The following is a 72,089-nucleotide window of genomic DNA, read 5'->3' on the forward strand; positions in this document are numbered from 1 at the left end:
GGTTGGTGACGTCCCCTATGTTGGCGTTGTCGGATGGAAAATGAGATTTTGTGAAGTGTAGTGACGCTTCGCATGAGGAATTAGGGTGCTTTTTATACAACACAACAAGGTAATCGCGTACACGTCAAGACAATTAACAGAATATAAAATTCGATATCCCCACCCATGAGCTTGGGCTCGTGGCAATAGTTTTGCCCTAAAGATTTGAGGCACTACTTGTATGGAGAGAAGTGCGAGATTCACAAACCATAGGAGCTCTAGTACATTTTTACGTAGAAAGAGCTCAACATACGCCAGAGGAGGCGGTTAGAGCTAATCAAGAATTATGATTGGGAGATTCGTTATCATTCGGGGAAAGCCAATGTGGTGGCTGATGCCCTTAGTAAAAAGGAGAGACTCAAGATGATAATGTCTTTGGGAGAGTTTATAAGAGATTTTAAGAAAATGGAAATAAAAGTTAAGGTAACCGGAGCCGGTACCGAAAAGCTGTTTGAGATTGCAATACCGTCCGAATTATTGGAAAAGAACATATTGTGCCAGAAAAAGTGATGAATGAAGGCAGAGAGCCAACAAATAGATAAGAGATTTATACCGAGAAAGATGATAAGAGAATAATGAGGTATTCCTATAGAATTTGGGTTCCAAATGTTCAAGAACTTAAAGATGGGATCTTAGATGAAAGCTAGTTTAAGGAATAAGATTTAGAGCAAACCCTGAACGTGATAGTCAGGGAGGTCGACATCAAGATAGAAGGAACCCATAACATAATGAAGTGGAAAACAAGGATTTTTAACGTATAAGATAACCCCGATTATGGGAGAAGGTTGGAATATTTCATACTGAGAAAATAGAAGTTGAACAAGATAGGGAGAATCAGGATGGTACTCCTATTGGGCAATTCATGGACCTGCCTAAATAGAACTTAGACTATTATCCCCAACCACCACTCTGAGGAAACAATGCGGCGAGAAATTCTTTCGGGACCTTTAAGTCGCTAAGCTCTTAGAGTTTCAAGGAACAAGCTGACCCAGTCGAGGTAAGAGCCTGGCTAAAGGAAATATAGGAATCATTTGAGATTCTAAATGATGGACGAATCACAAAAGACTATTTTTGTCACTTACCCTCCTAAGAGAGGGGCCACCCGCTGGTGAAAGACCAAGAAAGGCACGGAGCCAGAGGTTAGAATAAACTGATTAAAGTTCAGTCAATTGTTTTCGGGAAAGTAATTCCCAAGGTTATGGAGATAGTGTAAAAGCTTTAGAACCAGAACAAAGGCGGACGAGTATGATGAAATATGAAGCTAAGTTGTAAAAGTTGTCAAGATTCGTTCTGATGACAAGAATCCCAGAACGATGTTACGTTTGAAGTCAATGATTAGTGGGTTCATGAAATGATTGTAAGAGAAAGGAAAATAAAAAGAAACTGAAGTGGAAAGGAAAATAAAGACAATAGAGTTTGAGGAATGATAAGGGAGTTGGGTATGAGGAAACCCTAAAGACTCGTAGAAATAGAAATAGAAAAGTATGTATTCGTCAGGATAAGGGTGATTCACCATAAGTTAAAGTTGATGGTTGAAGGTATAAGAGATACATATATTTTATCCCCTGTAAGTTGGGAGGATTCGAGGAAACCTTGAGATAGTTCGAAGGATAAATAATGAGACACGGATAGACTGAGGAGACAAGAAAGTAAGAAATTAGGAAAATTGGATGAAGGAAGTGACTTTCAAGAATGTGAAGTGTAAGACTGGTGGCATGATACCCAGAAAGGGAGACGCCCGGTATGAAAGATATCCCAATATTGAGATGACTGTTGAGATAAACAACAAAAGTAAATGAGGAATTATTAAGAAGAAGTTCACGTTGAACACGGCCAATATCTTCCAGAACATCCCTGTTGTCATTACCAAATTAGGAAAGAAAAGCGGGTAAATATTGTTATCTTTTGAAGGCCATATGGGTTGACCTCAGTTTGAATAAGGATGCTATTGTGAAATTGGTATAGACTATCGAGGTGGGAATGATTGAATAAGATAATCTATCAAGGATATATGACTTGATTTATCCATGGAAGGATGCAAGTACCTTTTTAAAGGTGGAATTAAGGATATAACTTCGATAACTTGAGATGAACCCTAGGGGAATGCATAAAGGTTGGCATTTCGCCCTTATTAGGGACAGTATGAGTTTTGACAGTATGAATTGGAAAGGATTAAGGTAACAACAACCTTTAAGGATCAGTGGAGAAATTTTTCAGAAGTATATAGACAATGGTTCTAGTATTAGTAAATGGTATTTTGATATGCCATGTATCTAGGGAATACATGAGGAACGATTGAAGGATAACCTTAGAGGTCTTATAAGGAGAAAGGTAATATTCAAAGTTCTCAAGAATAGAAATTTTGATAAAGGAAATATGACATAATTATAATAATGCCAGGTGGGCACGTGTTGAACCATAAGAAAGTATAGATCGACCCAATGAAGGTCGAGATTGGTGAAAACATGTAGGACCCAAGATAAGAGACGTCCTAAGTATGATCGAGAGTCAGTTGTGACAATGTTAACCTCTAAAAGACCGAGGCAATAACTTATGGAAAAATGGTGATATTTTTTTTTCACCAAAGCATAAGGAAGAGCATTTTCACGCAAGCAGTGATTGGAAATGAGGTAGAAAATTTAGTTGAAGATCATTTAAAAGACATTGATTGTAAGGAAATTTTACTATCAGGAAAGGCCAAAGAGGTGGCCGACACTTTAAGTGTAAGAGGACAATCATAGGCGCTCGTGCTAGAGGAATATAGTGATAATAGTTGAAGTCGTGAAGGTTGTATTATGGTTTGGAAGATTAACATTCCTTCTGATGACTGTGCAATACCCAACCGTAATAGTAGTTTGGTAAAGGTTTAATTTGTGTAATCGCCATGAGCGGGCTATCTATCTTAGAAGGTTCTATCTTGAGATAAGCCAGGACCATGTTACGAAAGGACTAAATGAACCTTTGAGCTTCTTGTCTCCTAATAAAGATATATGGTTAATAATGGTATTAACCTGCTATCGTTGCTTTTATTGAAACTCTTCTGCAATTTTATCTGCTTCATGTCATATGTATGCCAAGTTCAGGAGTGTTCTTCATGAATCATGAACGGTGATCATGTTGCCTCCTTAGAAGAATTGGATACGATAGCTATGGACCTTGTATGGTTAGATATTAAGACTTCATGGAAAACAAATGACTACAGTAGGTCAACGGTGGACCATAGTAATGCAGGAATGATTCTACGAGTAATGAGCCGATTACTTACAACTGTGAGAGTTGTATTTGAATGGATGTTGAGATTGAGTACCACTAATCGGGTCGTGGTGGTGTATAAGTTATCATTGATAGACTAATTAAGTAGATTATCTACCTATTGAATACTTATTCCTTCTTATCAATAGAGAGTCGTATTACTATATGAGGAAGGTTGCGGTGCAAGCATAGAATTCTAGTAACGATGATGTCTAGAATGAGATCCCAGATTCGATTTTCGATGTCGAGGGAGTTTCAAAGGTGATTGTGTATAAGCTCGAGGAAGAGCATGGGTCCATAGAATGATGGACGGAATAGCAAAAATATTTAAGCATGTGAAATGCGATGCGATAATACTGGATATTGATATAGATACATATGTTTTGTTCTCCTATGACAAACCTCTATAGTTTAGAGGTAGATTCCAAGCCAGATATTTGTGGCAGTATTTTTTTTTTCATATACAATTCTCTTCAATTCGTTCTTTTCTCTTCTTTTCATTTCTTATAAGCTGAGAAGAACAACCCTTCCAGAAGGGGAGGTATTGCCGAATGACTATCTATCTGTGTGATAGAAGCCTAGTAGGATGCCACATGTTGTTTAATTGCTTGTCAAGTACTAAAGGTTGGCCACCTTCTGTACTAACTATGCAATAGAACAAGTGTTCATGATCATAGTGATCTCTCAACAAATTCCTTTACTTGATGGATCAAGCTTTCGAAGATAGAAGCAGCTAGAAAGGAGTAGTATGAGTATGGTGGTATTCGGAATGGAAACACATTCGTGATACTAAGGTTGACGCGTGTAGTAAAAGGTTATAGAACGCTAACGAGTAAAAGTATAACCAGTATAATATTAGGAACGGAAGATAGTAGCGATTACGAACTGGAAAAGAATGGGTATTGAGAAGCAAAAGCTATAATGCTAGAAGCTATGATGAGATTTTGTGCAATAGACTTGAAAGAATTTGGAATGATCACTTAATGCAGATTGAATTTTCTTACAATAATAGATCGTATGTCAGTATCGAGATATCGCCTTATGAGATCTTTGAAGGAAGACAATGTCGATCTCCCTTATATTATGATGAAGTTGTAGAGCGCAAGATGCTCGGACCCGCAGTACTCCAAAGGACCAAGAATATAATAGATGTAATCAGAGGACGGCTGGTAGTAGCCCAAGATGGACATAAGAAGTATGCTGATTTGACAACGAAAGGATAAAGAGTATGAAGTAGGGGACCTTTTGTTGTTAAAGGTATTCCCTTGGAAAGCCATGGAAAGGATGGATGAGGTTCGGAAAGAAAGGAGAGCTAAGCCCATGAATTGTTGGACCCTTGGATATATTAAGACGTATTGGGAAGTTAGCATATGAGCTAGCCCTACCCCTGAACATGTAGCAAGTTCATAACGTGTTCCACGTATCAATGTTAAGGAAGTGTAATTCGGATGCCAGACAAATAGGGGCATATGAGCGCATAGACATGCAACCAGACGTAACCTATATGGAGCAACCAGGAAGGGTTATAGATTGAAAAGGAACAAATGCTTAGGAGAAGGGTTATGAAACTAGTCAGAGTTTGATGGTAGAACCAAAATGTGAGAAAATTTACTTGAGAGTTAGAAAGTGCAATGCTAATAGAGTATCCCTATTCATTTTCTATCTGATTCCGGGACGGAATCCTTTTAAGGAGGGGAGACTGTAATAACCCCAAAAATTTTGGAATTTTTGTAACCCTTATGAATAGTGATTATGTTGATTAAGGAAATTTTTCATGCCACACTATGTAGGAATTTTTTTATTGATATTCTGATATCTTATTAGTACTCCATAACGTATATGAGTGTATGTAAAGATCGTCAGAATCCAAATTCGAACACTTTGACTTTTCCCGAAAATCCACCAGATACCGAAATAATTGAGTACAAGGTAACATGATTAAAAGCATTTAAATTCAAGGATTATAAGCAAGGATCATTAAAGGACTATAAAATATTAAGAGAGGGTTAGGGAAGCCCAAGTAATAAGATCCCGGATATGATCCCTCAAACGATCAACGAGAACGAGAGTTAAGCGAACCGTAAAGCAAATAAACGTTCAAGGGGAAAGCACATGCAAGTAACATGAGAAGTAAGCTTCTAAGATAAGCTAAAACATGTGGTTAAAAGCAAGGTGACATCATCACACCACAAGAATGAGACATGTGGCAAAGTAGTGATGCAATCAATGACATAAGCAAGTGAAAACAAGATATTTAGCCAATAATTAACCACAACCATGCATTCTTTGCACAAATATCAAGGCAAGACAAGCAAGAAAAAGCTCTCCCCCATTTCTTTCTTCTTCCATTCGGCCTTTTCAAGAAATGAAGAAATAGATTTTCAAAACTCAAGTTCTAGGCCATGGAAAATTACAAGGTTTGTTTCCTTGGATCCTATATTTCATAACTTAGTTATACCATGAGTTTAAGATCAAGATTCCATGGTTTGCATAGCTAATCCACTCATCAAAGATGATGATGAATAGTAGTGAATAGTAACTTACTTTGATTTTCTTGATTTTCATGAAAGCTTAAGGTTGATTAAGCATAGATCAAGGTTCCTAGAGGCTTGTTAGTGACTACCCACTCTCCAAGGAAGGTATAAATTCTTGAACCCTTAGTTTTAAGTTTGGTTTATTTGGATGATAATGGTGCTTAGATGAATGGGATTAGTTTGATGTTGATGGATGTTGGAGTTTTGTTGAATTGGTGATGATTTGGTATAGTTTAAACTTTGGAAATCGTTAGGTTATAGCTGTCGTAATGCCCGATTTTCTATAAACTGTTTTGTGATTAACCGTTGGATCCGAACACCCACTTCTATAAACTAACCACTTCCATTCTTAGATAGTTTATGTTTCAAGCTTCGTTTTGATATGTGGTTCGTTTGAATCCGATGTACGGTTTAGGAGAAACGACCGTTTTAAGTAACGGCGTTTCGCGACCGAACCATTACCCCTCGCCTTACTTTGAAACCTTGGTTAAGGCCCTTAAATGACTAATTGGAGTATGAAACAATTATGTAATGTGTACTAGGCAGTTGATAGGGTATTCGCGAAAGCGTCGCCTTAAAATTCGTAACGGTTAATTTATTAAAAATGGTGGAGCCGAGTATACTCGAACGACTTTTGTGATTTGTTAAGCGTAGAAATGACCATAAGCAAACGTTAGGGTTCAATTGGTTAAAGTCTAGTTTCTTAAGCGACCGTGGTTTAATTCCGGCTCATGTTGTTGTTCATAGATTACCGGACCCATTCTAAGCTTAAGTCTACCCCGGAGCACTCAGGCAAGTTTTCTACCCGTTATACTATTGTGGTAATGTAAATATATGTATATGCATTATCTTGTGATAAGTGCATGATTGTTATTAGCAATTCTTGCGATATATTGGAGCATGTGATATGGTATATATGCATGTCTGTTTCGTAATCTTGATATCTAATCGTTGATTCAATTGCTTATAAGTTGCATAATACCTATGCTAGAGATAAGCAGTAGTTGCGTATACCCTTAGTATAGGGGACCCAAAGGTGAACATTTTTCTAAACCGGGAGTCGATGTTCCCGAGTATAATATATATATATTGATATAGTTTTCAAAACTATTAATCGAATAAGGTTTATTCGATAACTTTATTTTATTTAATGAATATTATTTTGAATATTCATTCGAGGACTTATGACTCCGCTTACTTTATTTAATGAATATTATTTTGAATATTCATTCGAGGATTATGACTCACTTTATTTTATTTAATGAATAATATTTTGAATATTCATTCGAGGACTTATGACTCCGCTTATTTACTAAATAATATTCTTTATTTTATTAAAGAATAATGTTTCGATAATCAAACTTATTTTCGATTATTCAAATAAAGATCATACTTTCGTATAAGTATATCTTTGGTTATTTAATATCCATTTCAAGTATGAGTTTTAAAACTTTTACTTCAATTATTTTTATAAGGGTTATCCTTATCGGAATATTATTTAAATAATAATATTCAGATATTTTCTAATATATTGGGACTGATTTATTTTATTAAATCAGCATTACTCCAAACATTCTTAAAAATGTTTTCGAGTCTTCAAAATGATTTTTAAAAGTTAGAGTGGATCCCAAAAAAACTCGTTTTCAGATTTAAGATCTTCCTTTCGAAGGAGACTTGAATATTCGCTCAAAAATCTTACGGATCCGGCTCTGTGGTGTATTTTATATGGTTGCTGTTTTGAGAAAACAATTTGATTACTTGCCCAATGTTCGGGAAATAAGTCCATCTAATTGAGTCGGCATAAGCGACAGGCCGGGGTACGGTCTATGAAGGTGTAAGAGGCTGGGTGACAGTCCATCCACGCGTGAGTGGCCGGGTAATGGTCTAGCGCGAGGTCCTAATGCGGCCAAGGTGATGACCGGCGAGGAATTCATCCATCCACAGTAGAAAAGGTTACTTATTGGTATCTTTGCCTGATCAGCAAGATATCGGGTTTATGCCAAAATTCTTTTCTTTCCAAATTCATTGGATATTGCAACTCTGTTCATACTTTACATGACAGAGGTTTTCAGGAAATGTGTGAGAGATATATATGGATATATATATATATATATATCGGGACTTAATGAAGTATCTCGTAACTTCATTTCATTCGATAATATTTCAAAGATTGAATCTATTCAAGTCTTATCTTGTAGTCTCATCTATGTGATGAACTTTTGAAACTAATTATAACTTGAACGGTGGTAGTTCAAGTAGTATTCGGAAAAGATATAAGTATATGGGAGTATCTTGTAACTTCATCTTTTCAACTTATATCTAGTAAATGATTATCTTATGCATGACAAAGATTTTCACAAAAACGTTGAGACAGGGTTAGATATATGAGATCACCTTGCAACGATATTTTTATACAGTTATAAACTGGAACTCTGTGTAGATTATGCATGGAAGAGGATTTCCAAGATTTTGAAAAGTATATATATACATACATACTGAATATTTTGTGACTTGGTCGCGTTAAGATATCAAACTTGGTTCATTTCTTTTTGACAAAGACTTTCATGAGTACTATGAGAATGCTCACATATTGTAAATCATTATACATATTATTTTGGTGGGCTTGTTGCTCACCCTTGCTTTCTTCTTTCATCACACAACAACAGATAGACAAGATGAACAGGATCAAGCTCCCAATTCGTGAGCGGTTAGAAAACGTTCCGCAGTTTTCTGTAGGCGTTGATGCCACTATAGCTGAGGTAGGAACTACCAATAGGCTAGGTTTTCAACTTTTGATGTACCAGACTTATGTATATTTATGAATTGTAATAATGGCAAGGAATATGTAAATTATTCAGAAACCTTTTTTAAGGTGAAATGGTTTATAATTGTGGAATAAAATGACTTGTGTTATTTTTGGTATTCATCTCTGAGACTATAACTTGTGGTGTATGTGAGTATATTGTGGGGTCACAGTACGCAGTAGTTGGTTGACTGTTAAGATTAAGTATTGAAAAGGGAAATGGAACTCATGACAACCCGAATCCCCGACCCCGGATTTGGGGGTGTTACAAGTCTTCTCCTCTCGAAGCATCTTCACAATACTCTGGAGCTCGTCCGCCACCATCTGGATGATATACTGGCTCATACGGTCTCGGTGCGATGGGATCTCCTCAAGCTTAGTATTGACGTACTGAACCAAAGTCTCAAGTCTCACAGTCATCTGCTCCTTAGGCTTCCCTTCATAGTTTCGGCTGTCCGGATACACATTCTTCAATCGGTCTAACAGTCGGTCGTACATGCCCTGAAGCATGTCAAACTCGTGCCTCAACTCAGCATATACGGAGAAAGCAATAGTGTCATCCGACCTAAAGGATGATGAGGAGTGCGCCCTTTGCTTTCAAACCATACAGAGATATATATAAGAGGAGTATTAACAATAAATTACTTAACCTACTCTCTCGCATAATATCTATAACTTATACATATATCCTATAACCTATTTGGGATGTCCAGGGACTCTAAACCGTAGCTCTGATACCAAAACCTGTCACGCCCCCAACTTGACAATACATATTATACAAATTATTACAATAGTTAACAAAAGATAGTAAACACAACCGAATCCAAGATCTTACAGTTTAGGGTTTGGAACAGCCCAACACTATTAACTATTACAACCTGATTTTTTAATATCGAGTCCTCACATAAAACTATCTCTTATTCTACCTGAGCTCGAACATACGCATCGGCATCACAAGTCTTACGTGTTGTCTGCTTGAATCTAACCATAGCTGCTAGCTGTAATATCAGGGTGAAAACAAGTAGTGAGCCAAATGCTTAACAAGTGCTATACAATAAAATGAGATAAAAGAATAACAATGTGAAGATAGAGCTAATAATTACAAGAGATGGACTGTTGGGTGATGACATCATTTGTTTGTATCAAAACATTTCCAAAATCATTTCTTAATCAAAAACCATTTTGTGACGCTACAGATTACAGCCGGTGATCAGCCGCGAAGTAATCCCGAACCTCGCTGGGTTCTAAAACATTAATGGGATCCCTAGGAAACTTTTAAGCCTACAATTTAAGTGCGGAAAGGACTTGCATCTCAGTCCAGATCCACTATTTAAAGAAAACATGTGTCCCCCTTTGGGACTGAAAATCCAAATTTTTAATCATTTCAAAAACTGAAAATCCATCGTTCTTTGTAACTCTCCCACGTGAAGACAGAGAAATTCATGAAATGGTATAAATTACTAATGTTATGCTAATGCGTATTATCATTTTATCTTATTGCATGCCTGAAAATTTAAATCGTATTGTATTATTTAAAATTACTAATACGTAAACCAATTTGTCAATTTCCAGAAACTACCTGATAACTTCGTTAATAGTCTTCGAGAATCTATTCCAAGTAAATTAATACTTGTACTTGCCAATGGACATGAAATATATGTGAATTTCAAGAAGTCGGAACAGTCTCTCCGTCATATGAAATAATTTAACATTGATTGCACGGTTTGTTCGATTCAGCTATGATTTACTCTTATAAGGGCAACGAAAAATTATTTGTGAATTGTTTGAAGGATGACCTCTGCGAGGTTATATACTTCAAAAATAGGACAATTCCACGTGACACATTCTATGATCAAGGTACTATACACAAACTTAATAAAAAAATCTTGTTGGACTACTATGATAAAATAAAGTTGCTTATGAATGATATGTTTTTTAGCTCTAATGACTGGTATAGGATGGAAGTTCCTGGTGTTTCTTAATAATCCTGCATTTCAAATCATAGAAATTGTAAGAAACCTATTTTCTGTCAAAGTCAACTCATTTAGGTTTCCGATATTTAGTTAAAAATAAGTGGATTACAATGTTATCGACCATATCCATTTATACATGCATAATAATTCTGTGCACTTTAGTAATTTTTAATTTATTACTAAAATGTTAAAGTTGGTACTTAATTTATCATTGATAGCCAATACCTGGACTTTTCTAGAGAGCATTTGGGAAGCTGCTCCCACCTAAAGTCCAGTTCTACTGGAGAAATGGAAGTCGATACAAAGGAACGTGTTCCACAACTGAGAAGAAAATGTATGGCCTTGAAGATCTTGTGCGAGATTATGGTTTGAGCGAACTGAGAAAGTTTTGTTTACCTCTTTTGGTGAAGGAAACTTTTTTGTTATGATATTTGACAAATCAAATGTGGAAGCAATGTTGCTTGACGAAGATTCCGCAAGTTCAGGTTATATGTACTTCAAAAAACATGTAATTGTTTTTGAACTTACATATTCGGTTAATTTCTTTTGAACTTATTATTATTTATAATACAGAGTTAGAGATGGAGATTGCTCCGGAACCTGTTCATCTTCCTGTTAACCTAGAAGTTGATGTCCACAACAATGAGAACATGACTTTTACTCATGTTTGATAGCATCCAATGTAGAAAACACATCTCATGGAGCGGTACGAAAATATTTTACAACACAGCTGCCCAAGTTTTTTTTAATACTCTGACTTGTAATTATTTTTTACATCTCGATTTTAGTATATCCCGAGCTACATTGAACCACCAAATCGAAAATGGAAAGCCGGTGACATGGTAATTTTGAGAATTGCTGACGGGAATTGGTATGTCGGTATTGTCAAATCACAAAAATTTATAGGTTTTTAAGTGGCTGGAATCAGTTTGCTAGAGATAATCATATTGGTTTACATGAAACAGTTGTCTTCAATTTGTTGGAAGAAGAGGAGGCAACAGTTTTTCTCGTGACTTTTCCACATAGGCCTTGAGATGTTTTTCCCACATAGGCCTTGAGTGACTATGTTTTTATTGGTTCCGTTAATGTTTCAGACTACTGCTTTTCCTTCTCATCATGTTTTTATAACATGTTAAGTTACTATGGTTGTGTAACTATTTTATCCTGATGAGCACGCTTTGTTGGAATTTATTTACTTAGGTTAACTTGGATTATTTTATCTTTGTTGTTATATTTTTGCAGAGTAGTTAGAAATTTAAATATTTTAGTTTCTCTTTCTTCCTATATAATATAAATTTAAAACTATGAGTAAATTTTGACACCTAAGATGGAATATATGTATTTTGATGATTATTTTATCGTATGTTTACTATTTCTGATTAACTACCAAAAAATATAAAGTCATAAGCTATATGTATAATTAATATAATGTGTCTTTCGTATTGATCTTAAAGTATGGTCATCATAGAGTTGAAGATATATGTCATTCTCATTTTTTATACACTCATTTTTCTATGATAGACAGAGATTACCATAATACTACTAATTACACAAACACTACATAAGTATTCAGATAAAATGGAACAGTAAAAGTAAGTTTAATAGATTATGTGGATACATGGCCAAACTTTCAAAATCTTACATAATAATGGTAAGAGAAACATATATACTTCCATAATGCAAACATACATGTCGCACTAATCAAAATAAGATGCCTGGGATATTATAATTTAGAGCAATATTATTGTCTGCAAACATAATTATTGTTGATATTAATGTATTACATCAAATTTCAGTATCAAACGGAAACCAAATAAATGAATTATTCAATGTTGAAATCTTATTTAAAAACTTCCATTAGTCAAAGAACCTGAAAAAAATAACGAAATTATCACAATATTCAAAGGAAATAATTTTGGAAAAGCAAATCAAAGATATCTTCTTGATGGTAAAACAAATACTGTAACGTTGACAGCTCCGACGAAGAATTCATCATCCTCATTCACTTTTCATGCGCGGGAAAAAATTGTACCATCTTTTAGAAAATTCCATTATCAACTACAAAGCATGAAATATTAAAAAACATGTATATATCGTTTTTATTTTCTTCGAAGTGGAGTGAACAAAACCAGGAGTTTCGGAATGATTTGATAGATCAACCATATTCCGTGTAGGAGAAAAAATAATTTAGGACAATGAATACCTTTAACAGTTTATGACAGTTAATTAGCCATCATTTTTTTCAAAGTGTTTACCTCGGAAGAACTTGATGTAGCAAAGTCGACTATTGTAGTATCAAAAGCCGATGAGATTGAATATTCCTTATCAAAACATTTAATGGCCTTATAGATTTGACTTTCCAACTTCACATTGTTGTCGGTTATATGAATGATAAATGTAACTTCCTTTCCAGCAATGTCTCTGATTTTCTTAGGATAACCGTCTTCAGTATACAAAATAATTTTATTGTAAAGCATTAATGAACTACATTAAATCTAAAAAAGAAGTATGTTATTAGATTACTTTAACAGTCCTCGAGGTATGCAAATGTGTACATTTGGATTGTCCAGTCTCATCTTGGTTGCAGTTTGGCCAACCATACGCTTCACAGGCTTGTCCATAAGAACAAAGTTGAAAGCCTCATTGGAATCACCAGTAAGAACAACAATCTTGTATCTGATAGATTAGCCACAGAGTGGGAAAATTATTATACAACATACATACATTCTAATTAAAATACATAAACCATGCATAAATATAATATACATCTTTTGGTGAAATTTAAAAAAATACTATCAAATGATGAGATGTATATAATATCTATATGAAATAGCATGTTTAATACTGATCAAACGTTAGAGCATGGAAAATTTTATGGAATAAACAACAAAACTCGAAGAAAAATGACCTGGAATTGAAAGCTACTGAAATTGAAGTGTGGTGTATGCTAATGATAATATCTACACATTTATTTAAAATTAGGTTCTCATAAATCAAAACCCGAAAAATCCGTTATGTGATAGCATGATAGGAGTGATGATTGAATGTGGTTGATATTTACAATCAATTTACATAAAAATGACTGATATTTTGTAATTTTCATTAATGATAATTGATTTTATTTTAAACTAATAATAAAAATACATATGAAAGGAATAATATTTATGTATCTATTGATTCTATAAAATATTCATATGAATCATGGTAGATTTTGATATGTCAGTTATCACACTACAAACTTTTTAATATCGTAAATATTTACTTTTCAAATAAATATATAATAATTTTAAGCAGTTGTTAATTTGACCAAATTTTTTATATAAATTTACATATATACAAAATATATTAATAGGCCTAATAGCACAATAAAATAATTTTAAGTGTTAATCCGGACTACTTCATGAACTCTTATAATTTACATCCAAATATTACTCCATTTAGTTACCCTCTACATACCGTGATTTACTCTTATAAAATATAGTTCATATTATTATCGGTCTAAATCTACTATTCTAATGTGTAATATCTCTTAAAGTTTAGGATATTTCAAATCATGAGTTCGATATATTTTTAGGTTCGGATCCTTATGCTAAAAAGTCTTAAGTTAGATTTTTAGGCTTTATATTTTTGAAAATATTATTTGACATTAAATTCTTTTTTTATAAAGTCGTTGGATTTTACTTTGTCGTAATTTTTTTATGAAAATTTTAGGTAGTTTTTTTAAAATATATTAATAGTATAAAAAGTATAATAAAGTCATATTGTATAAACTAACCATTCGTAAGAAAAACTCCAAATACTTTGTCCTATATGTCTCATATTATTGAAGTTTTTCCTATCTGCAAAGTAATCTAAGTTTACACAATGACCAAAGTAATATAAAATAATATCTGAGACTATAAGAGATAAAGTACGCAGATAGTATTTATCATTATAAGGAACAGAATGTTGGATCGAATATATTGTTAAAAAAACTAAGAAATAATTCAGCCAACTTCTTGGATGATAAAACACATAAATAAAAATATCCTGAAAAAGAATATTTATTTATTTAAGATGAACTTAAGAATACTTCCAACAACGGCCGTTAAGTTGCTCTTCGGTTTGAGTAATAGAATCATATTCATTTTTTCCTGCAAAATGCGAAGATCAATTAAGCATTTTAATAAACAATATAAAAATTCAATGAGCAGACATTAGTTTGTATACTTACAGGTCAATTATTAGAAGAAGAGCTGATTGTATTTGCATTATTACTTGATGATGAACACCCAGAATCATAATATACATCAGTTGCGGTAAAAATTTTGCTCTTGATCAAAATATTGCCATAATTGATCTCTATTTTGAGAGTAACCTGTTTTCCGACAACCTTTCTTATGTAGTATGGATATAGAATATAAGTTTGACACTGCAAGTACAAAAAGAATGAAATCCATAATTAACATAATTATTTAATCTACTATTTATTTAGTGCTTAACAGCTATGTACATAAAAATTAAAGAAGCACAACAGTTTGTATTCAAAAAGAAGTTCAGTGGTTGTCTTCTATAATAAACGTTGGGATGCACGATCCATGAGGATAAAGTTATATGTCGCTGATTCATCCTCTGCTATAATCATATACCTACAAACAATGATATACCACTTGTCAGAACTACGTTGTGGTACTTGAACCAATTTTCCGTGCAAAAATATAGTTAATATATAAATTATATGACTTAGAATCAAACGGGTATTCGTACAAAATTACGCACTTTATCTTGTCAACAAGCTGTATCTTTTCATTGTCGCAATCTGCATAGCTATTATAGAACCAGTTCACAATCTCTTCTACATCTCTATAATCTTCACATCAGATAAGAAACTTTTCTGAATTTTTTAAATTAATTATCAAAAACATTTATATTTCAAGTCTCTTTTTAAATAAGAGTTTAAAATATAGTAAAACCCTTTCATCATCAATATTTATCTTTAACCCTAGTTCGTGCAGAGTGACAGTCTGTAACTGAGGAACTAGATTCATAATTGCTGGTTCAATTTCAATCAGTGGAACATGATTCACAAACTGTGTTATATGTTTAACAGTCTTATGAGGAATGTAGCCTTCAATCTCAAGCCACATTGAATTTAATAGCACCAGTTAATTAAAATCATACGAATAATTATGATCAAGTAAAAAATAAGTAACGTTAGGATAATTATGAAACTGTACATGGATAAGAATACGACTTGATTATTACACTAAAGCAACTTTAGACCTTAGTGTAAAATTATTTCACAATAATGTAAGAAAGTCAGTATAATTCATTGTCATATTAAAAAGAAAAATATACCTCTGACGCATTGAATGAACTAAATCGTTATCCAAATTGAAATACACTTTTGATGATGGTAGCGTACTGAAGTTGACAATGTCTGCAAAGACAAATTTTAAAAGTGTATATAGTCCAGCATTGTATCATGGAAATTTTAAAGACACGTCTAAAAATATATAAATATATTAATTAAATTAATAAATTGAACATGAATTTCAGACATGTATGGCTAAACAATGGACAGATGCATTGTATTTGACATTTTTATGAGATCAGAGAACGTACTCCTGAAAATCTTCATCTTAGTACTTGTTACGATTTCTAAAATTGGTTCCTCCAAAACTTGGCTATATAGTTTGTCAATGCACTTCTCTATATCAGCCCAAATACTAACCTTATATGAATACCTGCATTAAATCCGATCTAAACAGTCATATCACATATTATCCCAAATAAATAATAAGCATATTCACATATTTTTAACCTACCTCCCATCAGTCATTCTGAACTTGACAATATATTTGTCAAAGTAGATTGTTTTGATTGACTTTACTCTTTCAAAATCCTCGATAACACCAATGATATCTATGGAAATTAATTTGTAATTTAGTATATATATGCCAAAAATTAGAATACAATTAAAACACATCAATTAGATTCTACATATATTCATATGTTTAATTCAACAAAAATGAATCGGTAGCTTTATTGACTGTTGAGAAAGGTCGAATGTGACTATCTCCATATTCAGATACAGCATACAACAAATTGCTCATGTTACCTAACTCGAACTTGTGAAGAGGTATCATTAAATCATCGACATCCATTCTCAATGGTTGTGAATTCTGAAAACTGTATGATAACAGTTGAATGTGTAGGCCTTAAAGAACCCAGAGCCTCCCGTACATGAAAATTTAATGTAACATACACATTTCCTTTGACTAAAATACTGGAAATTGCTTTCTAGTCATTAGTATCCTCAAATGCTGGTACATGAGTGTCCTATTAAGAAAATATAGACATATTGATTACCATAGGAGTTGTTAATAACAACATTAAAAATATCTGCGACTTTTAAAACGAATAAAAACTTACATGAGCATCAAGCAATATAAGATTATAGCCTTTCAACATTTCATTTGATGACTGAGACGGCCACATTCTAGTTATTCGGTTGTTCAATCTCCAAGCAGTTGATGAGGTGTTAAGAGCAGATAATTGATGAAACATATTTTCGCTTTGGTTCAAAGTGTCCTACAAAAATATATTAAAACAGTATATTAATGGACACATATAACTATACCTCTGTAACAGACTGAAAGAATAACTTACTTGAGAGAAATGAGTTGCCTTGTGAGATCAGTATGTCTCTAGAAAATTTTTTATTAGTAGAAATATGTTAAAGAAAATATTGTATGAGATATGTTTCATAATAGCGTTAATGATGGAGAGATTTGGTTTGGTGGATCTTTCTGTTTATCACTCATATTTACCATTACTGTATAATCTTTTGAAATCTAGATTTGTTTTACTTCACATTTATATTGTCTATAATTGCAAAGATTACTCCATGACATCTTATAATTTGCATCCAAATATTACTCCATTTAGTTACCCTCTATATACCTTGATTTACTCTAATAAAATTTAGTTCATATTATTATCGGTGTACATCTACTCTAACATGTTTTGAAAATTAAAGTTTTTGGATATTTAAATCATTGATTCGATATATTTTTAGGTTTTATTTCTTATGTTAAAAAGTCTTAAGTTACATACTTAAGCTTTAAATTTTTTAAAATATTAATTGGCATTACATTCTAATCTTTTTCATAAAGTCGTGGAATTTGACTTTATTGCTAATTTTTTATGAAAATTTTAGGTAAAGTATTTGTCTTTATCTCCATCAAAACAAAATTAGAAATATATGAAATATAACAAATAAATAGGTAGAGCCATATTTGTAGTAAATGATACCGCATCCTCAAATAAAAAAGAACTACTTTGTACACAACTTACCATTACATAAAATCAAACTAAAAATTATGATATATCAACAAAGGGAAGATTATAGAACATTTCATCAAATACTACATTAGCAGTGAAATTACATGTCTTCTATAACGACTGAGAAATTACGCTTGTATTATATCGTAATAAAGATAAATTGTGTGCTTTATTTAGTCATTTATGTATAATTAAGTATAAAACCCTAACTGCTATATGCTATGTGTATTCTGTATTGTCAGGTTATTTTCCGGGTATTTTTTGGATATTTTATTTTGAATTAAAAGCTTTCGTGTCAAAAGTTATACGACCCGAACTATGTTTTAATAGCTGATATTTCAAATAAAATAACTAGTCTTATTTTCCCTAGAACGGCTTGTACCATCACGTTATTATGAACATCTAGATATTTTATAAATTTTCTTATTTCGCGAAAAATGACTTTTCCGGACCCCATTGGGTGTTAAAACCCCCACAAAAATCACAATTTTATTTTTTATAAAAGTATAGGACTTTCATTTATACCATTTCTTTTCATTTTTGAATTATTCACAATTTTTGGGATTTTTGGCATGTATATATTAATTATTTTAAAATTAAAATTTAATACTCAAAAATTATAAAATTAGGGGCCAGTTAATTTTAAAAGATGTATAATTAGGGCCTTAATTTTAATTAGGAGTATTATTTTACCTACTATAAATAGCCTAATTTTTATTTAATTATTATTAATTGATTACTAAAAGTCATAAAATTATCAAAAATCCTCTATTTTCGGGTTGGGTATTCCAGGGTCGGGTTGAACAATCAAGCAGTGATTTTATACTTATTTACGCATCAAATCGATCGACGTGGGTATCAAAATTGATCCCCTTGATCTGTTCTTTCGATTCCTGGTGTTAATTTCATGTTTTGATGCGTTGTTTTTCAATTTTAATTTTTAGGATTTATACCCGATTTGGTACTTTTTGATTCTAGGGTTATTAGGATGATTTGATGATTGATATAGCTTCCTTGTGATATTTACAGTTGATTCATGGTATTTTATTGAACAAACGATACCTTAATAGATGAATTCGATTTATAGGTTTATGCCTAATTTTGATTGAATCGTATTTGATTTTAGAAGAGGCTGAGGTTGTTTAGAGGTTAGGGGTTTGATTATATGTGTTATACGCTTTAATTTAAGTTATTAATCTTAAAGTTTCATGTACGATTTTGTGATTTTGATGTTTCGCCGGAGATGGAGTCGATTTGATCGGAGAAGTTGATCTGAGGGTTATTCTGTGATGTTGTTGCCGAAGTTAGATTGCCAGAACGATTTAGAAATAAAACCACCTTAAAAATGAACCAAACGGTTACGTTTTTGGCCTGAAATCGAGTCACCGGAATCCTGGCCGGTCGCCGGATTCTGGGAATTTTCCGGTCATGTTCTTTATGACCCGGAAATTGACACGGTTGACCCGTTTATAAAACCCGTGTTTGATCTGGTTTTGTCAGAGTTGGTTTTCTGACAAATGTTTCTGGAAATTATATTTATTTTTATATTTATTAATTATAAAATCAGTTTCTATTTATTTTATAAATCGATTAATTAATTATTTAATTAATTGATTTATATTATAAATAATTCTGAAATATTTTTTAAAAATCAGAATCATTTATTTCTTTAATTCTTTATTTATTAATTATTTAAAAATAATTAATTATTTTGATTATTTAATCAAGTTATTTAAAAGAAATCATTACAAATTTATTTTAAAATCAAAAATTATGGAAAAATCATTTGTAATTCTGATTTTCCCAAATAATTATTTAAAAATATTTGTAGGGTTCAATAATTAGTTATAATTATTTATATTGAATAATAAACTGATTTATCTGTATTTATCGATTAATAAGTGAACCGTTTAACCGATTTGAGCAAAATGAAAGCCCTTTGACTCAGAAAAATGATCTGTTTTCATTAAAAATAGTTTTAATTCTCAATTTATTTTGGAAACTAGCTGACTTTCGATATTTAACTACTTATAAGCCTTATTACGTATAGAGACGAGTCCAATAAATTCCGAAAAATAGGAAACGAGTCAGATATTGTTCAGTTAAGCGAAAAGCGAGTCGATTTTGATTTTAAAAATTATTTTAAACTTAGAATGACTATGTGGTTTATGTGCTTATGTGAACTATGTGGTTAATTGAATTTTATCTGCTAATATTTAGTATACGAGTTAGTAATACGCGTATAGGTAGACGATCATGGCTATGTGAAGTCGGTTTGAGACGCGATTGAGATATGAGATGACTAAATAAGTCTATTTCTTTGATAGAAGCGAAACCAACAAGGCAAGTCGAGCCGGTGATAGAAGACGGTGAAGTACTTGGAGTAAGTTGCGTGAAAGACAAGTTTTTCCCCTATTCTAATTTCAGAATAGTGAAATTACTTCAGATTCTTATCGCAATTGCACACTTATGATTCCTGTTCACAAACATTGATACACGATTATTATTCATTTGTTCATATCTTATTTCGATTCCTGATTTCTCCTAATTCGTTGAACCCTCTACTCATATTCCAATAGTTATACATATATACATATATTTTGATATATTCTGGCATTGGAATATGTCAAAGCATACCGATTGTTCCGGTTGCTCTTCTATGGACTGGATGGTGACAGTTGGGATAAGGTATACACTTGATCCTAAGGACCGGGAATTAACCGGATCCTAGTGTTGGGCCGTAGAGCCTGAGTACCCGAATGGATCTATACATTGAGGTATGGATCTGCACTGTATCCTTGATGATCAGTAGAATATAGGTGTGAACTTGTGTCCAGTTTAGTTCGTTTGATATTCGCCAAATGTGGCCTTCGTTCTTTTCTCACGAGGTTATATTTTTGCAAATGTAACCAGGTTACCAGTTCATTTAGTATATTATAACACTCTTTATATATTGCGGACTTGTTGAGCAATTTATAGCTCACCCCTTTCTTGTTGTTATTCACCTTATTGTTTTCAGTTAAGAAGGAAAATAAACCTATCAGGACTTGAGTGGTAAAGAAACGAGTCAAGCCACGAGACCCTCTCATACCAAAGGTGTTGATCCCAATTGTAACAGAGTTTATTATATCGAATATATCTGTTTACTGTTACTTGTGTTCAAAATCGATTTGATTGTATTCTACACTATATTCAACCCCCTTCTACAGTGTTGTATGACCTAACAAGTGGTATCAGAGCCTATCTGTTAACACACATACAGTAAAGATCCAAAACAATCATGTCTGAAGAAGCAGAAAATCCAACCAAGCCCGCGAAAACTGAAGAAACTCAAAAGACTCAAATCCACAGTCGATATGAGACTATAAGGGTTCCCATTCTAAGACCTTTTGAGTACCCCATATGGAAAGTGAAGATGGATATGTTTCTGGAAGCTACAGATCCAGAATACCTTGACAAAATTAATGAAGGACCGCATAAGCCAACCAAGCTCTCTGTTGTAGTTGCAGATCAGCCAGAAAAGACCATACCAAAGGAGAAAAGTTGAATATATCTCATTCATTGCCAAGGATGCAAAGGTAAGGCATTTGCTGCATAATGCCATTGATAATGTCATGTCAAACAAGGTAATTCACTGCAAGACTGCAAAGGAGATATGTGATGCTTTAGAGACAAGATGCCAGGGAACTGATGCAATCAAGAAGAACAGGAGGACTATATTCACTCAAGAATATGAGCACTTTGACTCAAAAAGTGATGAGTCATTAACTGACTTTTATGAAAGTTTGTCAAACTCTAGAATGATCTGTCACTAGTGGACAAGGAATATGATCTTGAAGATTCAAATCTAAAATTCCTTTTAGCTCTTCTTGAAAGTTGGGATTTGAAGGCTACTATTATAAGAGACAACAATGCTCTTGATGAAACTACTCTTGATGAAATTTATGGTATGCTCAAGACTTATGAACTTGAGATGGATCAAAGTAGCAAGAGATAAGGGAGAAAGTCAAGGATAGTTGCTCTTAAGGATGAGGAGGAATTCCCCAAAGTGGTTGTCTCAAAGAAAGGCAAAGGAAAAGCTCTCATCACAAAGTCTGATTCAGAATCATCAAGTTCTGATGATGATGATTCAGAAACTGAAAGTTTACCTGAAATAGATGCTAATGAAGAGATGATGAAATTGTGTGCTCTTATGGTGAAGGCTATCATAAAGATAGCCTACAGGAAATTCAGAAGGGGAAAGAAGTTTTTCTAGAAAGGTGGAAGTACTGATAAGAAGGGTTTCAGAAAATCTGAAGGCAGAGGAGGAAAGTATGACAGAGGAGATTACTCAAATATCAAATGCTACAATTGTGGTGAGAAATGCCACATATCTCCTGACTGTAAAAAAGGAAAAAGTGACAAAGACAAAGCACTTGTCACAAAGAAGAAAAGCTGGACAGACACTTCAGATTCTGAAGATGAGGACAACTATGCCTTGATGGCAAATGCTGATAGCAGTCTTGAAACTGCTGAGTTAAAGGGAAACAGGAGAAACATCCTAGTACTGGATAGTGGATGTTCAGGACATATGACTGAAAATAAAGCCCTGCTCTCAGACTTTATGGAGAAAGATGGCCCAGAAGTTTCTTATGGAGATGGCAACATGGGAAAAACTCTGGGATATGGCAATATTAATCTTAGGAATATCATCATTGAAACAGTAGCTCTTGTCTCAGGACTTAAACACAACCTGCTAAGTGTGAGTCAAATATGTGACAAAGGTTATCATGTGGATTTCTTTGAAGAACACTGTGAAGTTGTAAGCAATTCTACAGGAAAAGTGGTTCTGAAAGGTTACAGGCATGGTAACATTTATGAAGCCAGACTTTCAACAAGTACTGATGGTTCTGCAATCTGTCTATTGAGTAGAGCATCAATTGAAGAAAGCTGGAATTGGCACAAAAGACTCTCTCATTTAATCTTCAACAACATAAATGAGCTTGTAAAGAAAGATCTTGTGAGAGGATTTCCAAAATCAGTATTTGCTCCTGATGGCCTTTGTGATTCATGTCAAAAGGCAAAACAAAGAAAATCTTCTTTCAAGAGCAAAACTGAGTCATCAATTCTTGAGCCTTATCACCTACTGCATGTTGATCTATTTGGTCCAGTCAATGTCATGTCTATTGCAAAGAAGAAATATGTTATGGTTATAGTGGATGAGTTCACAAGGTACACCTGGGTGTACTTCTTACACAAGAAGAATGAAACTGCATTTACTCTAACTGATCATGTCAGACAGCTGGATAAGTTGGTCAAAGATTCTGTTAAAATTATAAGAAGTGATAATGGCACTGAGTTCAAGAATTCAATCATGGAAGAGTTCTGCACAGAGCATGGAATCAAACAGGAATTTTTTGCACCTGGAACTCCACAACAAAATGGAGTTGTAGAAAGAAAGAACAGGACTCTCATTGAAGCTGCACAAACTATGCTTGATGAAGCAAAGCTGCCAACCTACTTTTGGGTTGAAGATGTGTAAACTGCTTGTTTTACACAGAATGCAACACTCATAAACAAGCATGGAAAAACACCATATGAGATGGTGTTGAAAAAGAAGCCAAATCTGAAATACTTTCATGTATTTGGATGTAAGTGTTTTGTTCTTAAGACTCATCCTGAACAGCTGTCAAAATTTGATCTAAAAGCTGATGAAGGAATTTTTGTTGGATATCCACTTTCCACAAAAGCCTTTAGAATCTACAATTTAAGAACAAGAGTTGTCATGGAATCTATCAATGTATCTTTTGATGACAAGAAGATTACTGGACTTGAAGATTTCAATGATCACGATTAGCTCAGATTTGAAAATAAAGACTTATATTCTGATTCTGTATATTTTGATGACTTAAACTCTGAACCTGTAAGTACTGATGTCATTGAATCTCTGGTAACAACTCCAAAGGAAAATGCACCTATCCAGAGGGAGCAAGCTGAAGATCTTACCACATCTCAACACTCTAAAGAAGCATCAGAACCTGATACTAGCTCTTCAAACTCTGATTCATCTAGTTCTGATGAGTTAAATTCTGATAATTCTGGAAGCTCTGATACTTCAAATCCTGAAGGATCCAAGTCAAATTCTGAAGTCTCAGAGTGCATAACTATAGGGGGAGCATCAGAAAATACTGATAGAGACAACATGGATCATGGGGGAGGATCCAGTTCTAGAAGTCAACTTCAATCTGCAAGGAAGTGGACCAAATCATATACACCTGACTTAATTATTGGAGATCCTGAAGCAGGTGTCAGAACTAGAACTGCAACATCAAATGAATGTCTCTATCATTCCTTTCTATCTCAGACTGAACCAAAGAAAGTGGAAGAAGCTTTTCAAGATGTTGATTGGGTGCAAGCAATGCAGGAAGAGTTAAATGAACTTGAAAGAAATAAAGTCTGGACCCAAGTGCCAAGACCAAAGAATAGATCAGTTGTTGGAACAAAATGGGTGTTCAGAAACAAAACTGATAGTGATGGCATAATTACAAGGAATAAAGCAAGGCCGGTTGCTAAAGGCTACTCTCAACAGGAGGGTATTGATTATGATGAAACATTTGCACCAGTTGCAAGATTAGAAGCCATAAGGATCTTTTTGGCTTATGCTGCTCAAAAAAAGTTTAAAGTCTTTCAAATGGATGTGAAAAGTGCTTTTCTTAATGGAGAATTGGAAGAAGAGGTCTATGTTGAACAACCTCTAGGCTTTGTAGATTCAAAATTTACAAATCATGTCTACAGGCTTGATAAAGCACTTTATGGCCTTAAGCAAGCTCCTAGAGCATGGTATGAGACTTTAGCTCAATTTCTTCTGGAAAGTGGATTTCACAGAGGTACAATTGATAAAACACTATTCTACCTCAACCATGGAAAGGACTTACTTTTGGTACAGATATATGTTGATGATATCATATTTGGTTCTACAAATGCCAAACTCTGTGAGAGGTTTGCAAATCTAATGCGGTCAAGATATCAAATGAGTATGATGGGAGAACTTAGTTATTTTCTAGGCCTTCAAGTCAAGCAAACTGAAGAAGGTACTTTTATCTGTCAATCCAAGTACACTAGAAACTTACTGAAGAAGTTTGGAATGCAAGATAGTTAAACAACATCCACTCTCATGGCCACTGCAACCAAGTTAGATAAAGATACTGGTTCACCAGTAGATATTACTAACTACAGAGGTATGATTGACTCTTTACTCTATTTAACTGCAAGTAGACCTGATATCATGTATTCTACCTGTCTTTGTGCAAGATTTCAGGCTGATCAAAGAGAACCTCACTTAATAGCTGTGAAAAGAATTTTCAAGTACCTTAAGGGTACAGCTGATCTGGGATTGTGGTATCCTAGAGAATCAGATTTAAAGCTAATAGGTTACTCAGATGCAGATTTTGCAGGATGCAAAATAGACAGGAAAAGCACTAGTGGAAGCTGCCAATTTCTTAGAGGCAGATTGGTTTCTTGGTTTAGCAAGAAACAGAAGTCAATTTCCACATCAACTGCAGAAGCAAAATATATTGCTGCAGGAAGTTGTTGTGCACAGATTCTTTGGATGAAGAATCTGTTACCGGATTATGGGTTAGAATTTTCTAAAATCCCTATTTACTGTGATAATCAAAGTGCTATTGCTATGACAGGTAATCCAGTTCAACACTCAATGACAAAGCACATCAATATTAGGTACCATTTCATAAGGGAACATGTAATGGAAGGTACAGTGGAATTGCACTTTGTTCCAACAGATCAATAACTAGCAGATATCTTCACAAAACCACTATGTGAAGCTACCTTTACAAGACTGGTAAATGAACTTGGAATGGTTTCAGGTTCTTTCTCTAAATCTGTTTAGTTTTTGTTCTCATGCATCATACTTTATGATCAGTGTTTACAGATTATTTTATTTTCATATAATCTGTGCTTAAAATTGAAATTCATTAAATGTTGATATTAATATGATGTGGATCTTTGAACTCTGATAGTGTTTTGAATATTCTGCGACTATTCAATCCAATGAGGATAACTGTGTTAGATGCTGACCTAGTAGTCTTTAACATACTAGAAATTCCATGTTTGAGTTAGTTGTTTATGTGGAAACTCATTAACACAAGCAAATTCTGATTTTGAGCTTAGTCAAGTTTATTTTGTGTATCTTATTACTAAGTCACAAACTAGATTATTGCTTCTTATCTGTTAGATTCTGATGTCAGTAAATCGTAAGGATGAACTAACTGCTGATAAGCCTCACTTATCAAAAGAAAAGAAAAGAGAAGAAAATAAAAGTCAGGTACTCCTTTGAGATCTAGAGTAAATATGTGGAAGGGAAGACCCAAGTGCATTGCTAGTATTAAGTAATATGCATTAGAAAAGCAAATAAATTTTCTTGGTGACTTTTCACATTCTCTGATTACTGGAGAAATACTATGACAACAGCATAAATTCTGATAAGCAGTCGTGACTCACTTACACTGAGAAGCCACTGTAAAAAGGAATTTCAAAGGATGCATAAAATGAGCACAAACAGTTGAGGTGGACTCTTGCATAAATTTGTTCTATAGTAGACTTCATGATTGATGACAGATTTTAAGCACTTTTCTGAGTTATGCCTTATTTCTAAGATGTACTGAAGTTTATCAGACTTTAATCTTTATCTGATATTTTTTAAAATGCACACACTTTCACTCCACATGAATGATGAAAATTACTGTGGTTATTAAGGTGTTTTTGACAAACAGTTAAGTGTCATTTGCATAAATTCCGAGGACAAGTTTTGATGGAAGTTCTGATGATTAAACTCTGAAGAAAACAAGTCAGTATTTGTATGAAGAATCACAGAAAAAGATATTCACTTTTTGAGTTCAGAAGCCATATTCTGATGACTGGTAAAATCTGATATAAGTTAAGTTCTGATATTAAATCCTGATGGAATCCTTGATGCTTACGTGGCATTTTTCTTTACTTGACTTATTTGTGGTAAAATCTGAAACAGTCATATTTAAATCAGAATATATTTGGGTAAGATAAAAAAAGTCATAATCATAATGGGTTAGTGATAAACGTGTTGGTCTTGAACAATAATTATTGTTTATTTTACGTGCCCATTAACTCTTGCTTTAACTTTTTGCTGACTGTTATTATTACACATCGGTCTAGGGAGACGAGGCATCATTATTTTTATTCTTAATTGTTATACAGTCCTCGCGTCCCTTGGTATTCCGTTAGCTATTTAAATGACTGATCATTCATCAGTAAAACCACATCTTTTCATTTCTCTCAAACAATGGCACATTTTAGTTGGTTTTACTGCTATGGCACAAACACTGTGACAATTTTTAGAAATGGAATTCCGACTTCATATCCTATCAGCAACATTCCATTCGACATCTGGATTCAACTTGCAGACAATAATAAAAATGATCCGTTGTCTTTCCAAAGAGAAGTTCATCTTCGTATTCTTAAACAGCAGGAGCAAATCATTCGTCTTGTTGTTCTCTTTGTTGAAAGTAGGAAGAAGAATTAATTGTCATCCATCCGTTTCTCTTCACCATCAGCTTTGTTAGGCTTCTTAGACTAGGACTAAGGTTGTTGATGTTAAGAATCATAGAATAGGACTATCTTGTAATTTTTGCATGTAATCGATAAATTTCATGAAATGTACTTGTTTGATATATTAATGAAATTTTCTTTAATTGCAAGATTTAGTCTCTGTTTCTCAAATTATGTGACTCTGCATGTTTAATTGCAATTTGTTAATCTTTACTTCATCTATTTTTAACTTTATCCTTTGATGAATGTTTTGATTACAATTATGGTCAATAATAAATTTTATTGATTTGAGGAAAAAATTGAAGCACGGGTTCATGCATCAGAACCTGTGATGGTTGAAGCTGAGAATGTTACTTCTCAGAAAGAAACTGCAGCTCAAAGTTCTGATACTTTGAAGAAGAAATCTGTAATTTCTGAAACTGCTAAAGCAACTCCTTCATTGGCAAGGAGATTGAAGAAAATGAAGGCTAGGAGGTATTTGGCTAAGGCTCCATCAGAAGATATTGAAGAAGCTGAGGAAGGGGATCAGGAATCTCTGATCTCACAAGAACTTATTATCATTGAAGCCCTTCCAGCACAAGCCAAAGAAACTGCTACTGATACAGTTGTAACCCCTCATATCTCACCAATTAAAGCTACAGATGATGCTGAAGAACACACTGAAAATTCTGAAATAGATATTCAGAATTGAATATACCAAATGTTCTTTATCTGGAAGTTCCATCTACAGAAGCTCAGCAATTTCCAACTCAATTTCCAATTTTAAATGCTGAGATACCATCTACATCAACCACACCAGCTCTGGAGATCAATTCTGATGTTCAGAATTTAAATGAAGTTGTTCCTGAATCTCCAGTTGCTTCACACACTGTTGTGTTGTCAGAATATAATGAGTCTTCCTCAAGTTCTGAAGACAGTGATTCTGCTGAGACTCCAGTTCCTATACTAGGAAAGGAAGAATTGGTGAAGAAATTTGTTGAAAAGGAAGCACATATTCCTTGGGACGATACTCATAGAGGTGTGGATTGGACCAAGAAGTGGAATGACACTAATTTCATTCCAAGTTCTAACATTCTAATAGAGCATATTGCTAAAGCTGATGAGTTGCTCACACATGCTGATTTAAAGACACAACTCAAGATCACTGCTCTATCTACCAAACATCTTCAAGGAACATGCTAATAAGCTAGATCTACAGCTTAAGCTTGACAAGAACAGATATATCAGACCTACTCTTGAGAAAATTGAAGCCATTGAGAAGATTCAAGAGAAGCAACCAACCCAAATTGATGAGGTCATGGCTAACCAAGTTTCTCAGAAAGCTTAATTGGAAGAAATCCAATCTTCAGTTGAACTTCTTCTTTCTCTCTTACTTCCTAATAATGCCAAAAAGGGGGAGAAGGTAGTTAAGTCCAAATGCTCACCTACTGAAATACTGAAGAAAAAGGATGATAAAAGTGATGACCAGGGAAACTCTGATAAGAATAGAGGTCAAGGAAAAGTTCAAGAAAAATCTTCTACACAGAATAAGTCAAGTTCTGATGCTGTGAATGCTAAAAGACTGAAGTCAAGTTCTGATAAACAAAGTCTGATGTCAAGTTCTGATATTCTGATTCAGTCAGGATCTAAAGACTCTTAGAAGTTTTTACAAACTCTGAAGCTAAAGGGGAAGCAGACTACTGTTTATTACAAAAATCCTAAAATCCAGACACTTGATGAGGAGATAGCAAGAAGATTATTTCTGAAACAAAATCCAGGAATGGATTTGGAAACTCTCAAGGAGGAGGAAGCTAGATTTGCTGCTGAGAAGACAAATCTTAAGTCTAAAGCTTCTGATGCAAAGAAATCTCCAAGGCCTAAGGAAAAAGGCATTGTGATTAGGGAAAAGTCAAATTCTGAGATTTCAAAGTCCAAGACTAGATCATAAACTAAGATTGATCCTAAATCAAAAGGAAAAGAAAAGGTTGGTGAACCTTTAAAGATTGAGAAAAAGATAAGTTCTTCCATTCCAGTCTATCAAACTACAATGCATGATGATGATTTGATAGAAGATGAAACTGTTCAAATTCTGAAGAAAAGAAAGATAGTTGAAGAATCTAAAACAACCTCTGACACTGCTCAAGTTGTTCAGAATAAAGAACAGCAAGCTATAGAAGAAATATCAAATTCTGATCAAGTTAATTTGGAAAAGATGTTAATTGCTGATAAGAAGAAGCTGTTATGGAAGAAAGCTACTCCAGTTGAACCAAAATCCAATCTCTTGATGAATCAACTTGCAACATTTGGATTGAGATCCAAGCAACCTAGAGATAAAGCTGGATTAGGTTCTGATGAAGAAAAAATACAAACAGGAGTAGAAGTTACTCTAAGAGATCCTTTCATGTTGACAGACAAACCATATGAACAAATCAAACAAAAGCACCTTGACAAGGTGTTGTCTGCTCAAATCGTGATAGATGCTCATGATAAGGAAAATCTAAAGGAGAAATTGATTTTATTTCTCTATGATGGATTAACTTTAAGACTAGCTGATACTGATGTGCTAAACAAGTCTGTCAGAGAATTTCAACATATTCACTATCTTCTGGAAGTGAAATCTGATGTTACAAGAAGATGGTCATAATACATTTTGAAGACTATAAGAGATTTATTCAGAATCTCTGGTACAAAGACTTCTCAGTATATACCAATGATTACTAAAGATGATGGAAGAGAAATTCCTATGCTGAAGAATTCTGCTAAGGTGGAAGTTATTCTGAAAGGAAAATGCTTATGTTATAATTAAAACTCTTCACATCCTAGAGTTATCAGACTTGGTGATGGACTTGAAAGAACATCAATTCAAGCTCTCGAAACTGCCATTTATCATATTGGTGATTGTAAAGATGAAGAACTGATGCAGGTCAAAGCACAGTTTCTTGAAATTCTGAGAAAAGCTGAAGACAAGCTGGTAAGAGATTTTCTTAAGAATCATTATGGATTCAGATTGATCCAGTGAAGTTGGTAAAGCTAAAAGGACTGTAAGTTGTAGTTAATAGTCTTATTAAACTCTTATTGCATTTGAACTTAAATGTTTTTGACATCATCAAATCTATTAACTTGTATATTTTGCACAATTTACAAGTTGGGGGAGATTGTTAGATATATTTGAGATGTCATGTCTAATATGTTTCATGTTTAGTTTTCAGATCTTAACAAACAGGAAAGATCAGTACTTACTGGAAGTCAGAACTTAAGGATATCAGGACTTAGATTATCAGAAGATAATATCAGAAGATGGATATCATAACTTAAGTACTGGAGGACTAATAGTTAAGGAAGGAAGCTGATTTACAGGAAAGAAGATCGAGACTAATATAAAAAGAAGATATGCATGGAAAGAGTTAGAGGACTTACAGAAATGCATAAGATATCTGATTGATATATTTTAGGAGACAAAATTATATTCCATATCAATTAGAAGTTATCTTGTAACTGTGTACTATATAAACACAGACATAGGTTTACACTATATGTGTTATCATTATCGAGAAGATCATACATTATAACCTAGCAGCTCTCGTGATATTTGTTCATCACTGAGAGAGAACAGTTCCATTGTAACAGAGTTTATTATATCGAATATATCTTTTTACTGTTACTTGTGTTCGAAATCAATTTGATTGTATTCTACATTGTATTCAACCCCCTTCTACAGTGTTGTGTGACCTAACATTCAGTCGATAGTGTATAGTGCCACGCTTGAGTTAGATGCTTTGATGCATGATGGGCCGCATTCTTATGCAGAGTTTCATAGAGCTACCCGTTTGGCACAGTCAGTTATCGAGATACTCCATGATAAGTTGAGGCGCATTCCGCTAGGATTCTGATGTCTGATAGTGAGAGACTAGTTGTGTATTATATGTGACATATGTAGATAGATGCAGCATAGTATAGTGTGGTTAGTTATGTATATGTGTAGTATCTAGTTTTGACTTGTATCAGCAGTAGCCATGGCAGATCTGACTTAGACTTTTTGTACCAATCACTTACACCTGAGGCTGGTGTCATATATATAAAATAAACTTTTTCAACTTTTCCTTTCCATTTATTTAAATTCCAGTTTTTATAGCATTTATATTCATTTTATTATTTTACAGTTTTATATTTTAAATTTTGTTTAAATTTAAAACAGTGTACCATCATTTTCATTTCAAATTATAAAATCATTTCACCTGATTGTTTAAATTTCAAATCATTTACATTTTTTGTTTTAATATTAGTCAAATTGTTTTCTTTCCATTATCTATTATTTAAATTTCCTATTTTAATACCAGATAAATTGTTTCTTTATCTATTATTAACTGTTTAATAAATCATTAAAAAGAATCAATTATTTTCAGAAAAAATGGCACCAAAAAGAAAGACCAGAACTGAAACCTCCAATAGCAACTCTGAGGGATAGACTAATGATACCATGAACCAAATGTTCCATCTGATGCAACAATAGATGGTAATGATGCAGCAACAAATGCAGCAACAACAACAGATTCAGCAACAGATGTTACAACAGCCACCTCGTCCTGAACCTCAGTTACCACCAGTTGTGCCTGTTGTTACCTTTAAGTAGTTTAAGTCAGTTAAACCTCCAGAGTTTGAGGGTACATCGAATCCTACTAAGGCTAGGGCTTGGTTGAAAGAAATGGAGAAAGCGTTTGCACTCGTGAAAGTTGGAGAGGATCAAAAAATTGATTTTTCCAGCTACTTCCTGAAAGGGGAAGCAAATTACTGGTGGGAATCCAGGAAAACTTTAGACGGTGAAGATATTGTGACTTGGGATAGGTTCACATAATTATTTTTGGAGAATTATTTTCCTTGCTATATGAAGAACTAGATGGAAATCAAGTTCTTAGAACTGAAGCAAGGGAATATGTAGGAGACTGAATACGAAGCAAAATTTACTGAAATGCCCAGGTTTGTTCCGGAGCAGGTTGATACTGAAGAGAAGCGAGCCAAGAGATTCCAATAGGGATTATAGCCATGGAATCGCAGCCGAGTTGCATTTTTTAAATTGGCAACTTATACCACCGTGGTTCAGAAAGCTATAATTATTGAAGGGGAAAGTGAAAGGTCCCAAAAGGAAAAGGGACAAGGAAATTTTCAAAACTGTTCCAACAAGAAGCCGGGATTTCAAGCCCGGGCAAATATGAATTTTAAAAGGATAGGGCAGGGCAACCAGAGAGCGGACAATCATTTCCAAGCTCCCAATCAGCAAGGCATTATCAGACCCTCACTATCGTACTGCAAAACATGTGGTCAAAAACATACGGGCGTCTCTATCAAGGCAAATGTGACATGCTTCAGATGCAAACAGAAAGGGCACTACTCTAACGAATGTCCAGCAGGAAGAACAAAGGTTACTTGTTTCCAGTGTGGGAAGAAAGGACATGTTGTTAGGGATTGTAGAGGACCAACTATGGTCGCTAGTGTTCCAAATGTGTTAGCATTACCTCCGCCACCACAACATAATCAGCCTAGAGCGAGAACATTTAATATGAAAATTAAGGAAGCTATGCAGAGTCATAGTGTGATTGCAGGTACACATTCTGTGAACTCAGTAGATACAAAAGTATTGATAAATTCTGGAGCTACAAGATCTTTTATTTTTAAAGAATTCATTAATAAGATATGTTGCGAAGTTCAACGGTTGGGCAAGATGTTAATTATAAAATTAGCGAATGACGACCAAGTTCCGGTAGATCGAGTATGTCCTGAGTACGATATCGATATAGCCAGACATCATTTCTCCGTGGACTTGATTCATTTCAAGTTAGGAGAGTTTGATGTTATTTTAGGAATGGATTGGTTAGCTTGTCATAATGCTTAGATCGATTGTGCGAATAAGAAAGTGAGATTACGAACTGCTAGAAAATGCAACAGTAATGTTTAGAGGCAAGAAACAGCGAAAGAAATTCCTGACAATGATGTAGACCAAACGATTGCTACGACAGGGATGTGAAGTGTATATAGCCTATGTATTGGATACCGAGAAGGAAAGTCCCAAGATAGAAGATATTTCAGTTGTATGTGAATTTCCCGATATTTTCCTAGATGAACTTCCAGGATTACCGCCGGACCAAGAAATTGAGTTTACTATGGATTTAGCACCAGGTACAGACGCAGTTTCAAAAGCTCCATATCGGATGGCACCGGTTGAAATGAAGGAATTATCAACACAATTGCAAGATCTTCTGGATAGAGGAATTATAAGATCCAGTGTATCCCCATGGAGTGCATCGGTATTGTTTGTGAGAAAGAAAGACAGCAGCATGCGACAATGTATCGATTATCGTGAACTAAATAAGCTGACTATCAAGAATAAATATCTTTTGTCGTGAATTGACGATATTTGTGATCAAGTTAAAGGAGCCGCATGGTTTTCCAAGATAGATTTGAGGTCGGGATGCCATCAATTAAAGATCAAGGCTGAAGATATTTCTAAGACTGTTTTTTGTACCATATATGGACATTATGAATTTCTCGTAATGGCATTTGGTCTGCCCAACGCACCAGCAGCGTTCATGGATTTGATGAACAGGGTATTCAAGAGGTACTTGGATAAGTTTGTGATTGTATTTATTGATGACATCTTGATTTACTCAAGGACTGAAGAAGAATATGTTAAGCATCTGAGGGTTGCTCTGGAAATTTTAAGAAAGGAACAGCTTTATGCGAAATTCTCGAAATATGAATTTTGGTTAAAAGAAGTACAAATTTTGGGCCATATTATCAGCATGGAAGTAAGTAAAATTGAGCAAGCCAAAAGTGAAGCGGTATTGAATTGGGAAAGGCCAAAGACACCGACAAAAGTCAGAAGTTTCTTGGGATTGGCAGGTTACTACAAATAATTTGTTAAAGATTTTGCGAAGATAGCTACGCCACTAACCAAGTAAACCCGAAAGAATGAAAAGTTCGTATGGGATGACAAGTGTGAAGAAAGTTTTCAAGAACTGAAGAATCGATTGGTGACTACACCGGTACTTGTGTTACCAGATGAGCAAGGAGATTTTGTCATTTACAGCGACGCTTCATATCGAGGGATGGGATATGTATTGATGCAACACGGTAATCTAATCGCATATGCTTCTAGACAATTGAAACCTCATGAACAGAAATATTCCACACATGATATGGAATTAGCAGCAATCGTGTTTGCACTGAAACTTTGGAGACACTATCTTTACGGCAAAAAATGTAAAATTTACACGGATCATAAGAGTCTAAAGTACTATGATGTTACAATCATAAGCGATGGCTAGAGTTAATTAAGGACTATGATGTTACAATCAGCTGTCATCCAGGAAAAGCGAACGTTGTGGCAGATGCACTGAGCCGGAAAGAAAGATTGAATATATTGACTTCTTCAAAAGAATTAGTCATAGAATTTGAGAAGTTGGAAATTGAGATTCGTATTCCAAATGAATCCACTGAAGTTATTCATGCAATGACATTCCGGACAAAATTATTATGAAAGATTCGAAGATGTCAACAAGAGGTGATGAGTCAAGAAGACAACAACTTAACTGGAGAAGAAATCACAACTCAGAAAGATAATGAAGGAATTCTACGATTCTCATCAAGAATTTGGATACCTAACGTGCCAGAATTGAAGGAAGAAATTTTACGAGACGCTCACAACTCAAGATATTCCATACATCCCGGAAGCACAAAAATGTATAGAGATCTGAAAGAAAACTTTTGATGGCCAAATATGAAGAAAGAAATAGTAGAGTGGGTAAGAAAATGCTACATGTGCCAATGAGTCAAAGCAGAACACCAACGTCCAAGCGGATTACTACAACCACTAAATATTCCAGAATGGAAATGGGAACATTTAGCCATGGATTTTGTGGTAGGACTTCCAAGAACCAGAGCAAATCATGACGTAATTTGGGTGATTATCGACAGACTAACGAAGTCAGCACATTTTCTACCAATCTAAGAAAGATTTTTACTCAACAAGTTAGTGCACTTATATCTCAAGGAGATTGTGATGTGACATGGAGCTCCAGTATCTATTGTATCTGATCGAGATGCACGTTTCAATTCAAGATTTTGGAGATAATTTCAAGAATGCCTTGGAACCAAATTGAATATGAGTACCGCTTATCATCTGCAAATAGACGGACAAAGTGAAAGAACTATCCAAACAATCGAAGATATGTTACGAGTATGCGCAATTGATTTTGAAGGTAGCCGGGATGAGCATTTGCCACTAGTAGAATTTTCTTACAACAACAGCTATCACGCGAGCATTGGAATGCCACCTTATGAAGCTTTATACGAAAGGAAATACAGATCACCTTTATATTAGGATGAAGTTGGAGAACGCAAAATTTTGGGTCCAGAATTGATTCAACAAACCAAGGAATAGATAGAACTTATCTGAAAGCGATTCGAAGCAGCGCAAAATCGACAACGCAAATATGTAGACCAAGCCCGGAAAGATATGGACTACCAAGAAAGAGAGCATGTATTACTCAAGATATCGCCATGGAAAGGATTGACCAGATTTGGCAACAAAGGTAAATTGAAGCCACGATATGTTAACCATTTAAAATCTTGAAGAAAGTCGGGAAAGTTGCGTACGAGTTAGCTTTACCACCCCACATGCAGCATATCCACAATGTGTTTCACGTGTCTATTCTTAAGAGATATAATCCTAATTCTAGACATGTAATAGAATATGAGCCAATAGAAATTCAACCTGATTTGTCTTATATAGAACAACCAATAAGAATTCTAGATCGGCATGAGAGAGTATTGAGAAATAAGTCTGTATCTTTAGTGCGAGTCTTGTGGAGAAATCCTATGGTTGAAGAGTCAACCTGGGAACTTGAGAGTGAAATGTTAGAAAAGTATCCCCAGTTATTTTCTTAGCGAGATTCTGAGGACAGAATCCTATTAAGGGGGAAGGATGTAACGACTGGGAAATTACGCTTGTATTATATCGTAATAAAGATAAATTGTGTGCTTTATTATGTCATTTATGTGTGATTAAGTATAAAACCCTAACTGTTATATGTTATGTGTATTCCGTATTGTCAGGTTATTTTCCAAGTATTTTTCGGATATTTTATTTTGTATTAAAAGCTTTCGTATTAAAAGTTATACGACCGAACTATGTTTTAATAGCTGATATTTCAAATAAAATAATTGGTCTTATTTTCCCTAGAACGGCTTGTACCATCACGTTATTCTGAACATCTAGGTATTTTATAAATTTTCTTATTTCACGAAAAATGACATTTCCGGGCCCCATTGGGTGTTAAAAACCCCACAAAAATTACATTTTTATTTTTATAAAATTATAGGACTTTCATTTATACCATTTCTTTTCATTTTTGAATTACTCACAATTTTTGGGATTTTTTGGCAAATATATTGTATATATTAATTATTTAAAAATTAAAATTTAATACTCAAAAATTATAAAATTAGGGGCCAATTAATTTTAAAAGATGTATAATTAGGGCCTTAATTTTAATTAGGAGTATTATTTTACCTACTATAAATAGCCTAATTTTTATTTAATTATTATTAATTAATTACTAAAAATCAGAAAATTATAAAAAATCCTCTATTTTCGGGTCAAGTATTCCAGGGTCGGGTCGAACAATCAAGCAGTAATTTTGGACTTATTTATGCATCAAATCGATTGATGTGAGTATCAAAATTGATCCCCTTGATCTGTTCTTTCGATTCCTGGTGTTAATTTCATGTTTTGATGCGTTGTTTTTCAATTTTAATTTCTAAGGTTTATACCCGATATGGTATTTTTTGATTCTAGGGTTATTAGGATGATTTGATGATTGAAATAGCTTTCTTGTGATATTTACAGTTGATTCATGGTATTTAATTGAACAAACGAAACCTGAATAGATAAATTCGAATTCTAGGGTTTATGCCTAATTTTGATTGAATCGTTTTTTATTTTAGAAGAAGCTGAGGTTGTTTAGAGGTTAGGGGTTTGATTATATGTGTTATACGCTTAAATTTAAGCTATTAATCTTAAAGTTTCATGTACGATTTTGTGATTTTGATGTTTCGCCGGAGATGGAGTCGATTTGATCGGAGAAGTTGATCTGAGTGTTATTCCGTGATATTGTTGCCGGAGTTAGATTGCCAGAACGATTTAGAACTGAAACCACCTTAAAAACGAAGCAAAAGGTTACATTTTTGGCCTGAAATCGAGTCACCGGAATCCTGGTCGGTCGCCGGATTCTGGGAATTTTCCGGTCCTTTTCTTCATGACCCGGAAATTGACACGGTTGACCTGTTTATAAAACCCGTGTTTCATCCGTTTTGTCAGAGTTGGTTTTCTGAAAAATGTTTCTGGGAATTATATTTATTTTTATTTTATTAATTATAAAATCAGTTTCTATTTATTTTATAAATCGATTAATTAATTATTTAATTAATTGATTTATATTATAAATAATTCTGAAATATTTTTTAAAGTTCAGAATCATTTATTTCTTTAATTATTTATTATTTATTAATTATTTAAAAATGATTAATTATTTTGAATAATTAATCAAGTTATTTATAATAAATCATAATAAATTCATTTTAATTCCAAAAAATATGGAAAAACCATTTTTAATTCTGATTTTCCCCAAATAATCATTTAAAATATATTTAGGGTTCAATAATTAGTTATAATTATTTATATTGAATAATAAATTGATTAATCTGTATTTATTGAAAAATAAATGAACCGTTTAGCCGATTTGAGCAAAACGAAAGCCCTTTGACTCAGAAAAATGATCCGTTTTCATTAAAATAGTTTTAATTCTTATTTCTTTTAGAAACTAGTTGAATTTCGATATTTAACTACTTATAAGCCTTATTGCGTATAGAGAAGAGTCCAATAAATTCCGAAAAATAGGAAACGAGTCAGATATTGTTCAGTTAAGTGAATAGGGAGTCGATTTCGATTCTAAAAATTATTTTAAACTTAGAATGACTATGTGGTTTATGTGCTTATGTGAATTATGTGGTTGATTGAATTTTATCTGCTAATAATTAGTATACGAGTTAGTAATACGCGTATGGGTCAACGATCAGGGCTATGTGAAGTCGGTTTGAGACGCGATTGAGATACAGGATGACTAAATAAGTCTATTTCTTTGATAGAAGCGAAACCAATAAGGCAAGTATAGCCGGTGATAGAAGACGGTGAAGTACTTGGAGTAAATCGCGTGAAATTCAAGTTTTTCCCCTATTCTGATTTCAGTTAGTTAAATTACTTCAGATTCTTATCGCAATTGCATACTTATGATTCCTGTTCACAAACACCGATACACGATTATTATTCCTTTGTTCATATCTTATTTCGATTCCTGATTTTTCCGAATTCGTTTAACCCTCTATTCATATTCCAATAGTTATACATATATACATATATTTTGATATATTCCGGCATTGGAACATGTCAAAGCATACCGACTGTTTCGGTTGCTCTTCTATGGACTGGATGGTGACAGTTGGGATCAGGTATACACTTGATCCTGAAGACCAGAAATTAACCGGATCCTTGTGTTGGTCCGTAGAGCCTGGGTACCCGAATGGATCTATACATTGAGGTATGGATCTGCACTATATCCTGGCTGATCAGTAGGATATAGGTGCGAACTTGTATCCAGTTTAGTTCGTTTGATATTCGCCGATTGTGGCCTTCGTTCTTTTCTCATGAGGTTATATTTTTGCAAATGTAACCAGGTTACCGGTTCATTTAGCTTATTATAACACTGTTTATATATTGCGGACTTGTTGAGTAACTTATGGCTCACCCCTTTCTTGTTGTTATTCACCTTATTATTTTCAGTTAAGAAGGAAAATGAAACCTATCAGGACTCGAGTGGTAAAGAAACGAGTCAAGCCGCGAGACCCTCTCATACCAAAGGTGTTGATCCAGGAGGAAAGTTTTGAGTTGCCTGACCAGGTGTAGTGTAGATAATGTGTTTGAATAGTAAAGAAAAGTAGTAGTTAAAACTTGTTAGACAATGGCTTGTAATAAATAGAGAGTTTATGTGAGATTTTAAATTGGGTTTGTAATAAAGTTATACTGTGGTTCTTGTTTTCATACTTCAACCTAGAAAGATCCTGGTTAATATTAAAGGGGTTATATATATATATATATGTTTAATTATTATACAGGCTGTACAGGTTTGGTGATTAGCTAGTAACCCCCAGACTTATACCTCGGGTCTGGAGGGCGTTACATCTTCCCATATCACCTTCTATTAAAATAAGCAATCCATTCGGAGAGGTGACTCTTGAAACGACAACATAGAGCTGTCTGTGATAAAATGCAGGTCTTGGCAAGAAAAGTCCAACGGTCTGAAGTGATTGAACTTGGATTTTGTTTATTGTCATTGCGAAACAGATTTGCAAAGGGAATGGAATTCTCTTGAAAATAAAAGGAAAGTGTATATCAGTTGGTTCCATCTTGATCCTTGGTATTAGAACTTTTATGCCTGCATGGCATCCTGTTAAAATTTGGCACTCTACACCGTTCTTCAAACATCTTGTCAAAACCATTCATGTACCATTACACAAACCCATTATCTTGTTAAGATTCCTCATCAACATGACTACAACTCCTGCCTTTAATTTCAAATCACGCTTCAGAATGGATGGCATATTATTTGAATTGAGATACTCAATTGGGAAAGAAGATTCATAGTCATTATCATCCTTTCTTGTCTTATTATCAATAGAATCTTGGCTCAAGTAAGAATGCATGATACCATATATTAGATTTAAAACATGAGAATTTACTTCATCAACAATTGCATTTCTCGGTGTGAGAATGGCTCTTTCCTTGAGATACAATTCATTAATGTAATTTTTAGAAAAATCTGGATAGGTGACTTCAACAATATCTTTCACTGCGTTGGTTTTCTTCTCCACAAAATATTTTTTTGGAATGATGATTTCTGGATCAATATAAATGTTATCTAGATGTATATTCTGCACCTTGTCGTCGCCAACATCAAGAACCCATTTGGAAAATTCTGCAATGTTCTTGTTCTCTTTAGCATTCCTACCGCATCCTAGACGCATATTATGGTGGAGCACAAAAACTTTGCAATAGTTCCACAGGTTTGACTGGTTAACAGAAGATTGCACAACTTATGTTCTAGAAGCCTTTAGAATAACAGGCAAGATTTTCCAAAACTCGCCTCCAAAAATAACCGTTATTCCACCAAATGGAATATTCTTGAATCTAGGATGAACTGATGCCATTATATCTCGAAAGCACCGATCAATAGATTCAAAAGCATGGCGATGCTACATTGGAGCCTCCTCCCATATGACTAAATTGGTATTCTTTAATAATTCAGCAATGTCAGATCCGTGCTTAATACCTGCCACAAAGTATCAATCCAATTTTAGCGGGATGTGAAATCGAGAGTGAGATGTTCTACCACCTGGAAGGAGTGTTGCAGCTATACCAGATGATGCTACTGGAAGTACTACCTTTCCTTCACTCCACAAACGATATCATAATATTTTTCATAGAAATGTTTTTCCACATCTTCCACTGCCATATAGAAAAAATAGACCTCATTCTCCTTTATTAACAGATTTTGAATACCGAATTGTACACCTCTAGTTGATCACTATTTAAGCTCTGGTAGATTTTGGAATGCTCTTCAAATTGTTGATTCTTGTCATATCGGATCTCCTCTTCAATTAAACAGTTAGTCATACTATGCAAGTAGATATCTTCAGGATATTTCATATTTGAAAACTCTTTTAGAGACTTGCAAATACCATTTAACAGTTTTTCTACCTCTGACATTACAAATCAAATACTCCAGTCACTATGCTAATAAATTATTGAAATTATATACTTTGAATTAAATCTATGATAAACTATATCAGAATGATGATATTTACAAATTACCTGCAAGTGTAAAGTTCTCCAAATCGGCGTCGGAAAGGCTGAGCTCCATATTACTGGATTTCTTCCATTTGTTGTACAAAATGTCCTCAGACAAAAACTTCCAGTTATCACTCCATAACTTAAGAGGGTCCGCTACTGGACAGTTGGTCAATATATGAACAAACATTGAATGAAGCCAAAAAGGCATGCCAGATACAACATTTTCTCAAAGTTCAGAGTGCCATTGATTATCATCCTTAAGGAGACCAAGTACCTCGCATGCTTCTTTGTATGTGGTATATGTTCGACCGTTAATAGTTCTCAGATCATGAAAAGAAGTTGCACATTTATTCCGCAAGAGAAGCATTCTTAAGAAAAATGTATCTGCTTGTGATGCATGAACTTCTGTCAACCTTCTAATGATAATTCCTCTTTCATATTTTTTCCACTTAGACTGTCCAGGTAGCCACGTAAAACCTCTTGGGAACTCTTGGTATGTGTAATCCCAAGCATCAGGAATAATTTTATTGGCCACAAACCATGCTTTCAACTTACTTTTCCTATTTGATGCCTTATTCACTACTTCTTCCAAACTATCATTAACATTGAAGGTAATATTTTTGCCTCCTTCTACATGGATGGGCAAACGCTCAACGGAAGGATAACGATAATGAATATCATATCCTAATAATCTCTATGCAGCTTCGGAAGCACAAACATAACGACCATTTAGAAAATGTTTGACCTCGTCATGAGTTTTAGCCTTTTTTGAATTTACAGGAAAGTCTTTTTTCCTCCATATCATAATTGTAGCTGTGTCATATCCCTTCAAATAATACTTGAATAGATATTTCAAAGAGCGAGAATTATTGCAGATTTCCAAGTTTATATGACACCGAAAACATGGTAACATATCACGATTATAAGGTACAACGAATTGATTGTCAAGTTGTTGTTTATTCTTCTCAACAGTTCTATCCATCCTTCTTCTCCAATAAACAGGATATCCACAATCATCGAAGAATGTGTGACAATTGTACCTATGTGTAAAATTGATTTAAAATAAAATATAATTTATAGTACCAATTTTTTTTAATTCAATGCTATAAATATAAACATAAAAAGGAAAACTTATATATTTAGCATGAGCATGATATTCTTTTTCTAAAAAAATAGGGTTTTTGAATGTACCTTTTTGGGAAATGAAGACCATATTTTTCATCCGACATACACGGAGAATAAAAAAAATCATGCCAAGTATCATGTAATTTTTAACAGCATTTTACCCGGCTGGATCAGTTTCCTTATGCGGGATTTCAGCTGACACCAAATTATCAAACTACTTTATCGTATTTCGACGGTCATCAGGATTTAGCCAAATTAACATATAAGCGTGAGGTAATCCTCTTTTCTGGAACTCAATCACATACATAACTGTTACAAAATGTTCATATATTATTACAGGAAATAGTGTACATTCAACTATTATATATTTTTTTTGGAATACTGTAAAGAACTCACGTCCGCTGAATCTTCCAAATTAATTTTTATTCTTATTAAATCAAAAAATTGATCTAGCTTCATTTTAAAAACACAAGAAACCACATCCGAGGCATCTGCAACATTAACTCCAGATATATGTTGGAGCATACTTTGAATTTCGGGCCATTTAGTGTTGCACGTCATTGTCAGGAAGAATGATGGATGACCAATACTATGACAAATAGCAAGAGAGTCCTTAAAATACTGAGATATATATCTTCGAGAACCCGAGAATGTAGCAGGTAAAATTACATTTTTCCCTTGGCATTTTGTATCAGAATCGCCCTTTCTCAATGAGTCACGAATGGAATTGTACAGATCGGATCGTATGGTTTTTTGATTCCTTTTAATCCATTCCAGGTGGTACTGTTCTACTGCAGTGAATGCATTAACAATATATTACAGATCAGATCGTATGGTTTTTTTGATTCCTTTTAATCCATTCCAGGCGGTACTGTTCTACTGCAGTGAATGCATTAACAATATATTATTTCCATAAACGACCACTCAAGTGAGGAGTTTATCCTACAAAATAATTTATTCAAAAATCATTTAATACCAATCCTGATCTGTATATGAGTATCTTTAATCTGCATATAAAATAAAAATAAAAAACTAAAAAATAGACCATGTATATGTAGTACCTTCAGAAAGTCTGATCATGAGTTTGTAGGCATAATATTCCCGCATTAAAATGTAATCATCATCACCATCGATAATTCTATGAGGTGGACCTCGGTTTTTACCCATTAATGGAATTTTTAAATTGAATCCTTCAGCACCATGAGGGAACAATAAAGTTTACTGTAAAGGCATGAAATGGGTATTAGTCTCAAAATTCCTTTGAAGCTGTTTAGTTTTTTTCTGAATGACAGTATCCCGGGTTCCGCATGAGTCTTCCAAGTCACCAACAATCAAAGCACCAACCTCGTTAAAAGGTCCGACATTATTAGATCTACCATCCGCTGATTTACATGAAACTAATTCCAGCTCAACTTCCTCGGGTTCATTGTTTTTGAACCGGTCTCTAGCCATACAAAAGCTATGAACCAGTCGATTATTCTCATCAAGCATCAAAAGGAGGCCTTTTACTATGTCAGAATCCGTAGAATCGCTACCATAGATCGCTCGCTTCCTATTCTCTATTTCATTTTCGGTATCATACACGTACAACTGACAAAACTTTGGAGATTCACCAGGAGTTGGGCATATACTTCCAATCAAATGATAATTTTGACCACATAGCTTGAAAATGTAAGGAGCTCCTATTTATTTATACTATTGTCAATTTTACCTCCAATTGATATGAAAGCAAACAATGAATTATATATTCAGATTTTTATTTTATAATGATGAGTTCTCTTTCCACCAGATAACAATTTTTTTAAAAAAGGAGGAGTAGGTTTTTCTGGCGGTAATTGGACCTGACCATACCGACAACAAACTGAAAAAGTTGGGGACGCATTCTTGTTTGATTTGTTATTCCGTTCATTATTCCACATGCTAGCTTTACAATATGGAAAAAGTTTGTCAGGCTTTCCCAGCTCTATATATCCTTGCCATAGGTCTGTAAAGTAGGTGGATATGAACAAATTAAAAGAATAATAAAATTACATTCAACGGCCTTACAAAATCTTTGTCAGAACCATATCCTCCGAATTCCATTGGAATTTCTGTTTGTATTAATAATAATGATCAAAATTGTGAAATATAATTGAAATCATCCTATCTCATTTGACAGTATGATATCACATACCTTCTGAATGATCCTCCACCTCCACATTATCAAAAAACTCTAGATAATTATGATCTTTTTGGTTCGGCATTAATGTAAAAGGTCTTTTTGCTCTCCTCGCAGATGGGCAGATGTTATCTGCATTCCATGCATGTTGACACAATTTAACAACTTTAGTTTAATATAATCTAGAATTTTTCAATAATATAATGAGACAATGTACCTGGATTGGTTGAAAGTGTAATTATAGATGTGGGAAGTTGGAAATTGATCCTTTTCTGTCCTAGCTGTGTCGTGTACGATGTAACTGGTTTAGGAATATTGGTCGACTTTGATGTTTCTATGTGTATATGCATTCATAAGTATTTGTCAGTCACACTCCAACTAATAATACACCTTGGTTAGTAAATTATTACCTGGATTGGTAGAATGCATTATGGAAGATGTTGGAAGTTCGAAAGTAATCTTACTTTTTCCTATTTGTGTCGTGGATTTTGGAGGTTGTCCTGGTTTCTTACTAATTACCTGTAAATCTGCACCTTAAAAATTATAAATCTACACCTTAAAATTATTATTGCACATATTTCTTGATGAAATTAACAAATAGTCATGGTATATAATCCTGTAACCATCAAAGTTCACATTCTGTAACCTTCTTGATGAAGGAGTGACACCACTTGCAAATTGACCCACGTATGAGGATTTTGCTGCAACCATAGGATGCGGAAAAATAATATCACAAATTAGAATATAGAAAAGTAAATGATAAACTATTGTGAACAGGAATGTGTTCAAGGCTGGTTTACCTGACTTTGCTCCATTTGAGGAATTAACTGTTTTAAATGTAGCAAAATTCACAGGAGTATATGTGGTGCCCCTCAATGGCGATGGTGTAAATGTACTTGAACCTGTGAATAATAAAATTTAAAGTAACTGTTGTGATACTATACCACAAACCATTTTTAAATGTAACTTTTGAATTCTAGCTTAATGAATGATTACCAAGTTTCGATGTGGGCGGTATTTAGAAATTATTAGAAGAGGCACTCGATGAATGATGGTTTGCTGAACCTGGTCCAAGGGTACCTGTCCCAGCGGAAGTGTTTCTAAAAATGGTTAGTCAAATATAAAAATTACCACACCGTAAGTCTTTCATATTTAGTTAAAAAAATTTGTCATATATACAACACTTATAGAATTATAGTTTATAATGGAAACATACTTGTTATCAGCTATTTTGAAGCTCCGCATCGCTTGATGTTAAATAAGTTCCCCATCGAATGTGGAGGTAATCCTTCAAATGTAGGTGTGACACGGGTTTTGGTGGATCATGTGAGAATTAAACTATAAATAAAAACATTTATATTTTTCAATCAAAATAAATAGATAGCATACTGGCTGATGATTTTGGAGTTGTAAGTCGTGATATATTGGATCCATTTGAGAAATCATTAAGATTCAATGGTAAAAGCGGGAATCATTTTGGTGTTGCAGGAAATATGAAAGTTATTATATCATGCATACAACACAATGAGTTTGGAAATAAACATGCTTATTAAGAGTACAAAAAACATACAATCATTTACTAATGTAGAAACATTGTTTCGATCGTTGACTACTGATTTTTGAGTAGGATGGGCAGTTGCAAATTTATCAATAGGATTCATGGGTAATCGTTTTGTTATATTTGATTTTGTTGAAGATCTTACGCTTCTTTCCACTGAACTTTGCCGTATTGATTTCAAAAGCAGTGTGCCTGACTAACTCTTTAGTGTTTCGGACACTAAACAGAGAATACAGTTAATGAAAACATGGTTTAATTATTGAAATAACATAGTTAAAATGAAATACAAAACCTGGATCATGTTTTGTCGTTTCAGCAATTTCAGAAGATTTGAAAAGATTATGTCTGTATTTTTATCAGCAAATCCTGATGTATGTGTACATGAAAAACAAAGATTTTCTACAAATCCCGACTAAAGAGTAATTAGTATAAAACAAAAAACTATTTCAATGTACACATACCTCGCAGTGAATGTTATGTACAATTTGAATTATTACTTGTAAATAGACTTCGTTGTGAAAGACTTGTCAAGTATTCTGTTGTATGTTTCATTCATCGTTTGCTATCTTTCATTAAGATTTTGTTATTCCCGAACAATCTAACAACTAGAATTACAGAAGGAGGGTTGAATGTAATTCTTGGTTTCTTTTCAATTTTAAGAACTTCTTATAAATATAAATATAACTGTGTATGAATATGGTAAGTGCGGATAAGAAATATTCAAGTATTCAAACACAAAATAAATAAACAAGGATGTTTAAAAACTCTCTGGTAGATTATTGTTTCCATCAGAGATATATATAAATATAGAAGATCTTTGTGATGCAAAATACACACAGCTGCTTATAAGAGTTTTATAAACTTGAACTTGAGAGTGCTAGAAGATTCAGCCTATAAATGCTCTCTTGTTCTCGCTTGCTTTTTCTCTATCAATTGATACTTTATTACTCTTGCTACTCTTGGTTTATATATCACCAAGTTACACACGTGATAAGATAAAGCATACGTCTATTATCTAGGTCTAATCACATGTTGCTTTATTTCTCTGTCCCATACAATCCAGATAGATATAGCATATTTGAACGTCCCTGTTTTGCATGAAAATAGAAATGCTTCTTTATCTTCAAAATCCTGATTACATGCTTCCACATTCCATTTGTGTACAATCAACCCATGTCACTGTCAAGTCGCTTTTAACTACTATACATATTTGACTATTCTTTTAGACTTCAACATCATTTGTTGAGTCTGTTATGAATTATCCGTTAAAGATGGCTTGAGTCATCCATTGAGGGCTTTGCAGATTATTCGTTGACAGTTTTTCCTTAGCACTTGATACTCTTTCACTTATGCAGAATTATAATGCATCATCTATTTATAATTTGCAAGCCTATTCTGCATATCTAGCTAGTAGTCAACATGACTTGGAATTTCTAACATCTTCTAAACTTCTAAGATATTGTAGTGTACATGAATGTGTTATAGTCTTATTTAAACGTAAGCTACTCTGTCACTTTGATGGCTACAAAATCATTTAGCTTATCTACTTAAAGTGTTTTGTAGAGTTATCATCAAGCTTACAACATATTCATAACAACCTCCCCCAATTTATGTCTAATAGAATTATAGGCATAAATTTAGGTTAACTTGATGATAACAAAACGCCCTAACAAGATTAACACAGTTAGCAGTAGATAAGTTGCAAAATGCTTCAAATAAAGAAAGTTGAGTCTGGTTACATGTCACTTTAAGATGCTCCTTTAGCCTGAGCTGATCATTTTTTTCTTCTTAAAACTCTGGACCTCTTCCCTGGCTTCTTGTCATTATCCTCAATTTGATGTTGAAGTTGTCTATGAAATTTAGCTTCATTACCATAATTGAGATCCAGCTTATCCTGCATTTCTCTGAGAGTTTCATTGCTGGATATTTGCAGTTGATCTTCAAGTCTGAAAAATCTTCTGACTCCTCTTTCATCCCTAAACTCCATCATCCAGTAAGGTCTTAAATACAATGTATGACCAATATCTGGAATAGTTAAAACTATAGGCGGTGCATTTGGATCTCTCCAGCTTTGTCTAATTTGGTTCCTATTGAGAACTTCAGTTTTGGTTGTCCTTGTGAAACCGAAATTCTTCTTCATAGCAGAAAACACCTTTATTATTACAATGTGGCTTTCATTGAGGATTATGTATAGAGGCCAAGTGATCTCGCTGCCTCCCTTGTATCTAGACACTAATTTTTCTGGTAGTTTTGTATTAACAGCAATTCCCCTTACTTCATCAAGCTCATCCAGGTAGAGATTAAGGTCTGAGAATTCCTTGATGTCACATATGAACAATTGATCATCTTTGTTGACTTTGGCTTTGGGCTTGGAGATCACTTTGTGTTGAGGCATATTTGACTTGACTCCCACACTCTTCCTCTTTCTTTTGTCCTTCTTTGTGGTGGGTACTGGAATGTTCAAATCAGGTAAGGGTAGACTATCCCAATATATAGGTTCATCCTTGGATATGATTGGCTCACCATGAAAGTTGATGCTTAGATAAACCTTGGTTTCAACTGGTTCCTTAGTGGACTTGGTTGGTTGACTTAAAGTTGTAGATTGAACTTGATCAGTTTCCCTTTCAATAGGACTAACTGGCCTTTTTACATTGGCCTTCCTTCTATTTCCTTTTACCGACTCTTGTCCTACTTCTTTCTTCTTTGGGTTATCAGCTAAAGTTTTCTCAGTTATATTTGAAGTAGTAGGCATCTCCAGTTTCCTTTTTCCTTCTTTAGTGGCCTGCTTCAATCTTCTTTTCTGAGCTTCTAGTCTTTTTTCTTCAACTTTAGCTTTGCCAAACTGAGGGTGTCCAGAAATCACATAAATCATCTTTCCATGTCTATAGATTCTTGCTATTCTTTCGGTCAAGATGGCATCTTTGGTGGTCTTGAAGCTTTTAATTGAGGCACCCGTCAGTTTATTTTCATCTGCCCTAGGAGGAGAATAATCAATCAACATTGGATGCTTTGCTGACATAATGGCATTTGCCTGTTTGGTTTCAGCACCACAAAATTGTTGACCTCATTCTTCATAGAGGGCTCACCCTTAACTCATTCTCCTAGCTGCATGTCTTTTATGGTGATTTGTCTCAAATGAGTGAAATGTTTCACTGAATTGGCTTGAATAGCAGTTGAGCCAAAAACCTTCTCAATTCTGTCATCAATCTACTTCATTTGCTCTTTTAACTTGAGCTCGAATGATGTTAGATTGATCAGATTAATACTATCTACTGCTGGTGATCTAGAGATAGTGATAGCAGGTACTACCATTTTGCTTACTTTGAATATTCACATTCTTCTCCCCTTTACTATCTTTCTCCCCTTTATTAAGTTGGAAAGATGCATCCTTCTCCCCCTTTTTGTTATCAGCAAGTGGAGCAGGGTTTGAAGTTTGAGCAGCCACCAGTTGTTGAAGTAATTGAGTTTGAGCTTCTTGGTTTGGAAATATTGTGGCTACTGAGTTCTCAAAAGTTGTCATTCTGGAACCCAAGGCCTCAACCTTTCTATTGAGATCACTGTCCTTCCTAAGTTTTTGATGAATATCTGTTATAGTTGACTCAGAAAGTTTAACCTCTATTATGTCATTAATGTCTTTCTTGACTACATCAATAGCTTGTTTGAGCTCATCCATATCTTGATCATGTTTATGAGTCCGAATTTTGTGCAACTGTAGAGATTCAAGATGATCTTTTAGAAGACTTTTGGTGCTGGTGTTGTTGGTGGCTTGAATGGCATCTTGAGTTTGATGAATTAGTTTGAACAAGGTGGATTGGAGATGATGATAGTTGCAATCCTTTGAAAACATCCAAGCTGGAGTTTCAGTCACTCCCCCTATGTTCCTTCCTACCTCTTCAGCATCCTCTCCAAGAGATTCATCACCAAAAGAATCACCAGAGGCACCATGAGGATAGTCAAAGTCATCACCGGCTTGAGTTGGAAGTGAATTGACTGCATCATTGGCCCTTAGCATAGAAGTTGTAGTGTGCACCAAGTTCAAAGTCCTCTCAGCAGTCTTTTTGCCTTGTCCAGCTAAAATTTGATATGCTGGAACATGATGAGTAAATACCTCAGCATCAAAGGAGACAGAATCTAAAACAACTTAATATTCTTGCTGAAATAGCTGCTTCTTTTCTGCATCATTGACATCCCTTAACTCACTAACAATGGGCTCTTCCCATTCTTCAGTTGTACCTGCTTTTCTCTCATTTTCTCTCTTTTCTTGCATCAAGGGCTCCCCTTGGCTCACCACCCTCACCTTCACCATCTAAGGCGGGACTCCTCTCACTCACTTTTGCCATGCTGGAAGAAATAGCATGCATATGTTCACTCTTTTCCTCTTCTTTTTCCTGGGAGCAACCCATCCTCTCACTCATATCACTCTCTTACCTCAAGCCTAAGACTGATTGAACAACTACTAAATCATCTGCACTACTAAAAAATTTAGATATATCAGGAGATGCAGAGAATATCAACGGATGAGTAATATCCTTTGAAGTAGTAGTTGTGAATATCAACGTATGACTGTTGTTAAGCTTATCCGTTGAAGGACAATCACTGATCAATGGATGAGGAATATCCATCGAAGATGTAGAATTAATAGGAGTTGAAACTATTGTTGAATTTGTGGAGATTGATTTTAAATTTAGGTGCACGGATTCTTCAACAGTTTGAGAAAGAATGGGCAACCGAGCCAACAAATCATCAATAAGATGATGCTCAGTTGCACTAGATTTTGGCTACTCCATGAATATAAGAGATGGAGAATCAGGAACTGATGTGTTTATCATGTCCACATCCAGAGAGATAGTGGGGGAGTTTTGTGTTTGAGGTTTTTCGATAATGAGAGATTTTGGCTGACTCCACATTTGTTGGAGACACATTAATCTGAATTTGAGATGGTGCAGTAACTGAGTCTTTGACTTCAGTTGGCACTGTGTGTGCACCCTATGACTCCCCCATTGGTTTGGATTTCTTCTTTCTTATATAAGTTTAGTTTTTTTCTGTGTCCCTTCCCCTTTTGGCCAGTGCTCTTGGTTGAGAGCTTGTTTCAATAGTCACATCCTTTTGGGAGGATGCACCTAGCAATGAGCTAATTTTCTTATTAAGTACCACAGTCTATTGGGAGACTATAGTGTGGCTGGTTTGGGTCACACATACCTCACCTTCCTTATCCTTGGGGATTCCTTGATGTTCACCCCTTCCCTAACCCATCTGACTAACCTGAACACTTCCTTTAAGTGAAGTAGTAGTTGGTACAACTGCTATCTTTTGAGAGATAACAGAAGTTGGATTCTTAGACTTCGATTTAGATTTAGGTTTTGTGGCTTGGGTAGGCATCTATTTGGTCACTATCACAGATGCCATTGCCATAGTTGAATTCAAAGAAGTAATGGGTTGAGAAGAGATTGGAGCAGAAGTAATTACCTCATTTACCTGTTATGCCTCAAAGATTGGAAGATAGTTGAGGGGCACTCCATTGTTGAGGTTGTTCCTGCTCAGATCTACATGTACTCTCTTTTCTTGAACCCAACAGTCAAGCTTGTTGTTTGGGTTCTCAATTACAAGGTTCTCAGAAACAGAGTTAGCCAGCATCATAAATAATCTAGCATGATATATGTTCTTTGACCTTTTCTTAATATCTCCTAATTTATACCCTAATTCCATCATGACAGAGTTACTAAAGTTAAAGTACTTGTCATTCAAAAGCATGTAAAGCATGTTAACTATGGAATAAGTGACTGCATCAAAATTGTTAATTTTTCCAGAAAATACTTTGATAAAAGAATCACAGAGAAAGCTCCATTCTTTTCTAAGACCCATTCTCCTAACCTCACCTAACTTGGTGGGAATGAAAGAATAACCCATAGACCTAAGCATGGTGCTCACATATGTGTCTGTGTGTGGAACAGTAGTATTGTTTTCAGGAAAGTGAAAGCATGCTTGTATTTCATCACAATTAATACAGTAATCATTACCTTTCAAATAGAAAGTAATGGTTTTGTCTTTGGAGTTGTACACCGTTGTGGTCCATATTTTCTCCACAACTTCACAATAGATTACTGGAGACTCGAGCATAGCATATCTTAGTTTATAATTAAAAATGAAGTCCATCATCTTGTGATAGTCTTCAAAAGCAGCAATCTTCTTGTCCACCAATGCTAAGAAGTTATTCTTTTCATAAACAAATTCAGACTGAGACATAATCTTGACTACGGGTTTCATTGTTGTGATTAGGGAGCAGTTATAAAGAAAGGGGTTTTGGAGATGAAGAGAGTAAAAGTTGCTTAAAAAATTCAGAGAAAGATAAAAGTGAAATATAGAAATGAAATGGGCTTTTATACTAACTCTGAAAAGGGTAAATAAAAGTAAAAAGAAATAAAATAAAGTACCCAATGAGATTTTCCCAAAATAACTGTTTAAAAATAAAGCAGACTGTTGAAATTCCAAAATTGATCCATCAACAAATACATACACGCTGTAAGTAAAGTCGACGGCTAGGGTTTGGAATTAACGGTTAAGATTGAACCAACTCATCGAAAACAATCTATACTATTATCCGTTGGATAATAAGGTACCCAGAAATGTTTTGACTTTTAACGGATAATTCTTATCTGTTGAATGCTATCTGTATTTACCTTTAGCAAATCCTGATTTTGGTGTCAGGATCTGACAGCTGGCAAATCCTGATGTTTAATGTCAGGATCTGACCACTTGCAAATCTTGATTTCAATGTCAGAATCTGATAATTAGTAAATCCTGATTTGTATCTTTAATAAAGTCAAACTTATTTCTGGCTGCTCTACAAGTTGCTCAGACATCAAAACAATTTAGGAATAATTAAGCATACCTAACTCACTTACCAACCTAGTGAAGGTTGACTCATCAAGTGGCTTGGTAAAGATGTTTTCAAGTTGCTGTTCACTTGGAACAAAATGAAGTTCCACAGTACCATTCATGACATGCTCTCGAATAAAGTGGTACTTGATGTCTATGTGCTTTGTCCTTGAGTGTTGCACATGATTTTCAGTGATAGCAATGGCACTTGTGTTGTCACAGAAAATTAGGAGATTGTCTACATGTAGACCATAATCCAACAGTTGATTTTTCATCCATAAAATCTGAAATATATTCAGCTTTAGCTATAGCAGTGGAAACTAAGTCATGTTTCTTACTGAACCAGGACACAAGCTTGTTTCCTAGAAACTGACTAGTTCTTGTTGTACTTTTTCTGTCTATTTTACAACCTCTTGTGATTTTTTTTTCCAAAAGGAATTTCGACAGAGTATCATACCAGGCTCTAGGTGCTTGCTTCAATCCAGAAAGTGCTTTCAAAAGATAGTAGACATAATCAGGAAAGTTGGGGTCATCAAAACCAGGAGGCTGAATGACATAGACTTCCTCCTCCAAATCTCCATTCAGAAATTCACTTTAACATCCATTTGACAGACCTTGAAATTAGCATGGGCTGCATAGGCTAGAAAGATTCTGATGGCTTCAAGTCTTGCAACAGGAGCAAAGATTTCATTAAAATCTATTCCTTCTTGTTGACAGTAGCCCTTAGCAACCAATCTAGCTTTGTTCCTGACTACTATGTCATTTTTATCCATCTTTTTTCTGAATACCAATTTGGTTTCAATAGGATTCTTTCATTTGGGTTTGGGTACCATCTTTCATACCTTATTCCTTTCAAATTGGTTTAGCTTTTTCTGCATAGCTAAAACCCAACCAGGATCCAGCAAAGCTTCTTCTACCTTCTTTGGCTCCTCCTGAGACAGGAAGCTGCTATATAGACATTCTTCTTGAGTTACGTTCCTAGTCTTCACTCTTGAAGATGCATCACCAATAATCAATTCAAATGGGTGATCTCTTGTCCATTTCCTTTTTTGTGGTAGATTAGCTCTAGATGAAGAGGCCTCATAGTTGTCCTGATGTGTGACTGAGTTTTGATTAGAAGAAAATCCCCCTGAGTTTGTGGATCTTTGAATTGAAGTTGGGGTCCTTTCTATGTGTGTTCTAAATTGACTTTCAACTCCTATTGATGGCTCAATGGATGTTGATCTTTTCCTTTTGACGGATGATGCAAATTGTCTCTCAATGGATGATGCACTTTGTCTTTCGACGGATGAGGAATTATGTGCTTCATTTGTTGCTGATTTTTCTGCATTATCCATAGAGATTATTTCTTGATCACTTTCAGCATTGTAATCGCAGTTCATCTCAACATTGTCAAATTTGAGGATTTCATGGAAACCTTTATCTTGCAGTCCTTCAATCTTCTTATCATCAAACATAACATGTACAGATTTCATAACAATGTTGGTTCTGAGATTGTAGACCCTGTATGCTTTTCCAACTGCATACCCAATAAAGAGGACTTGTTATTAGTACAGATATATATTGATGATATCATTTTTGGATCTACTAATGATAAACTCTGTGAGAGATTTGCAAAGCTAATGCAGTCCAGGTATCAAATGAGTATGATAGGAGAATCGAGTTACTTTACGGGGTTTCAAGTCAAACAGACTAATGAAGGAATCTTCGTAAATCAATCCAAATACACCAGGAACTTATTCAAAAGATTTGGAAAGCAGGACTGCTCAACTGCATCAACTCACATGGCCACTACAACCAAGTTAGATTTAAATACTGGTTCTTCAGTAGATATAACTAACTACAGAGGTATGATTGGCTCACTCATACATCTTACTGCTAGTAGACCTGATATCATGTATGCTACCTGTCTCTGTGCAAGGTTCCAAGCTGACCCTAGAGAACCTCATCTATTTGCTGTAAAGAGAATCTACAAGTATCTTAAAGGCACTATGAATCTGGGATTATGGTATCCTAGAGATTCAGACTTTAAGCTAATTGGATATTCAGATGCTGATTTTGCAGGATGAAAAATAGACAGGAAAAGTACTTCTAGAAGCTGCCAATTTCTTGGAGGCAGATTAGTTTCTTGGTACAGCAAGAAACAAAAGTCAATTTCCACTTCAACTACAGAAGCAGAATACATTATTGCAGGAAGCTGTTGTGCTCAGATTCTATGGATGAAGAATCAGCTGCTGGATTATGGGTTAGACTATTCTTCTATTCCTATATATTGTGATAAACAAAATGCTATTGCAATGACAGGAAATACAGTGCATCATTTAATGACTAAGCACATTAGTATCAGATACCATTTCATAAGGGAACATATGGAAGCTGGTATAGTGGAATTGATCTTTGTTCCAACAGATCAGCAAGTAGCAGATATATTCACCAAGCCTCTCTGTGAAGCCACATTCACAAGACTGGTGAATGAATTGGGAATGATTTCAGGGTAGTTCTCAAACTCTGATAATTAAGTCTGCTGATATTTATTGGAGCATGGTATCTTATTATTTGTAAGTACTTTTTAGATACTGATTCTTATGCTAAATGCTCGATACCATGATAACATACAAACTGTGCTAAATGATCATATGTGAAAATTGCATGTTGAACTACTGATTTTCTTATAAACTCTATTATTAGTTGAACTTATTTTGACTAATATTTATATCAGTAGTTGATAAATCCTGATAACTGTGATTACCTGCTATTAATTGTCAAACTTTGATTAACTGTTTTGATGAGAATAATGTTTAAATCAGCATTATAATTACAAGGTTGAAGTTAGCCTCAGATCGGAAATTTTTCATGGTTACAGGTGTTTAATATTGAGTAAGATTTGGAACATGTTCATTTAATGCTTAACCTTATTATTGGGAACTGTGCATACAGTAACCCACATTTACATGATTACTTTATAAGTCAATCGTATGTTGCCATGTGTCCTATTAAACTGAACGTGACTAAATTAGTGGAGAAAAGTATTGTATAAAATCAATTTTTGATTCTAGATGATACTTTGCTTATCTGTGTAATTATCTCTCTGCTGCTTTACCCTTCTCAAAATTGAAAACTCTGAAACCCTAACTATTGTTCGTAAATTCTTCTTGAAAAATTAATCATGACTTCACTTACTACTTTTAAACCATTTGATTATGGTGGTTCCAAGTTTGTGACTAACAAATATTCAGCTATCTTGTCTAACAACAACGTGAAAGTTGATTTTCACATTTTCAGGACTTTCTTAGATCCAGTGAGATTGGGTTTGCTCTCACAGCTCCACCCACAATCTCTGGTGACCAGGTGCTTGCTATCTGGAGAACTGGCGTATTTGATGATGAAGGAGCTAATGGATCTCCAAGCCTTTTTTTGAATTTGACAATACAACAAGATAGTAACTCCTCAAACTGTACGGGATGCATTGCAGGTGCCTACTCATGCCTTTTACTCAAGTTTGGTTGAAGATAATGAGATGAGGAGATTCTTTACTGAGATTGGTTATGACAAGGATTTGAAGAACCTTGGTCAATTAAAAATAAATGGGCTAAGGAAGGAATGGGATTTCTTCTTTGATTGCATCACACGTTCAACAACAAATCCTCAAATTTGGATGCCTTGCCCATTATGACACAACAGATAGGGTACTCTCTAATTCATGGTTCATATTATGATTATGGTAGAGTAGTTCTATCTTTTATTGGTAATAGGATAAATGTTGATAGAATTATAGTATACTATGCTAGATTCTGTTAGTTGATTTTCAATGCTTGTTTTCCTAATACCCCTATCCCCTCTAATCAAATAGTGTATGTGTTTAAGTTCACAAAAGGGCTTTTTCTGACTTAATTTCACAAGATGAAAAGCGATTGCATTTAGCTTCCTTGAAGTTACCTTTAGTTGCAAGAAACTTGCTCTTAGCAAGACTTCCTAAGACTTATGGTCTGCTTAATAGTCAAAGTGCTAAGCGGCTTATGGTCTGCTTAGCAATTTCTGAAGTTTCCTCATTCTTCAAAACCTTCAGAAATTGTAAAGAGGAAACTTGTACTTGCTGGATTAGAATCAGATTCAGATGAGGACAATGTTACCTTATTTTCCAGATTTCGAAACCTTTTGTCCGATTCTTCTCCAAAACTAGTTGTCTCATCAACTGGACAAGATATAGCTGCTGATTCTCATACAAATCCAAGACCAAAAAGAAGAAGATTGTTCAAAGCATATTATGATCGACACTTGCTCAAGCTTAAACAGGAAATTACTAAGGAGATACAGAGTGCATCAAATCTAAATTCCGATATTCAGTCTACTGCTGAGGCGCTTGTAGGACTGTCTGAGACTCCAATCATGCAATATCACAAGAGAGCAAGGAAAGTCTCTCATGAGCAAGTAGAAGATAGTGTCAAGAGGCTGCAAGGAAAAGGACTTTTTCCTGGATCAAGCACACAAGAACCTTTATCTTAAAGGGGTACAACAACTACATTTTCTGATCCAATCACACAAGAACCTGCACTTCAAAGTGGTGTAGCATATTTTAAAGCACAAGACCCTCTAATTGAACCTATTCAGGAGTCTATTACTGCGATTGTGGAGAAGAGTAGACAAGAACCTGGTTGTCAAAGTCATCCAGCAACTCCTAATTCTCCAGCTACACAAGAACCATTGCATCAAAGTTGCAATACAAGCCTTACACCTGCTGTAGTGACTCTTGTTATTGATGCTGAAGGCAGAGTTCATCTGTCTCAAAGGTCTACTGATATTCAATCAGTACCACAACTGAATGTTTACATGGAATCTGCCACTTTAGATTCACAAGGTATAAATACTAGTATTACTTTATCAGTATTTAATTTAAGTACTGATTTAGTTCTTTCAGCATTTATAGTATGCTTTTAATGATATAAATCATTGTGATATGATTACATCTAGACCTTAGTTAAGGATTACCTCTAGTTGTATGATCACAGATCAACCTTCTTTAGCCACCTCTTATTTCTGTAGGACAATCTTTCTGAGCCTTTTCTGTGAGATGTATGAAAAGATTGAGAGAAAAATAGAATTTAAAAGAGGAAGGATCCTTCCTGGCAAAAGGAGAGTTAGATGAGAGATAGGATTTAGTAATCCTTGTGAGGAAGCTATGACTATTAAAAGTCATGAGATGTGTGGTGTGAGAAGTAGTGAGACTACTTTAAAAGAATAGAGAGATTAAGTTTATTTTGCTACATGTTTACAGATGCTCTGAGTTCTCAAGGAACAGATGCTGAACAGTAGTCTGTTAAATCTCTGGAACACTCTTATGTATCAAAGGCTATTGATCTCCCTGTAAGTCTAAGTATTGATACTTTCTTGCAGTCCATACATTCTTCTATTCCACCACATGAGATAATCCCTATTTTTGTTGAAAAATAGTCCATTCATTCTTCTATTCCATCAAATGAGATAATCCATATTGTTGCTGAAGATGTAGTAGCACAACAGTCCATTCATCATGTCTTTGTGCTAGATTTCAAGCTGATCCTAGATAATCTCATTTAATAGTTATTAAGAGAAATTTCAGATATCTCACAGTAACACCAAAACTTGGCATTTGGTATCCTAGAGATTCTGGTTTTGATCTAACTAGTTATTCAGATGCAGAATATACAGGTTGTAAAATTGATAGAAAAAGTACAACATGAACCTGTCAATTTCTGGGAAAGAAGCTAGTATCCTGGTTTAGTAAAAAGCAAAATTCAGTTTCTACTTCTACAGCTGAAGCTGAATATATTGTTGCTGGTAGTTGTTGTGCACAAATTTTATGGATAAAAAAACAACTGTTGGACTATGGTCTACAGGTGAATTAAATTCCTCTTTTCTGTGATAACACAAGTGCCATTGCCATCACTGAGAATCTAGTACACCATTCAAGGACCAAGCACATATAAATCAAGTACCATTTCATTAGAGAGCATGTTATGAATGGTATTGTGAAACTTCATTTTGTTCCAAGTGAAAAATAACTTGCTGACATCTTTATCAAACCACTTCATGAATCCACCTTACTAGGTTGGTAAGTGAGTTAGGTATGCTTAATTACTCTTAATCTATTTTGATGTCTAAGCAATTTGTAATGCAGCCAGAGTAAAAGTTGATATTTCCTTTCTAAGATAAAATTTTGACTAAGTCAGAATTTGTATCTCCGCGGTTGTTCATTATCCGTTGAAAATGAATATCTATTGAATTATATCATCCGTCGAAGTATCAATTATCACTCTGGGTACTTTTACCATTATCGGTCGAATTACACTCAATCTTAGCCGTTGATTTTGAGCATTATCCGTCGAATTCACTTACAACCTGTATGTATATTTCAACGGATAATCTTAGAATTTTGACAGTTTTCTTTATTTTTAAACGGCTATTTTTGGGCTAATTTGATTGGTTACTTTATTGGAAAATGCTTAGTGTACAGAATTGTGTATAAAATTTTGTACATAACGACATGTGGTGGATTTTAATTGGAATGGCCCCCTTGTAATTACATCAACAACACCAATTAAAACACCCCACATCAAGTGCCATGTCATTCTGTATAATTTTTTTGTACAAAATTCGGTACACCTAGCACTACTCTATTTTATTTCACTTTTTAATTTTTGACAGTTTATTTCTGAGATTGTATAAAAGCTAATTTCATTTCTACTCTTTTCTTTTATCATTCTCAAAGCAATTTCTTTAACTCTTTTGTTCTCCAAAGCAAATACTCTCTCTCTGCAACTAATTTCAATCACAGAAATGGCACCCGTAGTCAAAATTATGTCCTCAACTGGGTTTGTCTATGAAAAGAACAACTTTATGGTTCTGGTGAACAAGTAAATTCCGGTATCTGAAGATTATTACAAAATGATGGACTTCATACTGAACTGCAAATTGAGTTATGCCATGCTTGAGTCCTCAACCATTTACTGTGAAGTTTTCGAGGAAATTTGGACTACAGCAGTGTTCAACTCTAAGGACAAAACTATTACCTTCACTCTCAAAGGTAATGAACATTGTGTTAACTGTGATGCAATTGAAAAATGCTTTGAATTGCCTAAAAATAACACGCTTGCTCCACACACAGACACTGATGTGAGTAACATGCTAGTTTCTATGGGCTATGCTCTTGATGCCACTAAGTTAGGTAATGTTAGGAGATTGGGTCTTAGAAAAGAATGGAGTTTTCCGTGTGATTCATTTATTAAAGTGTTTTTTGGCAAAATTAGAAATTTTGATGTTGTATCTTACTCACTTGTTCACATGCTTTATATGCTTTTTAGTGTTAAGTACTTCAATTTCAGCACTTCTGTTATGTATGAGATAGGGAGTAAGTTAGAGGATATTAAAAAGAGGTCTAAGAATATTTATCATGCTAGATTTTTCATGATGCTAGCTAATTTTGTTTCTGAGAATCTCTCAATTGAGAACCCAACAAACAAGTTAGCTTGTTGGGTCCAAGAGAGGAGAACTATTGTTGATTTAACAGGGCAAACCATCACAAGGATGTAACTCTTGTGTACATGCCAATCATGGAACTGCCTCAGGTAAGTGAGGTAAACATTTCTGTCCCTACTACTTCCCAACCTATTACTTCTTTACAATCAACTGTGGCTATGACATCTGTGACAATGACCAAACAGATGCCTACCCAAGCCACAAGACCAAAAATCTCAAAATCCAAACCAAAGAAAGCCCCCTCTAGTTTCTCTCAAAAGAAACTAGTTGTAACATCCACACAAAGCCAAGAGGAGAGTGTGAAGGGAAGTGAGGCTGGTGAGAGACAGGGTGAACATCACATAAGCCCTAAGAATAAGGATGAAGAGGTGAGTGCATCCCAGCCTAGCCATACTGCAATTTTCTGACAAACTACAGTGCTTAATAAGGACATTAGCTCATTACTAGTTGCATCCTCCCAAAAGGATGTGACTATTGAACAAAGCTCACAGCCAAGAGCACAAGCCAAAAGGGTTAGGGACACAAGCTCACCCTAAACTTATATTAGAAAGAAGAAATCAAAAACCATTGGGGATAATTAGGGTACACACATTGTGCCTAATGCAGTCAAAGACTCAGTTCATGCACCTTCTCAAAGTCAGGTTGATGTGGCTCCAATAAATATGAAGTCACAGCCAAAATCTTTAATTATAGAAGCACCTAACACACCAAACTCACCCATAAATTCTTTGGACGTTGATATGATTCATACATCAATTCCTGATTCTCCATCTCTAACTCTCATGGAGAATGCAAAATCTACAGCAAGTGAGCATCATCTTTTAGATGATTTGTTGGCTCACTTGCCTTTTCTTTCCGAGTCTACTGAGAATACTGTGCAAAATCTCAAATCAATCACCACAGATTCTACAGTAGTCTCTACTCCAAACTCTATCATTTCTACTATCTCGACGAATATTGTTCATCCGTTGACTAGTGATTATATATCGACGGATGTGCTTAACAGCAGTCATCCGTCGACACTTCCAACAACTACTTCGACGGATGTTCCTCATCCGTTGAATATCACTGCACAACTGTTACAAGTGCAGATGATTTAGTGACTGTACAGTCACTCTTAGGATTGAGGGAAGGGAGTGAACAGAGTGAGAGGCTGAGTTGCTCTCAGGCAAAAGGAGAGGAAGAGAGTGAAAATCTACAAGTTATTTCTTCCAGCTTGAAAAAAGTATGCGAGTAGAGTCCCACCTTAGTAGGTGAAGGTGAGGGTGGGAAGCCAAGGGGAGCCCTTGATGCAAAAATATAGAGAAAATGAGAGAAAAGCAGGTACAGAAGAATGAGAAGAGCCCATTGTTAGTGAGTTAATGGATGTCAATGAAGCTGAAAAGAAATAGATATTTCAGCAAGATTATCAAGCTGTCTTAGACTCTGTTTCTTATGAAGCTGAGGAATTTACTCACCATGTTCCAGCTTATCAAGTCTTAGCTGAACAGGACAATGTGGCTGCTGAAAAAAATTTAAACCTGGTGCACACAACTGCCTCTATGCAAAGAGCAAAGGATGCCATAACTGCCATGCCCTCCACAGCTGATAATGACTTTGAATTTGCTGAAGATTCATTTGGGGATGATGGTGAGGATGATGAGGATGAAGGCATGAGCATAGGGGGAGATGAATAAACTCCATCATGGATGCTGCACAAGGAATGCTCTTATTCACATCTCCAATCCACACTATTCAAGCTCATCCATGACACCCAAACAGCAATTCAAGCATTCACTAGTGCTAGCATCAAAATACTACTTTTAGCTCACCTGGAATCTCTCCAACTGCATAAAATTCAGGCTCTCAAATAAAGTCAGAATGTGGGTGCCATCAAACAAGAAATTTGTGAGATTAAACAAGACTTTGTAGCAAGGTTAGATTCCAGGCTTCCAGATACCACAATGACAGAAATATATCAAAAGCTCATAAAGGAAGTTGATTTGAACAGAAAGGTTGAGGCCATGGACTCTAGACTGACAAATGTGGAGAAATCAGTGGCCAAGATACTTGCAAATCAGGAAGCTCAAACCAGTCTACTACAACAGTTGGTGGTTACACAAACCTCAACCTCTACTCAACTTGATACTAACAAAAAGGGGGAGAAAGACTCTATCATCTCAGTTAGCCAGGGGGAGTCAACAAGTGAGGGGGAGAAAGTGCTCAAGATTCAAGTAAGCAAAGTGATTGCTCCGACAATCGCTTTCACAAAGCCACCAGCTCTTGACAACATTGATTTAATTAATCTAGCAGCAGCTAAATTGGAATCAAATGACAAACAAAGGATTGATATAGCAGCAGTTGAGCAAGAGCTAGATGCAAAATGGAAGAAGCTTGATGAAAACATCAAGAAAAAGTTTGGTCAAATTGAGAAGCAATACAAGGCCTTTTCTCATTTTTCACAATTGAGAAAAATTGCAATCAATGGAATGAGCTTAGGGAGCTTAGAAAGGGTTCAACCCTCATCAATCAAGTCTCCAAAGGCTAATATAATTTTTCAGCCAAAAAGAAATTATCCAAAGAATTCAGACAAAAATCCACTGGACCTATCCTATGAAACCCCTAGGCCAGATGAAAAGAAGCTGCTTGCAAGGTCTATTGCTTTATTCAAAGTTCCCAGAGACACAATGTCAAAGAACAGAATTGCTAAAATCTACAGAAATGGTAAACTAATCTGTGTGGTGGCTGGAATCCACAGTTTGTAGAAGCTAAGAAAGAAGAAAATGTGAGGCTTAAACAACAACAAAAGCAAGCTGCTTTAGAAGCCAAGAACCTATCCAAGAAGCCTGCAACCATAGAAGTTACATTGCCTGCTGTGAAAACTGAAAATCTGGATGAAGGAAAGAAAGAAGAACCAAAGCAGACTAAGAGGAAATTTAGATACAAAATCCATGCAAAGAGGAAGATAGATTTCATTGAAGATAAGGAAGACTACATGCCAACCCAATCTACAACTTCAAGACCACCAGCCATACCTATTGTGAAGGAGGCTGAATTCAAGGTTGATACTAACATCACCTTTCATGATGAACCTGTTGTTCCTAAGGATGAACCTATAGATTGGGACAGCTTGCCTCTTTCAGATCTAAGCATTCCAATATTTTCCAAACCAAGAAAAATGAAGAAAAGAGCAGTCAAAATAGTCAAGCCTGTTAAACTTCAATCCTAGTTTTGGCTAAACCCAAACCTACTGTAAACAAGGGAGATCAACTCTTCATATGTGACATCAAAGAATTTTCAGACATAAATCTCTATCCGAATGAGCTAGAAGAAGTTAGAGCTATTGTTGCCTACAAGCACCTTCCAGAGAGATTGGTCTTCAGGTATAAGGGTGGTAAAGAGATAACATGGCCCCTTCATAGAATTCTCAATTAAGGTTATTCAACTTTGGTGACTGTATTCTCCTCAATCAAAAAAAACTTTGGATTCAACATAGTTTCCAAGAAGATGGTACTAAACAAGATTGAGGAGATAAGAAATAGCTGGAGAGGACCAAATGCACTCCCAAGAGTATTGACAATCCCTTTCAATGGAGATAGGGTGCATTTGAGGCCATACTGGATTATGGAGTTCAAGGATGAAAAATACATTAGAAGATTCTTCAGATTGGAAGATCAGCTAAAGATTGCAAGCAATGAAACTCTCAAGAAGATGTAAGAAAAGTTGAATCTAACAAATGAGGATAAATCAGAATTTTTCAGACAACTCCAATATCAGATTGAAGAGAATGATGTGAAGCTGGGAAAGAAGTCAAGGAAATCAAGGAAATGATCTAAATTTGCTCAGTCTAAAGGAGCACCATGAAAATGATCTGTAAGACACTCTACAAATCTTTCTTTGTAAGAATTTTCAATAAACTGCAACACTTGTAATTTTTATCTACTCTATTTAATTATGTATTTATAGTGTGTTTTGTTATCATCAAGTTTCTTTTAATTTATGGCTACAATTCTAGTAGACATAAATTGGGGGAGATTGTTAGGATTATGTTGTGTACTTGATGATAACTTAAATAAAACACTAAGTAGATTTTAGTTAAGTGATTTTGTATCTTTCAACGGATGATCATTTCAACATCCGTTGAAAGAGTAGCTTATGTAACAATAAAATTAGTAGCACATTTCTGCATACTTAAATGACTTAGTGAACTAGATGTTTTATAATATTTAAGTCATGTTGACTACTAGATTAATATGCAAGATAGGATGGTTTATTGTAAATATTAGATGCCTTGTAATCTTGTATAAATGAAATGGAGTTAACTGCCATAAAGACAGTCTCGACGATGATTCACAAAGCTTCAACAGATGATCAACATAAGTCTCGATGGATGCTTAAATGGAGTTAACTGCCATAAAGACAATCTTGTACTTAAATGTTTTGTGATTTGATTTCTATTTTACTTTCATTCCACATTATTGCAAAATCAAACACAGTTATTTATTTATAGAAGAACTATTCTTGAAATCTAAAAAGTAGCCATAATTCCATAATGAACAAGTAGGGGGAGATTGTTAAGAGCAATTGATGATATCAAACAGAAACTATCAGAAGCATCAACGGATGATGATTACAAGCATCAATGGATGATGAGTATAAGCATCAACGGATGATGACATCAACGGATGTTGGTATTCGACGGATGATGATGTCAACGGATGATGAGATCAGTATTCGTCACATCAGTTGATCTTTGAAGAGGAAAAGGAAACAGGAATTTCAAGGCGGTGGAGGACTTTATCTCAGAAGCAATTGTATAGGTTTCCTTGGTCGTAATAGAATAGGATACCTTATACATTGGTAGTTGTGCTCTATAAAAGCACAGTTTAGGTTCATGCTATATGCATTGCGACATTGTTATATCTTTCGCATAACCTAGCAGCTCTCAAGGATATTTGTTCATCCTTTCGAGAGAGTACTTATGTAATAAGTTTTTATAAGATTTATATAAAAACTGTTTGATTCTGTTGAAACTTTGTCTAGTTGATTGTATTAACTATATTCACCCCCCTCTATAGTTGATTAAGGGTTATATAAATGAAAGCAATCGGTATATCGTATTCTGAGATGATGAACTCTTAATTATATTAATGAACAAATAAAAATACATAAAGATGCACAAAAAACATAATGGTCATTTTCAAATAAAACTATAGGAACCTATTGCTTGATTAAAATCTCAAATCAATGTCATGATTATATTCGCCAAGAAGATTTCAGCGTTCAGCAATTGACGATTATAAGAAGTGAACTTAGTAACAATCTGAATGCTTTGTTAATTAAGATAATATTGTGCAAGACATGCCTACACAATAACAAGACTAAGTCACATTGACAACCCTGAGATTTAGTTGTTTAAAAATTAATTTTGTACTCTGTATTTGTTAGGTCACACACACTGTAGAAGGGGGTTGAATACAGTGTTTAGCACAATCAAATCGAATATAAGAACTCAAGTAACAGAAAACATATTTTATTCAACACAATAAACTCTGTTACAATATGGAACTATCATCTCTCAGTGATGAACAAATTATCAGGAGAGCTGCTAGGGTTACAAAGAATAATAACTTCGATAATGATAACACTTATAGTGTAAATCCTATGCCTGTGTTTATATACTACACAGTTACAAGATAATGTTCTAATTGATATGGAATATAATTCTGCTTCCTAAGATATATCAACTAGTTATCTTTTCTTCCAAGTATTATATTCTTCATAGAATTCTTTCTTCATGCATATTTCTTTCTGTCTTAGTCTCAATCTTCTTTCCTTTCAATCAGCCGCCTGCCTTATCTGAAAGTCATCTTAAGTCCTGATATTATCTCCTGATAAATATCTTCTGATAACTTAAGTTCTGATAACTTAAGTTCTGATATCTTAAGTTCTGTCTTCAGTATAAGTGCTGATTTCCAGTTAAGTTCTGATTTATCCTGTTAGATAAGATCTGAAAACTAAACACAAATCATATTACACATGACATTATCAAATATATCTAACAATCTTCCCCAACTTGTAAATTAGCATAATATACAAGTTTAACAGATATTTGATGATGTCCAAAACATTAAGTACAAATGCATGAGAATTTGACTAGATAACTACAACTTACAGTCCTTTTAGCTTTACCATCTTAAGGTTTGATAACAGCTTTAGTCTGTATGCACTTCAGAATTTAAGCAGTTGTAGATCTTTGACTTGGCTTCAATTTCTGATCTCTTTGATATCAGGAGTTGTTCTGAGATAGTTCTTCAACAAACATCTCTCAGCATATTCAAGTTCATTGACCATCCTCCTTTTAGCATTTATCAATTCAGCTGTATCTTCACCAGTTTGAAAAATAGCTGCTCTGAGATCATTTATCTTAGCTTTTCTTTATCTCCTGATCTAGTCTGATCAGATATGCCTTTTCAGACTCTAGATTGAATTTAACAGCCTTATAACCCAGAAAAGTAGTTATGATCTTAGCAGAGTTAGGCTTCATTTCGATAATATCACCTTTGTGATCTCTATACTTGGGACAGTATGTACTGTCAGACTTTACAGAATAAAGCTTCTTCTATCTTTGAATTTGAGACTTTAAATAACCTGCAGCACTATCTGTTAATCTTTCTTTCACTTGAAGTAGGAATAGAACATGTTCCAGTTTCTCAAAATACTTCAGTGGTATAGCATTCTGCCTAATCTGGTATACCCTTCCATCTGTCATAAAATATAACAAGATATGTTCTTTCAAAAAGGTATGGTAAACCATTTGTACAGATTCAAGTCGATTCAATCTTTGAGGAGTTGCTCCAATACCTGGTTCACTTAAGGAAGTTGAATCATTGGTAGTGTTATGTACTCTTCTTTCATCAAAACTACCTAATCCAGATTTATCTCTTGCTTCCTTTCCTGTAACAACTCTTGCTTCAAAACCACTTGTTGCAGTCTTCAAATGTTGAGCCTGTTTAGCTTTAGTGAATCCTGGTAGGAGTATCTTTGAAGGTTTAACATGAGCAATGTCAGAGGTTTCCTTTTCCTTATCTTCTAATATCAAGCCAACTTGAGCTATGTCAGAGGTTGCTTGCTTCATTTTCATATTAGAACTTACTATATCTTGACTCTGAACAACATGAGCCATGTCAGAGGTTGTTTGAAAAATCTTCTTTTGCATTAGAGTAAGATTAACATCTTCTTTATCATCAGTTATTTCTTCATCCATGACTGGCATATAAACCTTTACAGGTTCATCAACTTTTTCTTTGCCCTTGGACCTTGGATCAATTTCCACTTGTGATTTGGCTTTGGTTGCCTCAGAATTTGTTCTTTCCTTTATCACAATACCCTTAGGCTTTGGAAATTTCTTTTCATCAACAGAAGCTTTAGATTTTGTCTTGACACCTTCTGCTTTGAGTCTAGCTTCTTCTTCCCTTAGACTCTCAAAGTCCATTCCTGGATTTTCTTTAAGAAATAACTCCTTTAAAATTTCTTCATTAAGTTCCAGATGTTCACCAGAACTTATCCTTTTACCAGTATCAGAACTTATTCTTCTCCCAGTATCAGAACTTGTTCCTTGACTTGTAATTCTAGCTTTACTTGATGAAAGTCCTTTGCCTTGACCTTGACCTCTACCCTTGTTAGAGTTTCCCTGGTCATCATGTCCATCATCCTTTCCTTTCAGTGTCTGAATAGATTTGCATTTGGACTTAATCACTTTCTCCCCCTTTTTGGCATTAGCAGGTAAAAGAAGAGAGACAAGCAATTCCACTGAGGATTGGATCTCATTGAGTTGATTTTGGTGAGAAGCTTGATTATTCAGAATTTCATTAATTTGAGTTTGTTGCTTCTCCTGAGTTTTCTCAATATAGGCAATTCTGTCAAAGGCTGGCTTGAAAAATCTTGTAATAACCCCAATTTTTCGAAATTTTTGAAACCCTTATGAATAGTGTTTTTGCTGAATGAGAAAACTGTTCATGCCACGCTATGTAGGGGTTCTGTTATTGATCTTATGGGATATTATTAGTACTCTATGTGGTATATAAGTGTATGTAAAGATCGTCAGAATCCAATTCTGAACACTTGGATTTTTCCCGGAAATCCACTAGATACGGAAAGAATTGAGAAAAAGGTAACAGGATAAAAGGATTTAAATTAAAGGATTATAGGAGAGGATCATAAAAGGAATACAATATATTGAGAAAGGTTAAGGGAACCTAAGTAATAAGATCCCGGGTATGATCCCTCAAACGATAAACAAGAACGAAAGATAAGCGAACCGTAAAACAAATAAGTGACCAAGAGACAAGCTTGTACAAGAAGCCAAGGACTGTGACATCATCAAACCACAAGGTGTGGACAAGTGGGAGCATTATGACATGTGCAAGGTGACATAAGCATGACATGGGAAGGAAGGAGGTGTGGTGGCTTTGTAACCACACAAATTCAAGGGCAAGAAGGTAATTGACTAAAACAAGCACAAAAACCAAGCAACCAAGCCAAGTAAAATCATTTTCATCAAAAATCAAAAGCAACCAAGGCTTTGTTCTTCATTGCTCACGGCTTTTCACTATTCAAAAGGCAAGAGAAATTCAAAATCCAAGATCCAAGCTTCCTAAATTGGTAAGATAATTCCCTAATCATCTTCATGCTTAGTTAGGACTATATCATGAGTTTAAGCCATTAATTCCTTCTCAATCTTCTTCATTTAATCAAAGAAGAAGACAATGAATAGTGTTTTCAAGTTTTTTAACTTGAACTTTTCTTGGTTTTCTTGAAGATCCAAGCATTCTTAAGACTTCTCCAAGCTTCTTAAGGCTTCCTAGCTCCACCCACCACTTCAAGGAAGGTATACCATCTCCAAACCCTAGATTCCTATATAGTATAAGATGATTTTGATTAGTGGATTGATATTGTAGCTTGTTGTTATGATTTAGAGTTTGGGATTTGGAATGGTAGTGAAATGGAATGGTAATTGTTGTGGTTTTGATTTAAAGGAACTTAAGTATGATTAAAGTTAAGTTTAAGCATAAGTATGAATGATTAAATTGAATTGGTTGGGGTTGTTATGATGTGATAAGGATGGATGTTGGTTGTATGATTGATTTGGGGTTGATTTGTGGTTGGTATTGAATGGTTTAAAATTTGGGAAATCGCGTAAACATAGCCGTCGTAACGTCCGATTTTCTTTGGACTGTTTTTGTGCATAGCATTAGGACCCGAGAACCCCCTGCTAGATTATGACCACTGCCATGTTTAGATAGCTCATGTTACGAGCTTCGTTTTGATATGTAGTTCGTTCGATTCCGATGCACGGTTTAGGAGAAACGACCGTTTCAAGTAACGGCGTTTCGCGAACGAAACTTTTCCCCTCGCCTTACTTTGAAACATAGGTTAAAGACCAAAAAGGGTTAATTAATGTATGAAACATTTATGGTAAGTGTGTTAGGCAGTTGGTAAGACACTCGCGAAGGAATCGCTTTAAAACTCGTAAAGGTTAAATTATTAAAAATGGTGGAGCCGAGGGTACCCGAGTGACTTAAGCGAATCAGTGAGCGCAAAACGAGCGTTAGAGTCTAAGTTAGTTAAAGTATAGATTTACAAGTGACTTTGGTTTAATTCCAACTTACTTGTTGCTTATAGGTTACCAGACTCGTCCCGAGCCATTCGTAACCCCCAGTCGCTCAGGCAAGTTTTCTACCCGTTATACTGTTGCTGTGATGTAAATATATGTATATGCATTATCTTGTGATATTGCATGATTGTTATTAGCAAATTTTGCGATATATTGGAGCATGCTAATATGGTATATATGCATGTCTGTTTCGTAATCTGGTTATCTATCTGTTGATTTCAATGCTTATAGTTGCATAATACCTATGCTAGAAATAAGCAAGTAGTTGCGTATACCCTTAGTATAGGGGATAAAAGGTGAACATATTTCTAAACCGGGAGTCGATGTTCCCGAGTATATTATATATATATATTTATTTATATATATATATATGGATATAGTTTTTAAAACTATTAATCGAATAAAGTTTATTCGATAACTTTAACTTTATTTTATTATTGAATATTATTTTGAATATTCATTCGAGGACTTATGACTCCTTTTACTTTATTAATGAATATTATTTTGAATATTATTCGAAGGCGTATGACTCCTTTTATTTATTTATCTGAATATTATTTGAATATTCATTCGAGGGCTTATGACTCTTTTATATTATTTATTGAATATTATTTGAATATTCATTCGAAGGCTTATGACTCGGTTTATATTATTTAATGAATATTATTTGAATATTCATTTGAGGATCTATGACTCCGATTATTTGCTGAAATATATTCTTTATTTTATTAAAGAATAAGGTGTTAATAATCAAACTTATTTTCGATTATTCAAATAAAGATAATACTTTCATATAAGTGTATCTTTGGTTATTTAATACTCGTTTCAAGTATAAGTTTTAATACTTCTACTTCAATTATTTTTATAAAGATTATTCTTTATGGGAATATTATTTAATTAATAATATTCAGTCATTTTCTAAATATTCTGGGGACTGATTTACTTCATTAAATCAGCTTTACTCCAAACACTCTATAAAGTGTTTTCGAGTCTTCAAAATGATTTTAAAAAAAGTTAGAGCGGATCCCAAAACTCATTTTTATATTTAAGATCTTCCTTTTAAAGGGGATTTAAATACTCGTTCAAAACTTGAGGGATCCGGCTCAGTGGTGTATTTTACATTTGCAACGAGGTTGTTGTTTTGAGAAAACATCTTGATTACTTGCCCATCGTTCGGGAAGTAAGTCCATCTATTGAGTCGGCATAAGCAACATGGGCTCAGTGGGCGTCCATGATAGTGTAAGTGGCTCAGTGGGAGTCCATCAAATGCATAAGTGGCTGAGTGGCAGTCCAGCATAAGGTCCTAATTATGACCAGGGTGATGACCAGTGGGGAATTCGTCCATCTACTAGTAGAAAAGGTTACTTATGGGTATCTTTGCCTGATCAGCAAGATATCTGGTTTATGCCAAAGGTTTTCTTTTCCTTCCAAATTCATTGGATATTGCAACTCTGTTCATACTTTACATAACAGAGGTTCCAGGAAATGTTTTAGAGATATATATATGTGGATATATATATATCGGAACTAAATAAAGTATCTCATAACTTTTTCATTCAATAATATTTCAAAGATTGAATCTATTCAAATCTTGTCTTGTAGTCTCATCTATGTGATGAACTTTTGAAACTGATTATAACTTGAACGGTGGTAGTTCAAGTAGTATTGGGAAAGATATAAGTATATTGGGGTATTTGGTAACCTCATCTTTTAAACTTATATCTAGTTAATAATTGTCTTATGAATGACAAAGATTTTCAGAA

General features: G+C 34.5%; 1 protein-coding gene across 1 annotated transcript; it reads right to left on the bottom strand.

Annotated features, from left to right (window-relative positions):
* Positions 1 to 16,883: 16,883 nt before the first annotated feature.
* On the bottom strand, positions 16,884 to 43,734 carry LOC141696335 (uncharacterized). Its single transcript, XM_074500491.1, has 8 exons — positions 43,629 to 43,734; positions 43,045 to 43,358; positions 41,710 to 42,136; positions 41,464 to 41,598; positions 41,152 to 41,351; positions 40,332 to 40,661; positions 17,016 to 17,174; positions 16,884 to 16,922 (listed from the first exon to the last, which is right to left on the bottom strand). The coding sequence occupies exons 1-8, from the start codon at positions 43,732 to 43,734 to the stop codon at positions 16,884 to 16,886; spliced, it is 1,710 nt and encodes a 569-aa protein (XP_074356592.1).
* Between the last annotated feature and the right edge of the window lie 28,355 nt (positions 43,735 to 72,089).

This window comes from Apium graveolens, chromosome 2 (genome assembly GCF_009905375.1).
Source record: "Apium graveolens cultivar Ventura chromosome 2, ASM990537v1, whole genome shotgun sequence".
Classification (NCBI taxonomy): domain Eukaryota; kingdom Viridiplantae; phylum Streptophyta; class Magnoliopsida; order Apiales; family Apiaceae; genus Apium; species Apium graveolens.

Excerpts from the sequence above, each read along its gene's own strand:
- LOC141696335 (XM_074500491.1), bottom strand. The coding sequence starts at position 43,734 with ATGGGTAAAAACCGAGGTCCACCTCATAGAATTATCGATGGTGATGAT. Across the intron at positions 41,352-41,463 it reads GGAGAACTTTACACTTGCAG|AGGTAGAAAAACTGTTAAAT; the intron begins GTAATTTGTAAA and ends TTGTAATGTCAG. Across the intron at positions 17,175-40,331 it reads GAAATGCAATTGTTGATGAA|GACACTTTGAACCAAAGCGA; the intron begins GTAAATTCTCAT and ends ATATTTTTGTAG.